This window comes from Lynx canadensis, chromosome B3 (assembly GCF_007474595.2).
Source record: "Lynx canadensis isolate LIC74 chromosome B3, mLynCan4.pri.v2, whole genome shotgun sequence".
Taxonomy (NCBI): Eukaryota; Metazoa; Chordata; class Mammalia; order Carnivora; family Felidae; genus Lynx; species Lynx canadensis.
The window spans coordinates 120,885,024-120,957,112 of record NC_044308.2 but is presented as its reverse complement, the minus strand read 5'-3'; the positions used below and the strand labels follow the sequence as shown (position 1 = coordinate 120,957,112).

The following is a 72,089-nucleotide window of genomic DNA, read 5'->3' as shown; positions in this document are numbered from 1 at the left end:
ATATAGTACATATATAGTGAGATACACACACACACACACACACACACACACACACACACACACCATGAATCCAGGGACTTTGATATATTTGTATTTTTTTACGTTTATTTATTTATTTGAGAGAGAGAGAGAAGCAGAGAGAGGGAGAGAGAGAATCCCAAGCAAGTTCCATGCCCCATGTAGGCTTGATCTCACAACCGTGAGATCATGACCTGAGCCAAAATAGATGCTTAACCGACTGAGCCACCCAGGCACCACTGTATTTGTAGTAATCCTGCTAAGCCACAGATTCTTTAGGATTTTCTACATAAACAATCATATCATCTGTGAATAGACAGTTTATCTCTTCCTTTTCAGTCTTTATAACCTTTTTTCTTGCCTTATTACAAGTTACAATCTCCAGCACAATATTGAATATAAGTACTATTAGAAGGTATTCCTTTTTTTTTTAAGACTTTATTATTTTTAAGTAATCTCTGCATCCAACATGGGGCTTGAATCTACGACCCTGAGATCAAGAGTTGCATGCTCCACCAATTTAGCCAGAGAGGTGCCCCAGCAGGTATTCCTAATCTCAGGGAGAAAGCTTTCAACATTTTGCTACTAACTATGATATTTTATAGATGATCTTTACCAGTTTAAGAACATTTCCTTCTATTCCTAGTGTGTTGAGTATATATCATGAATAATTATTTGATTTTATTAAATGCTTTTTCTACATCATTCTATTGAGGTGATCTCATTCTTTTTTCTCCTTTATGATGCTAATTTGGTTAAATATGCTGATTTTAAATTGAGATATAATTCATATACCATAATGTTCATCCTTTTAAGGTGTGCAATTCAGTGGTCTTCAGTATATTCATAAAGCTGTGCAACTATCACCAGTATCTAATTCCAGAACATTTTAATCATTCCCAGAAAGAAACTCCATACCCATTGGCAGTCACTCCCCATTACCCTCTTCCCCCAGTCTCTGGAAGCCACGAATCCACTTTCTGTCTACATAAATTTTGCCTATTCTGGACATTTCACTTATAAGTGGAATCATATAATCATATAAGTGGAATCATATCATATAATATGCTTTAGTGTCAGACTTCTTTCACTTAGCATAATATCCTTAAGGTTCATCCATGTAGCATGAATCAGTACTTCATTCCTTTTCACGGCTGAATGATACTGTCATATGGATATAACACATTTTGTTGACCAATTCATTAGTTGGACATTTGAGTTGTTTCCACTTTTTGGCTATTATGAATAATGCTGCTATGAACATAGGGAGTAAGATTTCTGGGTCATATAGTAAACTGCACTTAACTTTTTGAGGAACTGTCAAACTGTTTTCCAAAGTGGCTACACCATTTTACATTCCCACCAGCAATTTATGAAAGTTCCAATTTCTCCACATCCTTATCATCACTTGTTATTATCTGTATTTTTTAAAGGATTTTTAAAAAAAGAAATCTCTACACCCAGTGTGGGACTCAAATTTACAATCCTGAGATCAAGAGTCACATGCTCCACCAACCCAGCCAGCCAAGCATCCCTGCATTTTTTTTTTTTTTTATTATTATTGTCTTCCTTGCGGGTGTGAGGTAGTATCTCATTGTGATTTTGATTTGCACTTCTGTAATGAGTAATGATGTTAAACATTTTTTTATGTGCTTATCGGCTACCTGTGTCTCTTCTTTGGAAAAATGTTTATTCAAATCCTTTTGCCTATTTTTTTAGTTGTTCTGTTGGCCTTTTTGTTTAGTTGTAAGAATTATTCATCTATTCTGGATACTAGACACTTACCAGTTATAGGAGCTACAAATATTTTCTCCTACTCTGTAGGTTGTATTTTCTTTGTGTTATTGTCTTTTGAAGCACAAAAGTTTAAATTTTTAATGAAGTCCAGCTTATCCACTTTTATTTTGGTTCCTTGTGATTTTGGTGTCGTATGTAAGAAATCACTGTCGAATGAAAGATCATGAAGATTTATACCTGTATTTCCTTCTAATAATTTTATATTTTAACTCTTACATTTAGGTTTTTGACCCATTTTGAATTAATTTTTGCATATGGAGTATGAAGAAATCCAACTTTACCTTCTTGCATGTGGATATTCGGTTGTCCCAGAACCACTTGAAAATACTGCTTGATTTTGTAATATTAAGCCAACATTATATTACTGAAATGAATTATATCATTGGACTCTACTTACTAAGATTCTGTTTAGGATATTTGTACGTATGTTCATGAGAGATATTGGTCCATTATTTTTACTTCTTATAATGTACTTGTCACCCTTTGGTATTAAAATTATGGTGGTCTCAAAATGTGCTGGGAATTGTTTTTTTCTTTCTCTGATTTGAAAGAGTCTGTGTAAGATCAGTTTAATTCCTTTAAAATGCTTAGAAATTTAGTAAAGAAATCTACACCTGAAAATTTTTAGTTACAGATTCAATTTCTTAGCCATAAAATATTCAGACTTTGTTTCCTCTTCAGTTGGTAAACTGTAATTTCATAGAAATTTCATTTCATGTAGATTTTCAGATTTATTGGTATAAAGTTCTTCATAATATCTACTTAATAGCATTGTCAATTTGTACCTTTTTTTTCTCATTTTCTTAGTCTAGCAGTGGTTTTTTTTTTTTCCTTGCTAGCAATTTATCAATTTTATTAGTCTTTTCAAAAAACCCAGCTCTAGATTTGTTGACTTTCTTATATACTTTTTTCTATTTCATTAATTTATTACCTTTATTATTTTCTTTACTCTTCTAGAATTAGATTCAATTTCCTACTCTACTTTTTAGATTGATTTTTAGCCTTTCTTTCATTATATATAGATTTAAAGAAACAAACTTCCCTTTAAGTACAGCTTTAGCTTTGTTCTTCAAGTTTTGATGTCATTATTTTTATTGTAACTTAATTCAAAATAACTGTCTAATGTCCATTATAATTTCTTTTGAATTATTCGTCATTTAGAAGTATATTGCTTAATTTTCAAGTATTTGAGGAGTCCCTAATTATCTTTTTGTTATTAATTTCTACCTTAATCCCACTTTGGTCAGAGAATCTATTTTGGATGATTTCACTCTTTGGAATTTGTTGAGATTTGCTTTAAGGACCAACAGATGGTAAATTTTGGTAAATGCTCCATGGACACTTGGAAAAAACACATATCCTGACAATACTGATTGTAGTATGGTATGTGCATCAAAGTTATTACTTATGTTGAAATCTTTCATATTCTTAATGACTTTTTCACTATCTGTTACTATCAGCTTATTATAGTTCTGTAATTTTGCTCTATATTTTGAAACTATAGTATTAGGTGCATCAACACATGCACCAAATATTATACTTATTTTTTGTAAGTATAATGTTATTTTTATATTATTATACCTTCCTGGTGGATTTATGCTTTTATTTATGAACTGTCCTTCTGTATGTTTAGTAATGCTTCTTGACTTACTTTGATATTTGTATAGCTACATCAGCCTCCTTCTGGTTAGCTCTTGGTTGGTGTATCTTTTTCCATTCTTTAACTTTCAATCTTTCTTTGTCTTTACACTTAAAAAGTGTGCCCCTTGAAAGCAACATATAGTTCGGTTTTTAAAAATATGTATCAATGTGGTAAGCAGCCTCTTTAAGACGATCCCAAATGATCCTCACCTTCTGTATTCAAGCATTTCTGTGTCTTCCCCCTGAGTGTGCAGTGAAACTAACTCACCTCTAGTGAATTCTAATGATCAGCCATGCTCAGAAGTCATTTTGCACATAATACAAATGTATCTGTAGGAAAAATTCCTAGGATTGTTGGGTTAAAAGATGTAATGTACCTGTCATCTGATAGATACTGTCAGCGTCCACAGTTTGTACTAATTTATGCAATGTGTGAAAGTGCCTCTTCCAGTATTAAATTTCCTACTCTACTCTTCAGATTGTTTTTTAGCCTTTCTTTCCTTTTATTATATGCAGATTTAAAGAAACACACTTCCCTTTAAGTACAGCTTTAGCTTTGTTCTTCAAGTTTTGATGTCATAATTTTTTTTTGTAATTTAGTTCAAAATAACTGTCTAATGTCCATTGTAATTTCTTACAATGCTTGCCATTATAGTGTATTATCAAACCTTATTGTTTTTGATAGGTGAAAAATCTATTTTATTACAAGTGAGCTTTAGCTCACATTATTTTCACATGCTTAAGAGTCATTTGTATTTTCTCTTCTATGAAGTATCTGTTAATTTCTTTTGACCATTTTTATATTGGATTGCTGATCTATTTCTTTTTGATTTGAGGGGTTCCTTTTATAAAATTAGGTAAATTAGCCCTTATCTTGGTGGAGTTACACATATCTCACCCAGGTTCTCATTTGCATTTGCTTATGATGCTACTGTCATGAAGAGGCTCTCTTATCTTTACAAAGTCTCACCTAGCAATCATTTCTTCTAAGGCTGTTGGGTTTTGTGGCAGACTCAGAAAGTCCTTTCCCATTCTCAAGTCATAAGAAAATTTTCTTTTTTCTTCCTAGTACATTCAGAGTTTTATTTTTTACACTTAAGCCTTAGAACTGCCTGCAAGTTGTCCTGATATAAGGAGTAAAGTGTGGATCCACCTTAATTTTTTTCCAGAACACTACCCAGTGATCTCCCTCTCAATAGTCTTTTCCTCACTGATTGAAAAGCCACCTTTATCATACACTCAATTCCCGTATGTATTTAGACCTGTTTCTGAACTCTTCTACTGATCTGGCTATTCACAAATTATTACCACACTGTTTTAATTGCTATAGATTTATAAATTTTAAACATCTATAGAGTTAATCTCCTTCTATCACCATCCCTTTCTTTCTTGCATATCCTTGCTTGGTTTTCCATATGAACTTCAGAATTAGTTTGTGTAAATCTTTTTTAGAAATCTAATTGGTAAAGGGGGCATCTGGGTGGCTCAGCCAGTTAAGCGTTCGGCTCAGGTCATGATCTCACGGTTCATGGCTTCGAGATCCATGTTGGGCTCTGTGCTGACAGCTTGGGGCCTGCTTCAGATTCTATATCTCCCTCTCTCTCTCTTCCCCTCTCCCACTTGCACTCTGTCTCTCTCAAAAGTAAACATTAAAAATTTTTTTTAAAAATCTGGTACTTTTATTGAATATCACATCAAATTTATAGATTAAGGAGAGTGACGTCATTACAAGGCTCATTGTTCTTGTGTGAGAACATGGAATTTCTTCCCATTTGTTCAAGTCTTGTTTTGTGTCCCTCATTAGCATTTTGAACTTTTCTACTTCTTGGGCTTATTCCTAAGTATTTTATATCTTTTGTTTTCTGCTGCTATTATAAAGTGGGTCTTTTCTTTCTTTGTAGCATGTAATCAGACATTGTGTATACAAAGGCTGTTGATTCTAAAAATTACTTTTGTACCCATCTAATTTATTAAATTCTTGTTTCGTTTCTAAGTTTGTTCTAAGTTGGTTACTCCTTTTTAGTTTCTAGCTTGACAGTCCAATCATATCTGCAAATTATAATTTTATCCTCTCTTCCTAATTTCTCTACCTTTAATTTCTTTCTCTTGTCTAATTGTCTTGTCTAAGTCCTGAAGAACAGTTTTAAACAATGGTGATGATTAGTGGACATCTTTGTCTTGTTTCTGACTTTAATTTAAAAAATTGTTTCTCTAATTCTCAATTAAGCATGATGCTGGCTTTGGATTGAGATAAATATATTTTATCAAATTAAGGAAACACCCAGCTAGTCCTAATATTAAATGACCCTTGTGTTCTTGAAACAAGCCTCACTTAGTCATGGTGAATTACTCTGATCTGGAGCCAGCCTGACTGCATTCAAATCCTAAAACCATAACTGATTAGTATCTGAGTTCAGGTAGAATGCGTTACCTTTTTAACTCAGTTTCCTTCTCTGAAAAATGGGGAAGATAAGAATATCTACCTCATTAGGTTGTTGTGAAAATCAAATAATTAAGTTGTCTTTTCACATGCTTAAGGGACATTTGCATTTTTTTCCTATAAACTGTTCATATCTCTTCCCTATTTTTCTATAGGATCTCCTCTACTTTTATTTTTTTGAAGATTTCAAGTAATCTCCATACCCAACATGGGGCTTGAACCCACAACTGTGAGATCAAGAGTTACATGCTCCACCGACCGAGCCACCCAGGTGCCCCAAACCACTTTAATTTTTAATTGTTTTTTATTTTATTTTATTTTTGAGAGAGAGAGCCAGAGCATGAGCAGGGGAGAGGCAGAGAGAGAGACACACACGGAATCTAAAGTAGGCTTCAGGCTCTGAGCTGTCAGCACAGAGCCCGACATGGGGCTCAAATTCAACCATGAGATCATGACCTGAGCTGAAGTTGGACAATTAACTGACTGCGCCACCCAGGAACCCCAAAACCTTTATCTTAAAAAGGTGTTCATAAATTAGGAATATTAGCCCTTAATGTGTGAAATAAACTGCAAATATGTTATCCTGTTTCACTTGTATTTTGCTTTGGTATATTTTGCAGGTAACAATTTCTGTCCACTTGTATCAATTACTAAAAGATATTTTAAACTTAGTTTTGCCAATTTTTGCTTATGTATATACTGAGGCTCTATTATCAAGCTTAGCTGAAAATCAGTATGTCTGGCAAATTGAACCATTTATCAGTAATGGAGCCGAAGTTTCTAATTTCGTAGAGATTACTTTCTCTGATATCTTCCTCTTATATTTTTTTCATCCTTTTATTTTCAATCTTCCTGTGACTAAGTTTTCCAAGTACCTCTCATAAATAGCATATAGGTAGATATTTAAATCCAGTATTACAGGCTTTATCTTTCAACTGCAGAGTTTAGTTCATTAACACTTATAACTGACATATTTGAATTCTTTTACCATCTTATTTTATGCTTTTTGTTTTTCTCACCTTTCTAGCTTCTTTTTTATCATCCTTCCCATGTTAACTTAAGTGCTATATTCTCTATATTTATTCAGTGGTTACTCCAAATATTTTAAAATGTCTACCCACCTAAGGCCCCAAATTGGTAAGACTCTAACTCCTCCTGAACAACTGAAAGACAGTAGGACACTGTAACTCTCATCACCTCCTTTCAAAATTACGTGCCTCTGTAGCCTGGTGTTTTGAAGTCTCTCTTTTATTTCTTGAAATATATTTAAAACATTTAGTTTATATCATGTGGCAGTAAGTACAATATCTAATGTGTCTGTGAGTCTGACTCTCCTGTATGTTGTTTCTGATGCCTCTCACTCATGGGACCTTGATTCCTCCTTTGGTTTGTGGTTTTTAACTGTGAGCTACTCATATTCTTTCTAACTTTATCTGTGGTAGTTCTTAGATACCCTGATTGAAGTTTTATTGCTTTTGAGAGAATCTGTGTGTGCTAGGCCTCTGAGGTCACTACTGACCTAGGTTTATTGTAAATGAAATTCCCATTTGCAGTATTTTGGACCATACCAGTAGGATGAACTTAGGCCATAAACTCTATAAGGGACAACTTGCTAAACATTTAAGGTACAAACAAACAAACAAATTTTTCCTCCACCCAAGGCCAATATCAATAAAGGCATGCTATCTTGCTGTTATTTCTGCTTGGTGGGTTTACTTAGTGTTGATGCTTACACTGTGAGGGTAGCACTTTGAGGGTCCCTGTTTCGTGGGAGATCTCAGGCTAAACGCTCTGCTTTGAGTAGGCCCTGCTTTACCTCTGGCACCTATCACAGTCACCATGACAGAGACTCAAGGGACCAGGTCTCCACAGATACTTTCAGGGTGAAAGGTGGCTTTCATCTCACTTGCCACCCAAAGTTAAGCTTTCAAAGCACTCTCGACTTCTACAGATTCATTTCTTGCTACTGTTCAATACATTTAGAAAGATTTTTTTTTGACCCTTGAGGATCAGTGATAAAAGTCACCCCAAAATCAAAAGAATTCAGGAAGGCAGTAGGATATAAAGTTAATATACAAAAATCAAAAGGCATATATAAGAACAATAACCAAGTAGAAGACCTCATAGCAGAGAAAACCCCATTAGTAGCAAGAAAGAATTGAATACAAGGGGATAAACTTAATAAGATATACGTACTACCTATCCAAGGAAAACTTTAAAACAGTACTGAAAAGGCACAAAAATAGACTTGAACAAGTAGAAATACATCCCCTGTTCTTGGGTAACTTGGATAACTCAACACTGTAAAGATGTCAGTTCTAAGTAAGCTAATAAATGTAATGCAATCTCAGTTAGACATGTTGATACTAAAGTTTACGCGGAAAAACAAACATGTTAAGAATAGCCAGGAAAACACTGGAAAAGAAAAATTATAACAGGGGACTAGCTCTACCAGATATTAAAATATACTATAAAGTGTCTATTATTGAAAACAGTGTGCTACTGTGTACAAGGAGATAAGCAGACCAGTGAATAGAACCCAAAGCCCAGAAACAGACCCAAATACAAATGGATCCTGGGTTGAATTCTTAACCAGAGAAAGGACGTAACAGGCAGAACTGATGACATTCAACTAAGCAGGTAGTTTAGTTAACTGGATTGTGTCAACGTTAATTTCCTGGTTTCAATAACCGTATCACGGCTATGTAAGTTGTTAACACTAGAAGCTGGGAGAAGGGCATATGGCAACTTTCTGTACTATTTTTGCAGCTTTCCTCTAGGTCTAAACTTATTTCAAACTAAAAGATTTTTTGTTTAAAAAAAGGGTTTGAATCAAGAGCTCCAAAGAATGTGGAGAGGAGGCTCTAAGTCACACTACTGTGGAACACCAGAAAAAGGGCCATTCATCACCACTGTTGGCCAAAACCAATTAATTGGTTCCATTTTACACCATTTCAAAGGGTTCAGCTAACTTTACTTACAGCATGGAATTAATGAGACCAAAATCAATGCTTAATATGGGCCAGGTGCATTCATTCTATCCTATGGATACTTTCTGCAGCCTTGAAATTGCAAAGATTGCAGAGTTTCCCAATATAGAGTGTGAGTTGATCAACACAAATTTATGGTCACCACTGAGAAACAAAAAAATCTCCAAACACATAGTTTTAGAATAGCAACTTTGCTACTGAAGAACAGTACTAGGAATTAAGATGACTGCAGTGTGCATTAAATTCTACCAAGATAAGGTGGTTTAAGAGGAATAACTTCAGCCTGGCATCAGGATAGAACACATGAAGGATTCAGTCAGCCATGGTGCAAACTGTTATTTCCAATTCAGCTTCCTCTACTCCTAAGCAGGTCAGTAGCTCCCACAAATAGATGGATCTGGTTATATTTTCCAGGGAGGTGATCGAGGAGATGGAAACCTGGTCACATCTCAGTTCTGGCTTTGTTTGCACAATGGGCCAGTTGCAGTAGGCTTTCCATGACTGCCCAGCAGAGGAATACTGTAACAGCTCTCCAAATCGACAAGCAAGCCAGTTTACACAGGGTCCTTCACTGGCCTCCTGCCTACCTCTCCCTGCTCCTTTATGCTGTCAGCCATACCACAAGACATGCAGTGCCCTATACAAACCATGCTCTTTAGGCAGGATGGCCTCATTCTCTCGTCTTCACTGAACTTCCTGTTCATCCTTCAGAACGTGGTCCAGCATTTTTCAAATCCTCCCTCTACTCAGTTTGAGTTCGGGTGCCTTCCTCCTTGCTGCCAAGATACCCTGGTATTCTTATCTCAAAATTTATCATTCTACATCACAATATTTGCTTTCCTGGTCTCTTCCTCAGAAGACCATGAATAATATCATAACAGCAGGAATGCCTTTCTTCTTTGTATATTCAGCAGCAAGCTGGGTGCTTGGCATAAAATGTGTTCTATTCACATCTACTGAGTGAAGGGACATTTATTAAGGCCCAAACTGTTAAGACAGCTATATTGCTAGCAGGTCTACGAGGCGTTTAGCAGAACGTTCAGAACAGTCCATCACTACCATTAACAATTCAAAGTACGTGTCCTCACGCCTTAGGGATCCATCTTGCTTTGGCATACAAAGGACAACACCTGCCATAGGTTTGGAAGATTTTATTGACTTTTGCTCTAGTAGCTTCCAAAAACAAGAATAGGTCATTTTAAGAAGATGCCACAGAAATTGCCTATCTTCTTTCAATGATGTAGGCACAGGAGCCCATTCACGGTTGCTTTGATAAACAGCTCACCAGGAGCAACAGGTAAATGGAATAAAAGGGTGTCACGAGACACCCAGCCCTGGGACCAGTGGCACATAGTTTATTTCACATATACGTGGCCACCAATAGTTCATTTATATTGTGAAAAGAGGCAGCAAAGAGTGTTGCTGGGAACAGAAAGTCTAGCACCAAAAAGACAGAGTGTGAATGCTGGCTTCAATATTAGCTATGTGACTTTGAGCAAGTTAATCTATGGATGAGGAATTCATCCAACCCCAACAGAAGCTACACATTCCAGATAACTCATCCTCACTTCCTGCAGCTAGGATAGATAGGCACATGAGTACTAATCAGATCCCTCATCCCAGATTTCGAATCAGAAACTAGTGATTCAAAGAAGCCAGGAACACACAGGATCCCTTCTGGTGAGGGTGGAACCCCTACATATAGTTTCCGAGGCAGCATGCAGTGATGGCAATAAAGTAGAAAATCGAGGTCCACTTTACTAGGAGTAGGGCTAGGGCCTGAAACCCCAAGATCCAACGTGGTACCGAAGGTCAAACATCGGTGAGGAAATGAGTCTGTCTCATGCCCAAACTAAACTCTTACCAGAAGCAGAAAGTAAAAAAACTGAAAGCACTAGGTGGGGGTAGCCTCCTTGTATGTAGAAGTGGGCCCAGGCCTCCTTACTGGTCCAAGACCCTGGAGAGGAGAAAGCAGAAGAGGGACCAGAGTTCAAGCCTGACTTTTCACGAATGGCAACACAAGAGTAAATAGGGGTCTTACGAATCTTAGAACCTGACAAATGTGATCAGCAACCTTCCTACCTATGTGGGCCTGGAGTAGAGACAAAGAGAAACAAAGGAAGGAGCAGAGACCTTGAGCACACTTTCCTGTAAGTCTACACCAATTATTAATGAAATGCTTCACTCTATGTCCATGCTTTAAGTCAGTGCATTAGGTGGTATGGCAAAGGGGCGCGTGACCCCACGGGTGTTAACTGAAATATCAGAAGGGAGGACAGGGACATCCGGTCTGCGTTGGACTGACCCACCCACCCATCCTCCCACCTGTGGAGATTGAGAAAGCAAAGAAGTAGGGGAAAAATCAGGAGAAAGCAGGGTCAGAACAGGGACAATTCCACAATGGAAGTCACTGTACAGTATGACATCATAATGATCCATCGAAGGACTGAATTTTGACAACTGGAAATCACTGGTGAACCCAGCGAAAACAGTTTTAATGGCAGTGAATGTAGCAGCCAGGTTTTGGTATGGTGGTTCTCAGCCCCACCTGCACCGTTGCTTTAAAAAGAATGAAGCCTGTCCCGCCTCCCCATTCTGATGTGATTTTTCTGTGGTTCAGTTGGGGGAATTAAGATTTTTAAAACTCTCCCCAGGTGGTCTTAATGTGCAGCCAGGGTTAAAAACTACCGCTTCAGTGGACTGAGAATTAATGAACAGGAAGTGCGAGTGAGGGCAGTATTTTTGGTAGCCAAGGGGTTCAAAGGGCTGAGAAAGGTATTTTTGTTTGAAGAAGGAATCTTTAAAACATGTTCAAATGCAAAGCTCTACGTGCCAGGAGTGAGAAGCTATAGTTAGACTGAGCAAGTCGTCTGATCAAAGGAGAGGGAACCAAGGCACAGAGGAGAAGGAATCTGTCTTAGGTATGACAGGCACTTGCAAGAAGGAGGTGAGGAAGGGTGTACGTAAGGGGTGTGCGACCGGGGACTCCTGTCTAATGGCCTGTTACCTGCTAGGGGATGGGGGAGATTGGCCGCTGAACTTGAGAGAAGGTGGGGGTAAGCAGAATTTGAAATGGCCGCAGTTTGCAATAGCTACTGACAAGAGGAGTGGGATAAATATCGAGAGCAATTTTAAGTGTCACCATGGTTTTGGGGTGGCAGGAGTCCGCACAATCATGACAACTGTTCACGAAGGGATACCCGGCCCACTGGGAGGGGCAAGACGCAGGGTCTACACACAGTGAAAGGGGTTGATTTAAGTCAAAGCCACCGCAACCATCTGTAAGTTCTCTGATGTTTCCTCTTTCTCAATTAAAAACATTTGAATGAGGGATCTGCAAGGGTCAGAACTCACTTCCAGAGAAAGAAAACATTACTTCTCATAATTTACATCTTGAAAACCTTCTTTTTATATTCCCATACCCTGATACTATCTAGTAACACCAACATTTTTGGTCAGAAGTATTTTTAGCTGGTTTTCAAGATCGAAGAGGAAAATCACATGGTGTTTTAAAAGACTGAAAAAATTGAAAGGAGAACTTAACAGCTTAAACATGTGTGCTAATCCCGTTTTTTTTTTTTTTTTTAATTTTCTGTACACTACAATGTTTCAACAGATTAAAAACCCTTTCTGGCTAGGGAAACACTGCCTCTCCCAGGGCTGGCTGATTCTCAGGAAGACAGCAAAGGAATCAGCCAGCAGCACGCTTTTGATGTGCAAACTAAGCAGGTACGATGGAGCCATACCCCCTCCATCTGGCCTGTTCCACTCCAGGAAGCAATCACCCCAGGGCCAGGTACCAGGCAACCAGAGTCTACACTATGGTCCAAAGGCCCCAGAATTATTCAAACTAGCCATTTCCAAACTGTTCCCCCTGCCCTGCCCCGCCTTCATAGTGGAAACCCCAACAGAGGCTCTGGCCTAAACCTATTGCTTGCTCCCGTCTTCTGCCTCTTGACCAAACCCGGTTGTCCTCCCGTGGCCCTGCAGGGCAAGCCATGCCTTGTTTCTAGGGGAACTGTAACATTAAGCTTTTCTTTCGGTGACACAGGCCTGTCTGTGCCCTCACTTAATCACCTTTATAAAGTCACACCTGGGCACAAGACGACGTGAGTACCTGAGGACATGATACCAGAGAAGTCCTCGTTGGCCACACATATTCCCAGAGAAAATCTTGGGCTCGCAGGCTTTAGTAATAAATTACAGCCTAGCCTTATTTGTGCAAATAAAACCCAAAGAAAGAAATGGTCGCAATTTCATTTCAAAGCTTTAGGACTCGAGTACCGTATTTGGAAATGCTGAATCCTTGAGTCAGACAACACAAAAATATACAACATTCTGTTGCTGCTGGTCACCAACCTCTGCAGAATCACTGAAATGTAACACAAAGACAATAGGGTGTGATTAAGTTCTAGCAAAAGATCACCAATAGCTCAAAAAGGATTTATTCCACAACACTATGTACTCAGGATGGTCTCTTCCGCCAATTATTTTCATTTTCGTGAGCCACACTCTAAAGACTTCGTCATTATTATGCCAGAAAAGACATAACACTTTCCCAGGAAATTAAGATGCAATGAACAAGTATCATGAAATCATAGGCGGCTGTACGTTACACAAATGTTTTGCCGTCTGTTGTGAAAAATGACTATCACGCACAGACTGAAAATTCACTGTTATATTTTAACCCACGTGAAAGGTTGTTTCCATCCATCTAAATATGGCCTTGATGACATTTTTCTCCCCATCATCCTTTCCCAATATTTCCAGGAGATCTTTTAGGAGCTTCAGGGAAAAAGTATGGGAAATAAAGACATTAACAATTTCTGCAAAGAATCATATACAAAACACGTCTATACTTGTGGAGAGAAATGTAAGTGCACCTTACAGCTTAGAGGGACACCAACATCTTAAAACGTTTAACTATACAAAGCCTGTGGTTCACAAATGTCAGCGTGCACCAGAGTCCCCCGGAGGGCTTGTAAGACTGCCCAACCCACCCTCCATTTCTGGTCCAGTATGTGTGGTTGGGGCAAGGACGTGCTGCTGCTGTCCGTCTACAGGCCCCAGCACCTCTGCTCTAAGCATGTCTCCTTCTCTTCGTCATGCCTTCTTACTTCTGAACCTTGCCAAGATTGTTTTCCCCGGTGAACATCTTCAGGATCTGCCTCATTCTTCAATACTATGCTTGAAAAGCTTACGTTCCGAAAACTTGGCAATTTCCCCAGGTGCTTAACACGCCTATGTGCAGTGGCGGGAAAATTTCTTTTGGCCAGAAGTTTGTTTTGCTGGGCTTGCTAAAAACCTTACAGATCCATACGCTTCAGCAGCATCATTCATTTTCCTTGTGTCTATTCCACATTGCTGTTTTCGGGCATTTGACATTCATCTCTTTTGGGATCTTAATGTAGGTGAAAGCCTCTCTGGGCCACCTTGCGTTTAGTGCATTGGCAAAACCCAACAACTCCCTCAGTACTGTTGCTTGATGGGGTAAGGGCCCATCCTGACTGCCGCCACCATCAGTAAGTAACTCCATCAGCTGGCGCGGGAGATAAGCAAATACCAACAAGTGAGACAGCTCAAGTATTAACAAAGGTAACAGCTGACACCAGGGGCAAACTGCTTTTACTATCCCTCCGGCCACCACATGAATCATGACACACCCTGTAAACTCTGCCCCCAGCTAGACTGTATCCACAGCTGCTAGAGTAGGCCAGTCCGTTCTCACGCCGGCTCGGCTGAATTTCACCAGACTTAGGGAACACTGAATGTGGCTCGTAATGCTAAGATTTTTACATAGTCTTCGCCTCAGGAAACAAAAAGCATGTGGCTCTGACCAGAGGAATGAAGTCAAAATAGAGAGAAGACCAGAAATGAAATCAAACATCACCAGGAGCCTTAGAGCCAAAGTGGAGTAGCCGTCACACCAGCAATGACACTGCCAGCCTAGCTCCTTCCTCCTGACACCGTAACCTGTTCCACTCTAAGTGACCTCTGTGGTGACTCTGCTCCTCTGCAGCTCGACAACCTCCAATGCTGTGGGTCTAGACTATGTCTCTGATTCCAAAATACAGGGACAGATCAGAGCCATCTATGTGGAATTCCTAAGTAGTTTAATTACCTGTCCTCGGTGTGGAGCTTGACTTAGCAAAGGATGCCACAAGCATCACAGATTAAGAAGTTTTATTTCAGCTTTTGGTCACTTTACTGCCAAAATGGCCTTGTTCGCAGCCTGTTTCACAGCCCAGCAAAACAATGTCGTCTGATATTTTCAACTGCATTTGATTTCAAAAGAATTCAAGGTTAAATGTGCCCTATTAAGCATACACCGCTCAATAGAGACCACACCCTGCCCCTCCCAAATTTGGCACCACGGAAACAGCTAATTCCCTATTCTGCACAGTTCTTACCAAAAAGTAACACAAGAGTTGATGCAAATGAACCTGTTCCCTTAAAATGAAAAATAATCTCCAATTCCCTTAAATTCATAAGCAAAACTAGTTTTTATGAATGATGCTCATGCAAGTAGATAATGTCTTGACTTGTGCCCACCGTGGAAAATACAGGTTAGGATTCAGACAGGCAGGCTGTATAGCCGGCTAGGATAAATCAGAACCCTGAAATAAGCAAGAACTGTGCAACTCAGCTTCAGTTACTAGTTTTGAGTAGATCAAATGCATGTGAGCTCAATGATTATCCCCAAAGGAAGTCATGCTATGAGAGTTTTTTCAACAGACTACAAAACCTGATCGTAAAATTACATCTTTTGTTGAAAGGTAACAGACTTTTCTCGGTGTATGACATCATACACTTGGCCATATAAAAAAGATATTTAAAATTTAAGATTCAAAAAACACCCCATTCTAAGGTTACTCCTCTGGAATTGACTCATACAGAAAAGAAGCAAAGTAAGTTGGTTAATAATTCTGTAAGCATGCTCATGCAGCAGCCTAAAATGAGGAGCACAGCTGACAACCCTGTGTTGCAAAGTATTCATGGCTATTTTTTAGGCAACTAATTTTCTTCCCCACTTATAGGTAGATATGGCATTTGGGGGTAATCCCTGTTGAATGTACTCAAAATATGTAGAAAAGCATGCCCAAGAAAGATGATAAACGTTCATGACACACTGTTTCAAAATTATGGGTCTCCGAGTCACTCAGGTCTATCAATGAAAAACAAAAGATTATAACCCAGGGCAGAGGAAGTCCAAAAATCTGGGATTTCAGTTTTGGCTTGATTATGTGATTTCTGGGCAAGGTGCTAAACTTTATTTCTGGTCTCTGAAAAATGGCAGCAGTCACCTACCCTTACATCACACAGATGTTTAAAATGTAAATAAAGTTGTCTATGTAAATTATTTGTAATCACAGGTAGAAAGGAGAACTGCTAGGCCATAAGACTCGCCCTGAACTGTGGAAGTCTGAATAGGCTATGATGACAGGACCCATCTCTACAACAGCCAGAGCTTTAGTGCAAAGAAAGTAAAATTATGTCCATGGATTTCTCCCTTAAATCCAACTAATTACATTAGAGATTTGTCTCAGGACACGACGGGGACTAGGTTTGAATGCACACAGGACAATCAAGCCAACCTTCGTCACTAAAACAACTTGGTAGTGCCATTTCATATTCAACAGGCACTTTATCTCTTATACTGCCACGGCTACAGGCCCCAGGGAAGGGAAGTACACTCACTACTGCATGAGAACCAGGGGTGGCTCCCAGAGATGCTGGGTTGGCATTCACGCCACTCCCTCACCTCACAATCTCCGCCTGCCCCTCCCTCCACCATACCCCTTGTTACAGCTGACATGTTCTCCGTTCTCCGTTACAGAAAAGGGCTACGTAAATTACCTTCAAGTCCCCCTTTCCAACTAGACTCACACCCACCCATCAACAAGGAAACCCTAGACTTGGCACTGGAGAGGACTACCATTTTTAAAGGGAACGTGATAGAGCAGCCCACCCTCACATTCTGTGTGAGGAGGAGGGACAACTGCGTTTCGCGAAAAGGAGGCTCTGTCCTGACACTCAGCACCTATTCAAGCACAGAAAATATCCAGGCGCGGGGCTGGGAGTTCCTCTGGAATGTTCCAGAGCAGTGGGCACTTTGAAAACAGTTTCTGTACATTTCAGAGTAAATGTACTCAATTCGTACAAAAAAGAACGCTCTGCCAACCAGTCCTCTGAATGACAGACACTCTTGATAATACTTTTTTAGAAAAGGTGGCTTTTCCCCAGCGGTTCCAGGCAGTCACTTATTCCTCATTCTGACAAAGCGGCATCCAACTCCAGGCATGGCTGTATACATAACTCCACACGCAGCTGAGCCGTCATAAACACGCCAAGTATAAAGGCGTGTCAAAAAGACATTTTTCTCCCCAAAGTACGGCCCCAAGAAGCCATTATTATAACAGAGTATGAATTTCTGCTGCAGGTTACTGACCTATAAACTAACAATAAAATTCCCATTTAGTACATAAAGGCTTACACTGTGACATGAAGTATTAAGACATAATCCACTGACTATTTTAAGTTTGTTGAACAACTAAACCATTTTCTTCATTACATCATGAATACAGACATCCTCTTGCAGGAGAACACCAACTTTGGAGACGAGGCCAAGTACAAATGCATCTGCTGGAGATCCCATTAGGCCATTTAGAAAACTGGAAGAAGTTCCCGCTGTCCAGGCCGCTGGGGTCTCCTCTGAGGCTCCAAAATGAGAACTTGATGGATTTAGCTTATTGGCACGATCAGTGAATCAAGACCAGGCTCAAAGGCAAACCTTGTCTCTGCAAACGCAATTCCACACACCGGTCTTAACTCAGTGTTTAAATCTGTCTAGAACTGGCTACCAATTTGGGACTTCCTCAAATGATATTAAAACCTCTACACAAAAAGTATGCAAAAGCAGTTACTAGTTTTTCAAGGAAAGAGACATACCCGCAAAAAGCAACAGCTCTGTAAACGGGGCTGCAGGTAACTGTTGGGACAACGACAGCAATGTAACAAATAGCAGAGGATGACTTTTTTTTTTTCTGTTTTAAACTGCTGCTGCAATACTTTACTAATTTTTTTTTTTTTAAACCAGATTTGCACAACATGATTTTCTAAGAGAAAGAGTCCACTGCTTTGTCTGAAGAGGGGTCATCCTGGCGGTAAAAGGACTGGGAATGTCAACTGCGATATGCAAGGCTCTGTGACACCACGTCTAGGATGCGTTGCATGACACCCAGTGGCTCCCGGTGGGTGGGCTCCTGCCCTCTAGCTGTATCCAGGGCTCTTTTCTGGTGGCATTTTAAAAAACGTAGCTGCAGCGGAGTCAGTAGCTTTCTCTGCGGCAGAGGTCCTGACCAACCACTCAGGGTTTGGAGATTTCTGGACCTGCGATGCTGGTGTGGTTGGCTCCACTACATCCACGTGAACTGGGAAGGTGGTTACAATAAAAATAAGGAAGAAAAGATCAAGGGGAGACAAATTAGAATAAGAGACACTTCAAGGCAAATTTCTCTGAATCCTTTTATTTTATACTCTATTAACCCAAGTGGCCACATAAGGTTTCTCTTTTTCCTTTCCAAAAAAAAAAAAAAAAAAAAATAATAAGGCAAGATTTAAGTAAGGTAAGTATGTCTCTACCTGAGAAAATGGGTTTAACTGAACAAATAAATACAGCAGTACAAATTCATAATGTAGTAATTATCATTTATTGAGCACTTATGAGCTTGTAAATACTCTACAACTATAATCTTATTTCCTAAGGCAAACCCTTGGAAGTAGGTATTGTCATCTCCATTTTCTGGATCAAAAAACTGAGGCAGAGAGACAAGCAGATACATTGTTCAGGGACACAACAGAGCTGGTTAAGTAGCAAGATTCAAACTCTGATTCCGGACTTCAAGCCCTAGGCTTGTTACAGCCCATGCCTCCAATAATACAGTGTTACCAATAAATAGCATACAAAAAGAAAAATGGTAGAAAAACTACACAGTCAGGCCCAGTGTTTTTCGACAAGGACACCGAAGATATTCTGGACACGACAATCGTTGCTTGTGCAGGGCTGCCCTGTATACTTTAGGGCACTTCCACTCTGGACCTCATCCGCTGAATGCCAAAAGCACTCCTCAGTCACTGTGATGACCAAACAGTGTCCTCACATTTCCAAATACCCGAGCAGAGTGGTACAAACCACCATCACACCCACTCTGTTCAGAGTGAACGGATATACACTAAAATACAGCAAAATCTAGAAAATGTTTGTTTTTACCTTGTCACTCAATAATTCATCTCCTAGGAATGTAACCAGAACAGTAATTTTCAAATTGTGGGTCACCAAATCAATTTAGTAGGCCAAGACCGGTATTTTTTTCTAACGAAAAGGAGTAATATATATCAGAGTGAACCCAAGAATTTATTTTAGCTTTACATGCACACCCACATACATATTCAAACATGAATTTCTCACGGCAGGCTATTATTCTATGACACAGATTTCAAACATTTTGGAACCTCACCCATAGCAGTAAGAAATACGTTTGACACCACAACCCCAATCTGTCTCTCTGTCTCTCTTACACACACATGCACATGCACACACAAAACATGCTCACTCACTCATATTTAGCTGAAAATAAATTTCACGAAACTTAATCTAACGTTACTATATGGTATTCAGCCGCAGTGGGAAAACACCTCTTATCCTAGGAAAACTGGTTTTTTGCTCTGTATTTTTTATTACGGTAAAATACACATAACATAAAATTTCCCACGTTAACAAATTTCAAGTGTACAGTTCAGAGGCATCAGGTACGTTCACGATGCTGCACAACCATCACCACCATCCCACTCCTGAGCTTCTTCACTATCCCAAATGGAAACGCTATCCTATTACATAGTAACTCCTATTCTCCTCTTTCCCCAGTCCTTGGCAACCATGATTCTACTTTGTTTCTACATACTTGACCATACTAGGTACCTCATATAACTGAAATCATATAGTATTTATCTTTTTATGTCTGACTGATTTCACTTAGCATTATGTCTTTTTGTTTTTAATGCTCATTTTCGAGAGAGAGAGAGCAAGCGAGTGGGGGAGGGGCAGAGAGAGAGAGAGGGAGACACAGAATCCGAAGCAGGCTCCAGGCTCCGAGCTGTCAGCACAGAGCTCGGTGCGGGGCTCAAACTCACAGACCGTGAAGTTACGACCTGAGCCAAAGTCGGATGCTTAACCGATTGAGCCGCCCAGGCGCTCCTAGGGTTATGTCTTCATTCATGCGGTAGCATGTCAGAATTTCCTTCCTTGTCAAGGCCAAATAATATTCCACTGTGTGTATATACCACATGTTGTTTATCGATTTATACATTTATCGATTTGGGTTGTTTCCACTTTTTGACTACTGTGCATAATGTTGCTATGAACACGGGTGTCCAATTATCTGTTTGAATCCATGCATTCAATTCTTTTGAGTATACACTTAGAAGCAGAATTGCTGGATCACATGGCAGTTTTACGTTTACAATTTTGAGGAACCACCACAGGGCTCCACAGTGGCTACACTATTTTACATACCCTCCGTTAATGCACAAGATTCCAATTTCTTCACATCTTTCCCAACATTTGTTGTTCCCTGTTCCCTGACACAGCCATCCTAAGGAGTGTGAAGTGGCCCAGGGACACTTTGGCACATGTTCTCCCAGAGAACAATGCAGTATTTCTCACAATAGCATAAAATGGGATATAATCCAAATGTCCATTAGGAATGTTTAATTGTAGTATACTCACCATATTCATACAACGGAATACCGTACATACGGCAGAAAAAAGAAGGATTTTGGCAGGACAAAATGTGAGCGAATCTCAAATACAACTGGGTGAAACTTGTATAAAATAGGACATTCCATTAACACAAGCTTCTAAAACAGCTAACTAGACAATATATTGCTTAGAGAGCATATGTCTGTTAAAGCAATTTGAAAACAAACCCCAAAGAATGACAAATGATTTTTAAAAAACACTTAATAATATAACAAAAAACCACATCAGGACAATGGTGAGCTCCAAGGACAGTGAGAAGAAGACTTTAAAGGTGCTGGTCTTTTTCTTAAAGTGGATGGTAGGCATGTGGATATTTGCTATATTGTTTTCCTTTACACCTTACAGATCGTCTACAAATCTTCTTTCATAGCCATTCAATATTTACTAAAAAACATTTTTAACTTTAAAAAGGGGCAGTAAGAAAAAAAACAAAAACAAAAAGGGGCGATAAGAATCTGCCCTATGACTCCTGGGACAAGGCCAACTTACAGTGGAACTACTGAATCCAGTCACAGGGTCAGAGTAATTTTCAGAATAACTCGTGTTTCAACTTTAAGATTGTACTCACTTATTCACATGAAAACTATCTAGTGAGATCATTCTCCGGGCAGAGTATTATTTTAGATGCCAGGAGTACAGAAGTGAGCAGACCAGACAGAAACTCCTGCCCTTGCAAATGTGTCTCTAGCATCAATGGCCTGGTATTTGGAACTGCTGAGTACCCTTCCAACTGATGCTCTAAGGACACATATCTGGTCCCAGAGACAGGAAGGTCAGAAGAGGCTTTGGGGATGGCCAACACAGTCAGGGCTCTGAATACAGCGTCATACCACCCCCCAACTCTCCTTTACCCGAAGCCAGGTGTTTAATTTTTGAAGGAATAGGATTTGTACACCAAAGCCTCCATTCCATCATTCTAATGAAGAAAATCATCTCATAGAAATGAAACCTAGTTTTTAGCTGTGTTCCTTACGTTTTCTTATAACTACTTAAGATCTTGAACCTCAGAGAAAATAACCCATTTTTTCTTTTCCAGTTACATTCTTTAAGAGCATATCCACCAAATTCACTTGAGCACGAGGGACAGACTTACTGGGTCTTCCCTGTTCTGGTGCTATCGAAACAGAAGCCAGTTTACACAGTTTCTTGCTAAACTCCAAAGGTGGCTCTGTGTGCCAGACACCTGTGTACGTTATAAAGTCATAAAGAGAAGGGAAGTGGACATAAAAAGAAGAAAATAAAGGTGCTACACTTTCAAAATCTATTTAACGACCTAATGGAAAGGCCTTTTCCCCTGGCTTTTCTTAGTATTAATATAAAAAGACAAGACAAGCTACTCCCTTCCGCTCTTCACCTCTCTAGCCTTATTAATACCTTTAAATTCAGTCAATCTCAACTCAAAACTTTCTACCAGTGGGGGAGGGGAAAAGGAAAAAGATTTGTGGCTGCATGTTTAAGAAAGAAGCTGAATTCATCACAGTGACAGGGGAGAGTGTTGGCAGAGATCTGAGCTATTTATTCTTTTAGGAAAATCCTATAAAGAATGACACAAGGAAGCCTCTATCTGCAGTCTTGTTCATCACACTGGTGAAGAGTCCGATAACAGATGTATGCAGTAGCGTGATTTAGTGCCAGGAGCTGGCCCCTGATGTGTATTAATACAGCGGCAAAGCGGAACGCACCTCTCTTCATCACTCATTTCTATAAAAGAGGTGGAATCCGAGATGGCCCGATGTTAGGCAGAGCAAGCCCATTTGTTCTACTGACTGATGGTGCGGGCTCGGGCTATGTCCTTCACCTCCATGGGGCACTCGGGTTGTGGATAGAAAAAAAAAAAAAAAAATGTTCAGTGAAGCAGACCTTAGTCAACAAGTGAGAGGAGGGGTTGAGCTCAGTAGGAGAAATGTTTAATGCCCCAAGTCTTATTCAATACCTCCCAGTACCTTTCCTGATTTGAGTATGGAACAAGGATTTTAAACTCTTCTCAACAGTTCTTGTCTTATGAACAATTAAAACCTAAAAATGGAAGCTAGATATTAAGGAGGAAAAAAAAGATAAAAAGGGGAGATTGTTTTAATGTTTTCAATACCATAGAGTGAATGAGGATCTGGGTGGGTTTTGATACAGTCACTGTTTGGAACAAATTCTACTTTATATAACACAGAACACCTGAAGTGTGTAAGAAGGCAGCTCGAGAGTCCTAGGGAAACCGGTTTGACCTTGGCACTGCAATTTATCACCCATGTGACCTCGGGGAAGTGATTTAACTTCTGTAAGCCTCAATGTGCTCATGTGTAAATTGGGAATACAAACAGCATCTACCTTATAAGTTGTTGCAAAGATTAAGTGAAATAATGCATGGAAAGTAATCAGCTCAGGGCATGGCCATGTAGAAATCACTGGAAAAAATTATTATAATTACCAGATCGGTGATAAGATTGTCCAGTAGCCACCCCAAACAGAAGCTGAAAGTCAATTTCAATGTATACTGAAATTTACTAAGGGGGGGGGACAGAGTTCCCCATCTTTCTGAGGCTTACTCTTTACTCAGCTATCAACTGCTCTGATCTATATAATATGTAGTATTTTCTGAAGAAAATAAAATAATCTATGATATACTCAATTCCCTCAGGGTGAATTCACCATCATCAAGAAAATAACTGCAGGTATTTCTGACAGATCCTACAAATAGATATGATCTTTTTACCCAGAGCAATTCATCCTAAACTGTATTGAAATAACACAAAAATTTCCTGATTACCAACTATGTTTAACTACTTTCTCTTAACTCCAAAGAAAAATACCTACAAACATCCGATATTCTCTCTGATATAAATAATAGTCATCCCCCCTTTTTTAAGAACAACATACGTAAAGTACATAAATCATTAATGTACAGCTCAATGAAGTTTTACATATGTATATATTCATGTAACCCTACCTAGCTGATGACATACAGCCTTTCCTAGAAGACTTCCTCATGTCCTCTCCTGGTCACTACTGCTCACCAAAGAGAACCACGATTTCAGTTTCTAATCAACTGGTTTTGCCCCGAAAATGAACAGGTTTTAACTTGAAAGCTGTTTTTTTAGAGCGGGAGAGAGCATGCGAGTGGGGGAGAGAGGTAGAAGGAGACAGAGAATCCCAGCAGGCTCTGCGCTGGACACGGAGCTCGATTCCACGACCGTGAGATCATGACCTGAGCTGAAATCAAGAGCCGGATGCTCAACCGACTTGACCTACCCAGGTGCCCCTAAAAATAGTTTTTAAATAGAAATTCCACGGATGGTAAAGTATTAGCACTCTACTACAAATAAGAACAGTGAGAATGCACTGTACTGTGAACCAAATAAGAAAGTAAATAAATCCATGTGGCTCCCTGACTACTGACTACACCACCATCCTATCTGGATTTTCATTAACACAGACCTAACTTCCTTGTCTGTGGTAGAACAAAAGCACAGATGACTAAAGATTGCTGATCCAGTGGAATACTGGGATTCAAACTCAAGAAAGCCACAGGACACAGTGAAAAAGCACAGACTTCTAGGTTAGAGAGAGCTGGGTTTGAATTCTTACCATGTACATGACCTTGGGCAAATTACTTTCTCACGTTCTCATTTTCCCATACAAAATGGGAATAAAATGACCTACCTTATTATAAAGGTTAGATGAAAAGGTATATAAAACATAATTTAGCGCCTGACACGCAACCAGTGCTCAAGAAATGATAACTACATACAGTTACCTGCATTTGGGCTAGACAGAGATGCTGTGGCCACAGGTTTCCGTTTCCTCTTGATGTCACGTGAACATGGGGGTCCCAAGTGTATGTTTGCCTGTCTGCAGATGTGAGAAAGAAAAAACACTGTTTTCACTTTGTTATTCTTATTGTAAGACATTATGTTCGGCCCAGATAAAATCCCTGACCCATTACAGACATACACTAACAAGACAGGTACCATCCTTTGTCATCAACTGTCAAGTACAAGATAATTCAGGATTAACCATAACTCATTTTTTATGCACAATCTATACCCATTCTAAACTTTTTACCTAATTTCAGAATAGCAGACACTCAAGATTAATTTCAATAAATGTGTTTCATTGCATGCTGATTTTTGTACAATTATTTTTCATAAAAACTATAACTGCAATTGTTCTAAACTCACTAATGAAATACCTACTCCCAAGTGGTAATATACTGAAAAGTTTAATGCTGCATGAACACAGATATTTGCACAGAATTTTAATAGGGATTTTAACCCTTCTATCACTATAATTCTGGATTTTAAGTGTCTGTATCACAAGTTAGGTAAGTTTGATTTCTGTGATTTTTTTAAATATTAATTTCTTGCTAATAATATATTCCCTCATCAGAATAGTCAGCTTAACTTAAAAACAAAACAGTGAGTGCTTCATGGCTGGAAAAAAGCAAAAGATTGTATGAAAGACAATGGACTGAACGCTGAAACAGCTGGCCTGAGATTTTAGTTGCCCACTTCCTCCTTCCTCTCAAACTAGACAGACCCTACCCGATGAAGGACCAAGTTGATTCTCACCTTTACACAAAGCTTTCCTTGAACATTCGAGGCCTTACTGACCATGAATCATTATTTAACTGGTATACATATATCTTGTTTCACTAATGAGGCTTAATCTCCTTGAGAACAGGGACCATATTTATACTCCTTTCATAATTTTCCACTGATCTACTAACCTCAGCACAAGGCACTTAGCTGATGGCCATTAAATATCTGTTGACTAGAACTGATACTAATGAATAAAAGTTTTAGAAACCAGTTAATTGTACACTTAAAAGTGGTTCAAACTGCAAATTCTGTTATGTATGTTTTACCACAATTTTTAAAAAATAGCCAGAGTATATAACATATAAAAAGGAATCTAGTAAAATTATACCAGATGAACTCTTAATTGGTAGTCCCAGCTGGGGATCAAGTATCATGGCTTAATAGTCTTTTTTTTTTTAATGTTTATTTATTTATTTTGAGAGTGTGTGCACACGTGCTGGGGAAGGGCAGAGAGAGAGAGAGAGAGAGAGAGAGAGAGAGAGAGAGAGAGAGAATGAATATCCCAAGCAAGCCCCATGCTGTCAGTGCAGAGACTGATGTAGGGCTCGATCCCACGAACCAGGAGATCATGATCTGAGCAGAAATCAAGAGTCAGACACTAAACTGACTGAGCCACCCAGGCATCCTTCATGGCTTTATCAGTCTTTTTTTTTTTTATGAATATAATTTATTGTCAAATTGGCTTATATACTTTATCAGTCTTAAGACTAGAACCTCCGTCAAATCTAAGAGCACCTAGTTAACAAAGTACCAAGACAACTGTTGAATGGACAAATTTTCCTATTCAGAGGGCCCCTTATCTGGCAACTTCCACAGTTTAAAAAGCATGCAAGTATACACGTTCTTTTCTCTAAATGCAAAAGCTTAAGAATCAATTCAATTTATAAACAAAAAAAAGATAAGACTTTAACTGAAATCATAAGATTTTCAGAATGCAAAGAACATTACAACAGGCAGAGATTTATAGTATAAAGCCCGTATTTTGGAATATTCCATCTAAGTCACCCTTCATCGATCACTCTCTTCTAAATGGAAAAAGAGCTAACTTTTAAGTATCCCATGAAGAGTTAAAGAGCCCCCAAAGTGAAATGTGAATACAAATGTGTAAAGCAGAGAGAACAATTCATTTTCCATACCTTACCAAAGTCTTGGGAATAAATCAGCATGTTGATTAATAATAAGAAACATAGATGGCAGAATACCAAAGGTAGACTGGCCTTCCATCTACAGAGAAAGGTGGGAATTCCCTTTGAAGTCAAAGCCATAGGCAGAAAAGAGAGTGACCTGACAAAGTTTTGTCTTTTATCAAAATACAGGAATGTACAGAATACGGCTTCCATCTTTTCCACAGATGAGGTACTTGAGTACATGCAGATCCAGACTCAAATTTTCCACTTTGCTCTAATCTAAGCATGCTTCTCCTGAAGTACTTCAGACAGACGAGTCACATAAAGAAAGAGTAACAGGGGCGCCTGGGTGGCGCAGTCGGTTAAGCGTCCGACTTCAGCCAGGTCACGATCTTGCGGTCCGGGAGTTCGAGCCCCGCATCAGGCTCTGGGCTGATGGCTCAGAGCCTGGAGCCTGTTTCCGACTCTGTGTCTCCCTCTCTCTCTGCCCCTCCCCCGTTCATGCTCTGTCTCTCTCTGTCTCAAAAATAAATAAACGTTGAAAAAAAAAATTAAAAAAAAAAAAGAAAGAGTAACAGTATATATTCATGTTTTCTTCTTTACCTTAAGCTCATTAAAGACTCTCCAAAACTTTTTAGATTAGATGTTAACATCCTTTCTTCAAACTAAGCTATGTTGTTAGATGTCAGGACAGTGGTCACCCTTGAGCTATGGAGTGGAGGGGAGGAGGGATAGTGACTAGACAAAGCACCAGGAGTTTCTGGGGTTCTTTTTGGTAATGTTCCGTGTCTGGGTCCGGATACAGGTTATTTCAATGTGACTTCACTATCCTTCATTAAAAAGCTTAGTTTAAAAACCTTTGCAAACAAAATAAAACAAAACCCACAAAACATTATTTCTTCAAGGTCAGTGTTTACAAAGTGCCGAATTTTATGAGACAGATGCAAAATGCAAAGTGTAAGTACTCAAAAGGTTTTTTTTTTTTTTTTTTTAAGGTTTATTTATTTTGAGAGAGAGAGTGAGCACGAGTCAGGGAGAGGGGGAGAGGCGATCCCAAGCAGGCTCCACGCTGTCAGTGCAGAGCCTGACGCAGGCTCGATCTCATGAACCAAGAGATCATGACCTGAGCAGAGATCAAGAGTTGGACGCTTTAACTGACTGAGCCACCCAGGCACCCCTCAAAAGGGTTTAAAGATATTAATTCTCAGAGTATCAACTTGGGCTGAACTAAATAAGTACTGCCTTTTATATATACACCGTTCATCATTTTCACAGCTTTGCATGTTTGATATATGTCAGTAAGATGGGTAAGGGCCCATATTATCACTCCTTTATTGACCGAGTCAGTGACATTTATCTCACATTTTCAAGAACTGACACATTTGGGAATAAAAAGATGGAATCACTGATATACCAAAATATTTATACTTTTAATCATTTTAAGCAGAAATATGGTGCTTTTTTAAATGCTTATTTTAGTAAAATAAAAATAAGTATCACTTACCTATTACTACGCATACAGATTATTATACTGCACTACATCCTGCAGTGTCCTTAGGGGGCTGCTGTGGCCTCACAGGCTCAGGTGATCCTTACGAGGCCCTGTCCCTCTGGGCCATGGTTCTCTGACCCCCACTCTTTCCTTGCTCAGTGATGGTAAGGGCTTTAGGGTCAACTGGCCCTACATTAAATGCCCCCTTACTGCTAAGCCTCCAGCCTGTTACTTGTCTCTGTGGTAAATGATCGACTTCTATCACCCCATTCCCATTCTTAATTATTACCCTGAACATTCTAAATCCTTCAAATTTTGTAAATTCCTCTGTGGTAACTTAGGAAAGAACCTAAGGCTTTCTAAGGGACCCAGGTAATAAAGTTGATGAAGTCAATCACCTTATTTTGTTGTAAAAGTATGTATCGTTACACAGACTATTTCCTTTCTATTCAGGAGGGTTTTTTGCTTCTTTTATTGTTCACTGTTTTTACTGAGGTGGTGAAAAGAGGCAGTCTCTTCCCTAAAGGACCTTGTAGCCTGGCCCTATTTCCAGCCACACAGCTTTTCTAGTTACAGAACTAGATAACAGAGAAACTGAGGCAGGGATAAACAGAAGCCATGTTCATGCCTAAAACACAGTTTAATGCTCCCTCCCTCTTAACACATTTCTCTTAAAGACAATTTCCAGGCTGGAGAGCTATTTCAGAAGTTGAATAACATCACATCTTAGGTCTGAGTACAGAAGGGATATATGTCTCTCCTTACGTCTCTTCCTGGTAAAGGTCTGGGAAAGGAAGAAGGGAGACAGTCAAATTATTATAAAGGACAGTAAGACATTTTCCTTCTCTTTGGTTTTAACTGAACACTAGTAATGGCAGAGTTTACAGGCTGGGAAAATCTATTTTCCCCTTTGAGGGCTCCATCTGCCTGGGAGGAACCTTGGAAGACAAAAAGGGAAGAAGACCCAGGAACCTGGAAACCCAGAGCCTGGGGAAAGCACAGAGGAAGCTGGGTGCTCGGCACAAGAGGATTTAAGAGAGACAGGAAACAGAGCCTGCCACGCTGGCTAGCACATTTCGAACACGAGGGCAGCCCTGTTCAGGAGTGGAGAGCAATCCGCGTTGGGGGCCGGGAAGGCCCCTGTGTTATATTTGGGGACCCAAGCATGGAGGTGTGCAATGAGCAGCCACCGCTTCCTATTGAAGAGGCAGTTCCAATTTTGGAACCATCCCAAATAATTCCATATCAGAAACAGTAGACCTAGAGAATCAAGGAAAGGGGAGAAAAAAAATGGACTTCCTCCCATACTCACTTTCATTTAAGAGTATTTCACTCCTTTCTGGCCCCCTTTCTTTTCAAACGTGTTGCTTCTTTGTGTTACTCAGTTTCTCTGTCTACTCTCACAAGATAGAAACTGAAAAGAGACAACATATACAATCGAGGTCTCTCAAAGGACAGGGAAAGAGAGCCCCCTCCATTGTAGGTAGAAAGGGTGGAAGATTTAACTAGATTTTTTTTGAACTCTCTGTCAAGAGCACTACACAGGTGTTTCTTTGTTGCAAATCGTGTACTGTATGTAGGGGAGGGACCTTTCAATTATGCAGGGGGCAAAAAGAATACGTATCAGTTAAGCTAAAATTTCTACCAGGTTAAAATTTAAACCTTCTTCTCCATTGGAACAGCAATGGTTATCAGAATCACATAAGAAGATTTATACAAAATATGCATGTCCCACCATGCTGGGGTGGGAGAAGAATCAGTAATATGCTTAGTCTGAAATTTCTCCTCAGGTAATTCTGATAAGCTTCTATCTGCTGTGAAAATTACTGAGTTAAAAAAAAATAAATAAATAAAATATATATATATATATATATATATATATATATATATATATATATATATGCCAAATTCCCAAAGCCAACTTAGTCAATAAAAGAGATCTAAAAATTTAACTTAATAACAGAATGATGAAATGAATAGTAATTTAAATAAAACTGCTGTCCCCCAGTATACGAGCAATTAACCTAAAGAAAAGACCAGCTATGCTCGTTCTGTTTCATCTGATCGGGGCCTCCACATTCTTGGGGCGCGATCCTTCCACAGCAAGAGTACTTCCCCTAAAAACATCACATTCAGCAGCATTTGCCAAAAAGAACTGATGGGGGAGGGGGGGTGGTGAGTATGAAAAGAAACACACTCTTTAAAAATCCTTACTTCAGGAAAAGCAACTAAATTCATTTCATAAATGTGAAGGTGAATGCTGAACATTAGCAATTAATTGAAAGAGCATTCTGTATATCCACACATAAACACAACATTTCTATTTTACTTTTTAGTGCAGGTAACTGAAAGATCAGGTGAGCCGTTCAAGCTGCAGTGTTACTTAGGAAACTGGGCAGATCACTATGTCCCTGGGGCAGGAATGTACTTTTAGGGGAAAAAAAATTACTTTGAGAAATACATGCATGTTTAATAGAACCAATGTTGGCAAAAAATAACTGAAGTGGCTGCTTTAGATTTAGAACAAAGATGTTTAGAGTCGCTTCTGAGGAGAGAAAACAGTCTACCTGCCAATGGCAAGTTAATTTAAGAAATAGTTCACCTTCAAAAATCACTCATTTAAAAATCATTGAAAAGTTCACTTTTTAAATATGGGAAATAAAAATAGGATTTATCGAGGGGCGCCTGGGTGGCGCAGTCGGTTAAGCGTCCGACTTCAGCCAGGTCACGATCTCACGGTCTGTGAGTTTGAGCCTCGCGTCAGGCTCTGGGCTGATGGCTCGGAGCCTGGAGCCTGTTTCCAATTCTGTGTCTCCCTCTCTCTCTGCCCCTCCCCCGTTCATGCTCTGTCTCTGTCCCAAAAATAAATAAAAACGTTGAAAAAAAAAAAAAAATAGGATTTATCGTGAAAAGGTATTTATTTGCTGTATTTTTTTCTTAAACACATACAAACAAGTAACATCAAGAAAAAAAAATTATTGATATTTCTAAGGACCAAAGGTCATATATATCATATATTCCAATTATTCTCCTTAATTACTAACCTATTCCCCTCAATTATTTTTAACAAAAATTTATGGAGGCCTACCCTGTGTAAAGCACTCTGCTGAATGTGGAGAGGGTACACACAAGATGACTGAGCCGAGGGCCCGTCCGCCGGGCACTCAGGACGCAGTGAGGAAGGCCGATGCGTAAAGAATGAACAGATGCCAGACACTGAGCTGTAATCCAAGAACAAAGTGCTAGGGTAAAAGGAAGGAAAAGAGGATCCAATCTAGAGAAATGAAGAAGCCCCTTCCTCACATGTGATTTCATCTTCGGGGTTAACTGACATTGACGAAGCACCCAGTAGGAACCGTCTTCTCAGATGTGCGCACAGGAAAGGGTCCGGGCCTGACACGAGCAGCAGTTAGGGACAGAAAACCACTTCACAATGAGAGGGCACAGAAGAGGCTTCTCTAACAGGATGAGATCCCAGCATTTCCACTAGTGTTTTCACTCAAACCTAACCCTTGACAGTCCATAACTAAGTGCTCACTAGCACCTGAAAATTCCGTGTACTCTCCTTCCCCGGCCTGGGCCAAGGCTGGCATATCCTGGAGTGGTTTCATGACATCCACAGGAGCAGAAAAGCTGTGCATCGATTGGAAAGTTGGGTCTGTTACAGTGGCCAGAGAGGGAAAATGCTTTTCGTCACTCCACTTAGGCAGTAAGATGCCAGCCGGCTGAGGGTGCTGTCGACAAGACCATCTGGTAAAGGACAAAAGATTCAAGAGTTGTGTACTCTACGACGGGAGGTTCCAGTAGGGCTGGGCAGCTTTCTGGACAATATCACAGCAGAAACATTTCCTCACACCTGGCCACAACTCAGGCACTAAAGAGATGGGCAAGGGCCGCTGTGCGTCACAGCATCCCTAGCAGATAGAGGACTAATAAAAGGTTCTTTCCCCTAAGCCCTGAGGTAAAACCTGAGGCTGTTTACTGTGGCTCCAAAGGTCAAAATTAACAGCGTGAATTGAGTCTTCTTCTTGCTCTTTGAAACTCCTTGTCAAGTGGCACAGCCAGCTGGGCACACAACTCTGATATGCAGATCGTAACGTTTGTGAAACAGATAAAATGAATTACAATGAGCAGAGCCTATCATATTTCAACTCTCTAATGGGCAGAAAGGTCTCTTTTTTACCCAAACACTGTCCAAATGCCTCCTCTTATAGTCCATTTAAGCCATTTAAGCACCTCAAGGATCTGTACGACATCTCATTAGCAAATGACTCTGGAAGCAGACTCAAAGTTTATAAAACTGCAATTATCCTAAAGACAGGGGAGAAGTAGTAACCATGTAACAAAAATAATATTAGCTACCAGTATGCTAAACAAATATATTGTTTCATTTTGATCCCCACTAGCCCCATAAAAATTGATATTTCCATTTTAAAGATGAGGAAATTGAGGGAGAGGGGGGTTAAGTCATTTGCCCAGGTAAAGCTAAGATTCTTACCTGGGACTGCCAGGACTCCCACTGATATGAGATCAGAAACTTAAAAGAAGGATAAATGGAAGCGGTGATACATCATCAAATCGCCACCCCCAACAGAGGAAAGGTCAGGACAGTTGGAGAAAACTGAGAACTGTCACAAGACACTCAAAAACTACAACGGAGGACTTGTGCATCACACAGACAGATCTAACAACTGATAAGTTCTAGTTATGGTTTTCTACAGCAATAATGGAAGAAAAGCTATCCTTCCTGATCAATAAATCTCTCATTTTGGGAAAACCTGCCTCCAGCACTCGCTCCTTATTACCATTCTAGAACCGTGTCCTTGACAGCAATACCGCTGCCTCCACCAGAACACCAATCACACCATCTGCTGTTGGAGCTGCAGCAATCCCTACCACCGATAACAAGTATCACTACTTTAATGCAACATCCCAATACTAGTGACCAAAACAACCAATCCAAGACAGTGGGTTGACAAATTTCTTCCGTGCACCCTGCCGACAAGCCGAACACCTGCCCAGCAAGTCCCCCCGACGGTGAGTCACAACGTGCTGGGCACCATGCTAGGCCCTGACACCCTGTTCTTCACCTCGGCAGTTCTCCAAGGGAAGATGAGTCCAGCGTCCTACCTCCCCTGAGGAATCATGCACGCAACACCAAATCACAATTACGAAATGGGATTTCCTGTTAAGCAAATTACAAAGCACTAGTCATAAAACCATTTGCAGGTAGGGCAATAATTTGTAACTCAGGCCACGGATTAGGGTCACCTGGGAACTTTAAATAATGCCAGTGCCTGGACCTCACCCCAGATCCGTTAAATCAGAATCTCGGGTGGGGCTCAACATGGACATATTTTTCAAAGCTTCTCAGGTGATTCAAAAGTGCAGTCAGGGTTGAAAACCACCAAATTTAATTATTTCTAGGGTGGTATTTCTGAAAACCTCATAACCCACAGATCTATTAGGTGGTACAAAGACCACAAAGACTCCCTTGCCCAACAACTGTGCCTGCCTGCCCTCTGGGCTGTATTAAAATGACACATCAGTAGTGTTCTCTTAAAATCACAGTCCCATTATTTCCTTGTTTATAGCAATGAAATACTAAACAAGAGAGTACCTGAGGTCATGGCCTCCCAGTGGCCCCCAAGCCTCACTCTGAGAACCAGAGCTGAATAGTGCCAGCAGTGAGGGGGTGACTGAGGGGTCCTCACTCTCTCACAGTTGAGTGTGTGGGAGAGTGGAACAGGCAATGTCCAGGCAGGAAGCAGCCTCAGCTCAGTAACCCGACAAGAGGAAACCTTCACAGTTCAGGCATGATTATCAAACTCTTTGTGCTCTTAAAGGAGAGTAATTATAGGCATGTGAAAAAAGGGAAGCACTCCCTGAGGAACTCTTCCTCACATGCTTCCCAAGAGGCACCAGGGCCATTAAAAATTCCATGATGAAGAGGAAAAACAGCCTGGGAACAGCCAGGAGGCAATACAGCAAATTAATACACCAGCCCTCCTCGGGGAAAGCTGTGATAAAACAGGAAACACTTCTCTCTTCGAAAAATAAAATTATACCATTAATGATAACATAGTCACCACACACACACACACACAAATCGTTCTAATGATGGGTGTGAAATTCCCAGGGCTGCCCAGACGCTTTGAAAGAAATCTTTTCCTACTACAAATAAAATGGAACAAGAAAAAGATAAAATTTCCATTCGAAACAGTTTTTAATACAGTCATTCACCTGCCTCTTCCCTGCCACCAACACTCTTTTAACATTCCTTCCTAGACTCCAGGCTTTATTAAATGGTGTCCAAGCTGTACAAAGCTGACCATCCAGTTCTGGATCCCATCTCATCCTTCAGCCACACTGGAGCTAGATGGCTCCTTCTCAACTGACCCCTTGCTGGGCAGGGAACTCCTCCCCACCCCAACTTCAAGGGAGTGAGAGGATGCCCTGAGGGCTCAGGATTTCATCACCCACATTTTCTAAAAATTGCTTAGAGGTCACTTGTGCTAGCCATTTCCCACAGAGCCATGATTGCCAAACTTTACGAACTAGGCACCCTCACGAGTAAAAGATTTGCATACTCTTTACGTATGTAACACATATAAACAAAATTATGTGCTGCTGGATTCTTCTATGTACAATTTGAAACAAAAAACCATTTTTTTAAGGATCAGATAGTGAATGTAAGTTTAAAAATGTCTTCCCCTGCCCCAAACAATGCAACTCACTTTACTTCCAGTGTCCTGGGAATGACACCTAGAAGGACAAGGATAAGCTGGCATTGTCCAGACCCTCTCACCTTGTTTTCAGCAATGGTCTAAAGCAATATTTCTCTACAGCAGACTACACCGGAAGCACAGCCCAGACTGCCTTATGTTTCCAAGTCTGGCCACCAGCACCACCAGCAAGAGAACCAAGACAACGATGTGGATAATGAGATACACAAAGAGACAAAAAACTGACACCCACTCCAGCCAGGATGAGGCTTCAGAGGCAACAGGAGACCTGAGTGATAAATGCATGGATACTGATCTCAGCACAGCATGGCACGGGGTCTAGGTAACAGACGTAGAGGGAGGACGGCAAAGAATCCGCTTTCTGCATCAGACACAATACGGTGCTAGTCAGAGTCTTCCCAAAGAGTAGCCACAGCCATGATTCCATTGGTATGAAGACAAAAAGCTGAAGGACTGCTTTTCTATGGACTGAAATCTTGGTCTTTCAAGCTTGAGGATCACCACCTCTAAGAAACCCCCCCTCAGCCTCTTAGAAGCCTCTCTTCTGTGCTTCCTGGAATTCTGGCACACATCTTTTACACATTTGGCGTTCCACGCTGTAGCTATCAATCTCCACACCTGACTTTCTCAAGAGAATGTAAGCTCCTGAGGGTGGTGCCTACACAAAGGGCCTGGGGCCCAGGAGGCAGTCAGCAAGTGAAGGAATGGACAACGGACAAACAGCGTGCTACTGAAGAGAGGGCCTTATGGAAGTAGTTTATTAATCGTCCCATAATTTTCCACATTTCTAGTAACACCATTTGTGAGGGTCTCTCTTTTCAAAAGACTTTTTCCACTGAAACGCCACTTCTCCAATAGAAGGTCTGGTAGTTGGTGGTAGGTTATGGTGCGGAGTTTATTAGTATAGCCCATAGTGAAGTTCTCATTGCATCCATGAAAGTATAATTTCTTGTGCCTGTACCCTAATCTTATGAACACAGCCAATTAAGAACAAATCAGGAAGAAAAAAGAAAAACAAACAAACAAACCAACAACACATCAGAACTTGGAAAGGAATTCTTTGTGCCACTAGAAATAATAAAAGTTCTACGGTTCAGCCAATTAGCTCCTCTTTTGTGCACAATAACCCTGCTAGGGGATGCTACCATTAAAACCATATTTATTTCCCATGTCACCTAACTCAAGAGAATTTATACTGAGAGGCGTAGGATTCATTCTGACAAACATACCAAATGTCTAGTAAGTGCCAGACACTGTGTTAGGTGCTGAGGATATTATCAGGGAACAAGATAAAACAAGGTCCCTACACTTTGAAGCTTATATCGTAGTGAAAGAGACAGGAGAAAAAGTTGGGGGGGGGGGTGGAACCCAACAAGCAAATCATTATAGACCGTGATAAAGCTTTAGCAGAAAGAAATCGATGAGTGGAGAGTGATGGAGGTGGCCCCTTTACATAGGATGGTCTGAGAGGTCCTCCCAGAGTTGAGATGAGAAGTAGTCAACCGTGAGAAGAGGCTTAACACGGCAGTCTAGGCAAAGGGAACAAGTGTGAGGCTTCAGAGGCAGAAAAGGGTTGCTATTTGTGACGAACAAAATGGAGCTGAGCTCTCTAGCACAGCTGGACCTCTCCCCCAGGGAGGAGAAAGGAGTATATGAAAGGAAGCTGGATATGCAGGCAGAAGTCAAATTACGCAGTTTTGCAGGTCATGGCAAGGACCGGTAATAACATTCTCTGAAGATGGGGCTTTGAGCACAAGAAATATGAAATACAAGTCAGAAGACTTAGGTCACAGTTGAGACATAAATCGTATACTAGCCGTGAGATCACAGGAAAGGTACTTCAATACTGTGCCTCAGTTTCTGCATCTGTAAAACATCTACTGACCTCTAAAGGTGGTTGTAAAGATCAAATTGGATGCTATACACAAACATAGTTTATAATATGAAAAGTATTATAAAAAAGGAAATGGTATTGTCTGGAAGAAAATCGTCGCTAGAAGACTATTACCTGGCAGAGCAGTGCGCTGGTGAACATCTTCGGTGAGAAGCATCAGCCAGAACATCCAAGGAGTAGAGAGGGGAGAGGGGATTAAACTGCAGGGATAAATGAGATTATTTTAGCAAAGCTTACATGAAAAAGATCTGATTCTAAAAGGTGACTTTCTGTTTGATCACTTTGCCCCTTTGACGGTTCAACTCTCTTGCCATATAACAGACACCACTCAATAAAGTTTTAACCACAAATCTAGCATACCTGATCCCACATACCCCCCAAAAGGCTACTCCTTGGCAAATAACAATTTTTCAAAAACCTCTAATACCTGGTAATTACTTAAATGGCAGAAGATAGCGCTTTCTATATGACATAACAGGAACTTATCTATTGATTATTGGCCCTTGTTCCCAAGAAAACTAGCATGAAACTACCTTTTTCTTTCTTTATCCTGGCCAATGTTTCCAGTAAATAACTGGTTAGCACATACCAGCTGCAGTGTAGTAGAAACAGAACTTGATTAAGAATTAGAATACCTAACACTTAATTTCAGTCTATCACTGAGTTTTCATACATTAAAAATTACATAATCTCTTTTGAGTTTTACTGTCCTCACTTGTACGAGGGGGTGCACTGCTGTCTTACCTATTTTACAGGATTACCGGGGGCATAAATAAAATATTGCTTTCAGTCGGTAATTCCAGTTTCTCTTCTGTAGAACTTCTAATCATCTCAAAAGGTGGTTGTGAGGGTCAAACTTGGATATAATGTATAAAAAAAGTACCTTACTTTCCATTTTCGAGCTTTATTTGGACTTTCCCTAGAATAAATAATGCCCCTCACCCCCAAATTTCAAAACTAAATATATCTTAAGACCAGAAGAACTCTGAATGGTAATTTCAAAAGAACTTAGAAAGAAGCAGGACTTTGGGCAAATCACTTAAATCTTATTTGTAAATAACAGATCTGGACTGGGTGATCAACACAGGTCCTCTTCTGCCTTTAGATCCTCCCCTGCAAACAGTGCTCGGGCTCAGGATCTCCCAAGCTGCAGTCTCTCACCGCCTTAATGACTTCTTTCTCTGCCCACAACCTGCACTGTTATTTACTTAGTATTTTCTTCATATCAATTATTTTTACTCAGCCTGCCCTTACTATGTTTCTAAGGAACAAGTTTGATATGATGATGACATTTTTTTCCCATTACAAATGATAACTTAAAATAATTGTATGTCCACACACCATCTAAAAGCATCTCATGAATACACACCAGTTAGGTCTACCCCTGCTCTGGTTCATTTTGAAAGAGTGTCCTCAAGAGGAAGGTTTCAAGTCTAAACTGCACAGCAATTTAATAAGTCCTAAGTGGTCAAAACACAAAACAAAAAACACTGAGCAACAGTAAGCCTGAGATTTTTACCTACCAGTCTTTATCTACTTTATAACTAATCAAGATAAAGCAACCTCTCTTCCCCCCAAAAATCAAAAGCTTCAAACGTGAAAGGAACGCATCGATAGTCACTGTCAGTAATTTTTAAATTATGACCCTTACAAAGGCCTAGATTTGCCAAGGGCCCTCCGCAGGGGTAGCTGGGGAAAAGACTAAGCGACTACGAGGGCACGGCTCTAGGGCCTTGACCCCACTACTTCACTCACAGCAGCTCTACCTTCTTCTGTCTCCTATGTTCAGGCTTCACCATTGTACTTCTCAGCGTAGGATGCTGGTGCTGAACTAAACCATACGCAAATGAGGTTCATTCTGATTTCTTACTGCAAAGTTCAAAACTAAAATAAAAACAGGATTCCTATGAAATATACATTATAAGTAATAAACTGAAAAGCACAGTTGAACCTAAAAAGGGGAATTAGCTATAGTTCTTATCAGTGAATATCAGAAAATTTTAGAAAACAGTCCTCTATAAGAAATCAGAATAACGCAGGGAACGGGAACCTTACCTCATGCGCACAAGCAGAAATGTGAGGAAAATCAGAAGCCAATGCTTTATTCTTTCTAAAGAAAAGGAAATCAAATGATAAACTAAAGATGACAAAGAAAAGCAATCTTACCTGGTTTCGTTCTCTTTTCCCAGCTGACGGTAACCAGAAACTAAAGAGAGGGAGAGAACAACAGGAAAGAAAATAAAAGAAGTGGTTGGAAATTATAGAGGAGGAGAAGAAAAAAGGACTCTGGCATAACAAAGTGAAGACACAGAAAGAACTGGGGAAAAGAAGGAACTGTAGAAAAGAAAAGACATGGTAGACGTGCACAAACTTCTTGTGAAAAATAACTCTTCAAAGGAAAAAGTCTTGTAATGAAATGTGAAATCCTGGACCCTCTAAAAACAAACTCAAGATTATGGTGTGACACCATAATCTCAGCTGTGTGGTGACAAGAGGATCCCCAAATTCAACAAGAACGCAAACCATACCCATATCTTGCCTATTTTGTTAATTATGAATTCGACCAGGCTAATGAGTGTAGGATCATAACTAGACACTGACTTTCAAGTGTGTAGGAGACAAACAGCCAAACATGTTAGGGGACAAGGTTGTCATAAGAAAGGGAGGAATCATTTTCCTATAGCTGCACACAGGCTTTCCAGCTGCACTTACCACAGCAGTTAAGACAAAAGAGATTTCTATTTCTCTAGATAGAGGTCTAAACATGGGAAAAGCATAGGAGAGTATACAGGCAATCACCCATTTTGAACAAAAGAATTTTAAGAGACAGAAAAATGAGCTTAAAATGTAACATCTTGGAGGGGTGCTTGGGTGGCTCAGTTAGTTGAGCGTCTGACTCTTGGTTTCGGCTCAAGTCATGATCTCACGGTTCATGAGTTTGAGTTCCTCATCAGGCTCTATGCTGATAGTGCAGAGTCTGGGATTCTCGGTCTCCCTCTCTCTCTGCCCCTCCCCTGCTTTCTCCTTCTCTCCCCCTCTCAAAACTAAATAAATAAACATTTAAAAAATAGATTAAAAAAAAATAACATCCTGGAAAGAAAGAAGTAAAACTATCAACGTTTGCAGATGACATGACACCATACACAGAAAACCCTAAGGACTCCACCAAAAAACTGTTAGAACTAATAAATGAATCCAAAGAAGCTGCAGGATACAAAATCAATATGCAGAAATCTGTTGTGTTTCTCTACACTAATAATGAACTATCAGAAAGAGAAATGAGAAAACAGTCTCATTTACAATTACATCAGAAAGAATAAAATACCCAGGACTAAATTTAATCAAGGAGGTGAAAGCCCTGTACACTGAAAACTCTAAGACACTGAGGAAAGAAACTCAAGACAACTAAATGGAAAGATACTCTGTGCTCATGGACTGGAAGGATTAACATTTTAAAATGTCCATACTACCTAAAGCAACATACAGATTCAAATTCCAATGGCATACTTCATTGAACTAGAACAAATAATTCTAAAGTTTGTATGGAACCACAAAAGACCCTGAATACCCACAGCAATCTTAAGAAAAAAGAACGAAACTGGAGGCATCACACTTCTTCATTTCAAACTATACTACAAAGCTATAATGACCAAAATACTATGGTATGGGCATAAAAACAGACAAATAGACTAATGGAACAGAATAAACAGCCCTGAAATAAACTCACATATAGATGGTCAATTCATTTATGACAAAGGAGGCAAGAATATACAATGGGGAAAAGACAGTCTCCTCAATAAACGATGTTGGGAAAACTGGCCACGACATACAAAGGAAGAAAACTAGACCGCTATCTTACACAATACACAAAAACTAATTTAACATGGATTAAGAATTTAATGTAGGACTTGAAAGCATAAAATTCCTAGAAGTAAACATAGGTGGTAAGCTCCTTGACATGGGTCTCTTCTGATTATTATTTTTTTATTTTTTGGATCTGAGTCCAAAGGCAAGGAAAACAAAAATAAAAATAAACAAATGCGACATCAAACTAAAAAGCTTTTGTGCAGCAAAGGAAACCATCAATAAAACCAAAAGACAACCTACTGAATGGGAGAACATACTGAAAACCATATATCCAATAAAGAATATCCAAAATATATAAAGAACTCATATAACTCAACAACAAAAAAACCCCAAACAATCCCATTAAAAAATGGGCAGAGGAGAGTGTCCAACTCTTGGTTTTGGCTCAGGTCATGATTCACGGTTCACGGGATTAAGCTCCACATTGGGCTCTGGACTGACAGCATGGAGGCTGCTTGGGATACTCTCTTTCTCTCTCTCCCTCTCTCTCTCTCTGCCCCTCCCCCACTCATGCATGCCCTCTTTTTCTCAAAATAAATAAAATTAAATAAAAAATAAAAATAAATAAGAAGATGGGGCGCCTGGGTGGCGCAGTCGGTTAAGCATCCGACTTCAGCCAGGTCACGATCTCGCAGTCCGTGAGTTCGAGCCCCGCGTCAGGCTCTGGGCTGATGGCTCAGAGCCTGGAGCCTGTTTCCGATTCTGTGTCTCCCTCTCTCTCTGCCCCTCCCCCGTTCATGCTCTGTCTCTCTCTGTCCCAAAAATAAATACACGTTGAAAAAAAAAAATTTTTTTTTAATAAATAAATAAATAAATAAGAAGAAGAAAAAAAAAAAAACGGGCAGAGGATGTGAACAGACATTTCTCCAAAGGCATACAGGCCAATAGGCACATGAAAAGATGCTCAATATCACTCATTATCAAAGAAATGAAAATCAAGACCACAATGAGGTATCACCTCGCCTGTCAGAATGGCTATTATCAACAAAACAAATAACAAGTGCTGGAAAGGATGTAGAAAAAAGGGAATCCTTGTACACTGTTTGTGGGAAGTCAACTGGCACAGACACTGTGGAAAACAGTATGGAGATTCCTCAAAAAACTAAAAATAGAACTACCATATGATCCAGCTATTCCACTTCTGGGTATTTATCCAAACAATATGAGAACACTAACTTGAAAAGATATATACACCTCTGTGTTCACTGCAGCATTATTTACAACGGCCAAGGTATGGAAACAACCTAAGTGTTCATCAATGGATGAACGGATAAAGAACATGTGGTGTATACATAAATACACACATACACAATGGAGTACTACTCAGCCATAAAAAGGAAGGAAATCTTGCCATTTGTGACAACATGGACGAACCTTGAGGGATTAGGTTAAATGAGTAAATCAGAGAAAGACAAACACTGTATGATATCACTTTTATGTGGAATCTAAAGACAAAATGAATGAATAAAACAAAACAAAACAAATTCATAGATATAGGGAATGGTAGTTACCAAGGGGAAGGGGGTTGAGGGGTGGGTGAAAGGGCTCTATTTTATGCTGATGAATGGTACCTAGATTTATGGTGATGATCACTTTGTAGCAGATACAAATACTAAATTATGATGGTGTATTCCTGAAACTTACGTAATGCTATATACCAACTTTACCTCAATGTAAATTCATTCATTCATTCATTAAAAAAAACAACATCCTAACTGGAGGCTACTTTTATAATGCAGCACCTGTACATACAAACAGCAAAGAAAGAAAAACTAGTCTCGGAAGGAAAAAAATCACTCTCATGGGTTTGGGGTGTTAGCCATGTTAACCGTGGTAAAGCACAAATCTTTAAGATCTTCTCATTCAGCTTTAAAGCTCAATTTCTAGGTTCCTCCGTAAAACTTCCCTCTACCTCCTCCAAGGAACAGGCTGGGATAATAAGTAAATATATAAGCAGCACTTACTCTTTCTGCCGAGGGTCACTAATAATGTGGCCTATCCTCTCAGTACCCAAAGTACTTATGCTGGTCTCCTGAAAAGGCAAGGAAGACGAGTGTCATCTAACCATAGAAGTAAAGTATAATCTGTCATCAGGCTCACACTTTCCCTCAACTGTGCCAGCAACCTCAAAGGCACATGTCAAATGTCAATCTTAAAATCTAACAGCAAGTTTATTTCTTTTTATGGGAATCTATCTTAAAAAGTGTTACATGTGATCCTAGACTTATTTTTCCCAGTGTTCCAAAAAAGTCATTATAAACCTTGTTTACTATATGTTTTAATACAGCGAGTTATTAAAGTATATGGAAATAGCACACTTAAAAAAAGAAGTCCAACAGCAGCCAATTTTTAATAGGCTAGCACACCAAGCTTCTAGGCAAGTATGACTACAGCCCCAATAGCCTTCATAATGGGAAATCTACCCAGGCCTCACTGCTTAACACCTACAATCTGGTGAGTAATGCATACATGTTGAAGGAATTTTAGAACTTACAAAAATTGCTACCGTGCCTTTTGTCTGTTAAGCATTATCTCTTAAAGTAAAATAGTTTGTATAAATTGGTTCTTAAATTTAGGTTTCTCAAGACTGTAATATGAAAGCTTACCCATAACACCAAAAGCAATTCAGAAACTAATCATCTCCAAAAAATTGGAAAATGGCAGAAGGCACTCACCCTTCATTTAACTTGAGTATATTTACAATGAATGTCACCACAGTACCTGGGGAAGGGTACCAATGATACACAAATAAGAGGTACCCACATATGAGTAAGTGTGAAGATGAGAACGCATAAGTCACGGGCATGACTGTCAAGAATGTGAAGCCTGTTATTCAAACACATTTGTTTCTGGGAAAACATTATGATCGCTTTTCATTTATGTGGATCGCTAGTTCATTTGTGTGGACTAGCCCAAAATATTAGGGTATGCATTTTAGCAGAACTGACTCTAGAAAAATTAATTTGAGGTCAGATTCTGGGTGGGAGTGGAGCTAAATGAAAAGGTTTCACATAGTGTATTCTTCACATTTTTCCTCCCTTAGGCACGTGCCTCCTGGTCACAGACACAGCCATAGTAGTGGGGCCAACAGAAAAGATGGGTGAAAAATGAGCTATTTGTTACTGCAGAAAAAATTATTAACTTAAAGTGCCGTAATGTTTAAATTTACAGTTTATTACTGTGTAAATTACAAGCAGTACTTTGCGTAATTAGCAGCTCGCTGGCAGGGAGCGGTGAATGAAACTCATTATTTATGATTATAATTTAGAAAAAGAGAAGAGAGGTGGGGGAGGGGGAGGGGGGGCAGAACAGTGACCTCTGCTAGAAATGACAAATATCCCTTTAAGGTGATGAAGATGAATGAAACAAGTAAATATTATCCTATTCATCTGAAATTCTTGGAGGCACGTCCAACAGGCCCTAGAGTTTCCTTCCAGGCAAACTAAAGGGAGCCTTCAAGACGAAATGATTTACTTCCACAAAAGAGGAAGGCTCTTATTTTACAGGAGATGAAACAAAATAAGGCAGACAGTAAGGAGAACATTACCCTTCCAGCCTAACTAATAAAAAGTAAAACCATCTCTCTGTTCCCTACTCCCAACCTCCTGCCTCCCTCTACCTCATGCACTCCTACCCTGTTAGCTGGCCCATTAAGTAAGAATAAGCTCCCAGGATAGCAAAAGCAGCATTTTATTTTCTGTAAAATAAATGAGCCAAAAGAAGAAGGTATAATTCTTCCAATAATCAAATGTCTTTCTAATGAGAGATCTGAAATTAAATTTAAAGATAAAAAATCTGAGTTCATCTGGAAATAAATAGCTTCATTCCTTTTACATAGCTAAAATCTCAGAAAACAACTCCCTATTTCCACTACAAAACAGTAGCTCCCTAAGGGTAGCCAGGCTATGGCTGTGATCACTATATACCTGGCCTGGCACAGAGCCTGACACATAGTAGGCATTCTAATTGCATGTGCAGTGAATGCAGTAATGCTCTGAAATGCCTCTCGCTCGCTCTTAGCCCACCACCATCTTCTCTAACAGGGTATGAGCCCCAGTCTTAACCTACTTTCAATCTCAAAGCTAGAGTAAAAAATGAATTTAAAAAAATTTTTAAATTTGAATTTAAAAAGATAAAACAAAAGTACAGCTGGGTTCAATTCTCTATTCTGCCACTTCTGTCTAGGTAGTATCAGGTAGAAGGCAATACCTTCTCGGTGCCCAGTGCCCAGTATAGTCCCTGGCAAGGGCAGAACAGAATAAAGGTAGATATCCCTTCCTTGTGGCCAAGGAGCTTTTAAAAATTGAGAACAGGTTTTCTTTCAGGTTTTTTGGGTTTTTTTTTTAATGAATTCTAGAATAAAAGACCAAAGTTAGGATAGAAGAAGCATTCATGAATTCAGGAGGAGTTATAAAGAAGCCAAGACTATTTTAACTTCCATAATATAATAATATAAGATTAATCAAAAGAGGAGAAGAGACAAGATCAGGCCTATAGATTTACAGATAAACTGTCATGACAGTGTTTGCTCTGTCAAAATTTCTGTACGAATTAAGCTTCATCTCTTATGTGTGTATCCATTCACATCCTACATAAGGTTCTCTCTCGTGAACTTGCGAAAGATTCCAGTTGGCTTAATTTACTCCAGGGGGTACCGCAGCACCTCTGATTAGCAACAGGGTACACAAATCCTGTAGGGAATACTATCCTCCCAGTGAGCCCAGTAGACAGTGAGAGCTGTCACCTTCCCAACAAGCCTTCTTCGGCCCTTTCTGAGGCATCGAGCTGCAGCTCCAGGCAGACGATTCAAGCGAGCATGATATCCTAAAAAACAGAAGAAAGCCCTCAGAAACCGAATGCAGAAGATTCATTAGCAATGATGTGCTTCTGGCACACTACAGGCCTTCCTCCCAGGATCTTACTAGACTGACCCTAAAGCTCGTATCACTAGGCTATCCTCCAAGGATTTATTATTCCCATGCGTTTGTGGTATGATCTTAGGCGTGTCATTTACCTCTGACTTAGGCATCCTCACCTGTAAAGGAGGGATAATCACTGGCTCAATCCTGTCTCACAGAGCTCATTTGAAGACTCCATGAAACAGCACATGGAAGGTACTTTATAAACCAAAAACACTACACAAATAGAAGACATTATCAATAATTTCTAATTATAAATTAAATGCCAGTTATTATCTCAAAAACACTTTATGCCATAAAATAACAATAAAAATAGCCTGTATAGTAAAATCTCATTTTTCTAATTACTGCATGCGTTCCACACCCAAAAAACACAACTGGAAGAGTCCACACCAAAATGTTATCTTGACACTGTCTCTGGGTATGGAATTACAGGCCATCTTAAGTTGTTCTCCCTATTCCTCTTTGTGTGTATTTTAAGTGGTCCATAAAGAACTTTCAGAAATGGTCACTGAAATATTTGATGGAAGTTGTTAAGGTAGCAAATGTGTGCCTAAGCCCGGCAGTAATCTTTACCAAGAGCCCACTATTTTGAGAAGGACTTTCAATCACCCAAATTCATCTTAACAAATTGCTATAGGAGTTTATAGCTCTGAGCATAATTCTAATCACCAACAGATGCCCAACTATTACCTGATAACGGATTCCTGGGAATCTTAGAATCATAAATTTATAGAACTAAAAGAAACCTCTGAAACAGTCTGTTCAATATCACAGTGTTTTAAGTAATGACCCTGAAGTCCCAAAGAAATGAAGTGATTCTGTCATAGTAACCGAGCTAGGAAGACAGTACCAGACAGTATTATCACCACAGTTCCTTCTCTCTTCCCTGGGCTCTTCCCACTCTACTTCGCTGCATCAGAAGTAAAGGAAAAGCAAAGAGAAAGGATGTATTTGTGTGAAAGCCCAAAATAATAAAATAATTTAAGGAAATATTTTTAAATCATCCAATTAAAAAATGTCATTATACCTTGTCTGTGAATGTTCTTACTGAAATCTGTTCTCTTCCAAGATCCAATACTTCAGGCTCCCACTGAGCACTCCATAGCTCATCGGTTTCACAGCAGGTAAGCAGCAGTGACACGCTGCTAGGCTTCCTAAATCTGGCACAAATGGCAATAGCAAGCTGAAGGAATGCCCTGCTAATAGATATCCCAAGAGTCTCCACGGGTTGGATTTATGTACGAATGGAGAACCTCAAGTTTTAAGACTCACCCTTGAATCTTCTAGAAAAATCCCTGGACTAGCTCCAAAACTCAGATAGTTAATACATGCTTAGAGGCATGAATATGCTTGCCATGATGATTCTCCCCAAAGAGAACCATAAAAGTGTGAAGTATAGTTTGGTCTCCTCAGAACTTACCTCTTTGAGCTGGTCGAGAAGGTAAAAGGAATGTGGAATCGGAAAGTTTATCCAGTCCAGAATCCATTCTTTCCACTTCAGAGCAACGATCAGGAGCCCACTTGGGCAGAAGATTAGGGACAGTGAATCCTGGGACACATTCTCCCTCATAGAACCAATCGCTTTGCTCATCATCCCCTAAAGTAAAGAGATCATAAGTTGGAATTTTAACATGCTCTATGGAAAACCAAATGCAAGGATTTCTCAGAACTATAGATTTGATGATACCTTTTAAATAATGTCAAAGTACAAAAAAACTGTTTTGAACCTTCTTCTTGATCCATATTATGATGGAAACTAGAGTACCAAACTAGTTTCACGTAAATGAAATACTGTGTTACACTGGACTACTTTTGATAGTAAAAAACTAATAAAGCTACCATTTACTAAACCCTTACCACCCTATGAGGGTCCATGCTAAAAATCTGCAAGCATGTTATCTCTTCTAAACCCTACACTAATTCCAACTTATAAATAAGGCAACTAAAGTGAGAGAAGGCAAGGTCAAGTTAGTAAATGATGAAACCAAGATCTGAACCCAAAGCGTAACTAACTCCAAAGCCTTTAACACAAAAATAAATTGCCTCGTATGTACCATTCTGTGGTGTAAATGGACTTGGGAGTTCAAAGCCCACAAATGTTTCTTAATTCAAAACTAGCTACTCCTGAGGTATTACATTTGCATTTCTCATAGTAGGTTAACAAAAAATGTGTACCCATACCTCATTTCTTTCTTGGTACCCTGACATTAATGGGACAGAAAATCATCTTGACACTAGCAATTCAAGTAACCAGGAAAAAAATAACCACAGAGACAAGCAATATAACCTCCCAAGATCTGTCAAGAAGTTATACCATTCAACCAAGGCCAAACTCGTCATTAGTGACAAAGTCAAGACTAGAGCCATATAGCCAGACTCTTAGTTCAAACCTCTTTCTACTGGCTACAATGACAGCATCTCAGTTTGCAAGAGACCTTGTTCCCACCCACAAAGAGTAGTAAGACTGATAACTTCATGTCTACCATCCCATACTCCTTTCAAAATACCAAGGATGAAGGGATTCATGACAAGAACATCTAAAGTGTTCATAATGCCTTCATTCTCTAATGTGTGCCAGATCCCAGGGAAACTGCTCAGGCCATGTTAAGCACATGAAGTATCAGATTCACGGGCCACTTACATCCATGGTAATGATAACTCTTAACTCATTGTGGAGATCTCTAAAAGGGAAAATGAAAATGCTCATAAAGAAGTTACTCAAAGTGTTCCCTTATAAAAGCATACCATCAATGGCTATTTCTCCAGAACAGTGGCCCTCAACCTTCAACGTACATCAGAACGACCAAAAACGGTTGTTAGAACACAGACTGTTGGGTCCTATCCCCAAAGTTTCTGATTCTGGTCCAAGCAGGATCAAAAATTTGCATTTCTAACAAGTTCCCTAGTGATGCTGCGCTGACTTCAGGACATTTTGAGAACTACTGCTCTAAAAGCATCTTACTAAACCAGGTGCATAGATGGATGAAAGATAGGCATTAGAATTAACAATGATTAGTTTCTCTGCATGTGAATATATTAATTCCTTTCTTATTCATAGACACTCCTTACGCCATTTATTAAAACAGTATATTTAGCTAAGATAGTATTTTCTGATGACAAATGGCATCCCATAATGGCATTTTTTTTTTGATACTCAAGCATTCACTCAAGATTTTTGACAATACAAAAAGGGCTTCACTGAACCAAAGGAAACCTTGTGAAATCATTTAGACCAGTAGTCCCCTACCCTGGGCTCCTGTGGATGCATGATGCAGCAGCTCCCCAGAAGAGTACTGCCGGAGAATAAGGAAGAGGCTGATGGGTCAGGTTCCAGAATTCCTGCTCCTCTAGAATCACGCTTTAACCAAAACAGGTTATCTGTTTCATAATCTGAGGTTCTATGTATAATTCTGTTTGAGGGAGAAAGAGGAGAATTTTCCCCTTTTCTGAGTTTCATAATAACCATTTATTAAGAGCTTACTATATGCCAGGCAATGTGTTACCTACTATAGTTGCTAATAATAAAAAAAATTCGTACCTTGAGAAAGCCTCAATGGAAAAGGCACACATCTATGAATAAAGTCATATGGTAAGCGGTAAGAAAGTACAGGGAAAGAAAGAGCAAGGGTTGGTTCTAGGAGATGATGCCTGCACAGACTGTGACATCCAGCCAGATTCCCTCCAGGAAATGTGCACACACTTAAATGCAGTAATGGAGACTTCAATAAGGTGACTATTTACAAAGGAGTAGATAGTATTAAGAGGAACCAATAAGGGATGGTGAAGCACCCTGGAGCCAGCCCGGCAGGAAGTCTTTACCTTTCCTAGACCTGAAGCAGCAAGGAGAGAGAATGGTTACTAGAGACCAGAGAGAAAGCTTAGGTTACAGAAGACTGCCAACAGGGGTGGTGGCCTTTGGCAGAGGAACACCACCACTGCCAACCAGCAGTCCAACAGAAAGGGAGCCCAAGAAAGCTACAATCCAAAGTCGCAGACTGTATTACTGTCTCCAACTCTTCGCTACCTCCCTGTGGTAACACACATCCATGCCTTCTGCCTTTACCCACAGAATTCCAGAGCCTTCCCCTTCAGGCAGAGCATACTTCCTCCTCCCACTGACATAAGGCTTGTCATATAACTCACTTGGGGTAGTAGAACATTAGCAGACATGATCCAAGCAAAAGCTTTTTTAAATATGGCTTGGTCGCCAAGCTCTGGTTTGGTCACTTAGCATTCACGTCTTCCACCAGGAAAAGTCCGTGCCAAGAACAGTCATTGCTCTTCCAGCAGAGGTCCCAGGACAGGATACACTGAGTAGATAGATACAAACCTAACTTAAAGCCTGGAGACCAGCTGAGCCCAGGTTAGATCAGCTGAGCCTGAGCCAACACGCAGCCCCATAGCAAGAAATAAGTGAGGTAAACCCCTGAAATTTTGGGGCTGTTAAACAGTATTACCATAATAAAAACTTAACAAAATTCACTCAGTCTCATTCACCTTCCTCCCTCCAATCTTCTGCTAATGCCTCCTATTGGCCAAATCCAATAAGAAATTGAGGGGGAAAAAAACAACCCACTGACACAGTCCATAAATATGCCCTGGAGGGGCAAAACGAAAACTGTCTAGGTGGATGACCAACCGGTCAAGAAAAGGTGGGGATGAGATTTCTGGCAGAGACGCCAGCATAAACAAAGACATGGAAGCAGGAAATGACATAGCTTTGTGCTGAGAACTCTAAGTATCCAAGTATCACCAGAATGCATGAAGTTGAAGCAGAGATAGAGAGGAAAGCTAGGGCTATAGAATATTCTAAAATCTTCCACGATAAAGCAAGGAATGCTTATTAGTAAAAAGGTTTTCCGAAGGCCTGAAACTTAATCTGTCATAACAGGTCCACACTTTCTTACACCTCTGTATAATTATATATCATAATCTTTAAAAGACACATTATGATACTTCATAGAACAGTATAAAAGCAAAGAAAAAGAGCAAAATTTGTATACACTAGCTCATTCAAGCAAAGACAAAAGAATCAAGACCCTAGTTGCACCCAATCTGGGAGTATATACACACAGCCTCTAATGACACCTAGCTCCCTCAGAATCCGAAAGGGACAGAAATGTATTCACAATAACCTCCATTACAATAAGAAGCTCAGCAACCCCATCCATGCCCACAACTCTGAGGTATGGGGGAGATAACCTCCCGCAATCTCTTTCCAAAATCAGAACTCGGATCCGGAGTCTCACGGTCCCAGGATCTCTTCTGGATCAGCCTAGACATGTAGCCATTGTGTTTTTGTCCTTTGATCACTTAACCCTTGAAGAAAAATCACTGGATCCCAGAGCTAGAAGGGACTTTAGAGAGCTACAAATCCCTTATTTAGATGAAGAGAATTACAGTCCAAAGGAGCTATATGAAACTCTTATTGGAACATAGTTAGTATGGTCCTAAGCAAGTGTACCCAATAAAAACAAAGTCCCAAATGACTGTTTAAGTTGTAAAAATAAAGAACTGGTAATTAAATTATACCAGTCTTATCCACAGTGTTCTATACTGAATTTCAGAAGTCTCACCATTAGAAAGAAGATGTTTTCTAGAATATATTCATCTAGAACACTATGATCATTTATAAACAAGGTTATAAAAATAAACTCTTCCTATGTAAAAATAAGAATGTCTTAATATCCAATGAAGGAGCTAATACAGAAGGTATTTTTTGGTTCTAATTAAAAGCAACTTCCAAAAGTCCTATCCTTGACACTATCCCCCTAATCCGCTATCCCCCTAATCAATGATTCTCAAAGTCTAAACTACCTGCATGAAAATGACTGCAGGTACTTGTGAAAAATTCAGATTCCAAAAGCCATACCTAACTAGATCTATTTGATTTGTAGGACCTCCGAATGTGCAGTTTTAACAGTTCACCAGGTGGCTCTTATATGCCTTAAAGTTTGAGAACCACTGCCACAGACAACCACCATATTCTCAGTGACTTATTCCTATAATCATTCGAATCTTCCCAGAAATACTCAACCAACATCCCAAAGCTGGGATCAAGATTACCTTGCCGTCCTTCATCATTGGTAAAGAGCCCTGTGTCACTGCTGCTACACACACTGCTGGTTTCACTGAAAAGAGACAAACACAAGAGAACACATCAGATCCTGTCAAAACCAAAGCAGCGTCCATTCTTCAGGTTTTCAAATCAAAACATCCCATTTGCCTAATTTCACTCTGGCTCATTAGCCAATCAGAAATTAAATTTCATAATTAAGCCACAGAGGAAAGCTTATTTTCCTGTAAAACAAAACCTAGGGAAACTTCCAAAACTTATACTTCTATTTCAAAATACTTAAAAAATACCAAAAGTCACTTTGTTAGGTTAGCACTGGAGAGTTATTTAGTGGGGCACCTGGGTGGCTCGGTCGGTTAAAGGTCCAACTCTTGATTTTGCCTCAGGTCATGATCTCACAGTTCGTGGGATAGAGCCCACATCAGGCCTTGTGCTGACAGTGCTGACGGCACGGAGCCTGCCTGGGACTCTCTCTCCTCTCTCTTTCTCTGCCCTTCCCCCACTCACTCTCTCAAAATAAACAAACTTAAAAAAAAAAACTTATTTATTAAGGCTCACAAAACTAATCTCAACTTGGTTGGATGTATTAAACAACACAAATTTACCAATGATTTTTTTTTTTTTAAATACTGTTAACTCTCGGTTTCAAATGAAACTGTCCAACTCTAAGACATGTAGCATCTCTCAAGTTTTGTTCCCATTCACAAAGCGGCAAACAAAAATCCATGAACAGGAAAAAAGTCAGTACGACCAAAGTTACATTTTCTAAATTTAATGTCTTCCCGATATGAACTGGACACAACAAAATTCATTCTCAAAACAGAAGGTTAAAAATAAAAAGGTATAAACAAACTCCATTTGAAGCCAATGAAATACAACTTTTGCTCTGTAGACTTCTGTTCAATTTGCTTCATTTTCTGAGCTATTACTAACAATTGATTCTGCCTCTTCTGATGCTGCAATGTCTTGGGCCTAATCTCCATTAAATTTGATCTGGTTCAGGAAAAATTTCCCTATTCTTTACAATTTTAGCTATTCCCTTGATTGGGAGTGTTTCCTTCCAAACTCGCCATTTTTTTTCACCTACTCTAAAAGATGGAAGGAACCAGAGCAAGGAAGAAACATTCTTATCATACTGCATAAGCAATAGGCTTGGCAAAATCCCAGTCTACATTTCTGGATCAAAAATGTGAAAATATTTTGTATTTTTGCAACATGTCCAAATATCTTGCCAACACGAAATCCTTAAACTGCTGATTAAATTAAGTAGCTGTGCTCTTTCCTCGCTTAAGTTTATCTCTGAAGAGATCCAAGAAATTTGCTGCAGCAAGAGCCAATAAAACATAACTCGATTTATTTAAACGTTCTTTCATTTTCTTTTCTTCTGTACTGATAAGTGAGAACTTTCTCGGGTGTTGTCGTAAGAAATGTGTCACAAAACTATACTACTGGATTCTGATGGATTTAGAATCTTCAAGGAGCTCTGTGGGTAAAACCAGAGGCCATCCTCCCTGAGCACTGCACCCTTCCTACTTCTGAGTTAGAGGAACTGTGAAGTTAGTGGTCTAACTCCCTTGAGTTCTACTACACAGTCTCTCATATTACCACTTTATTATCCTCATCTGGCCTCAAAGATAGACCAAATTTGATATTATTTTAACTCCTCTTCACAGTAAGCAGGAAAAGCACATTAAAGTATAGAACAGATACGCTATCCCATCAGCACATTATATATACTTTATTAGTTTGCAGTATCACTAACTGAGATTTAGGGGTCAGCACATGACAGCCTGCACCTATTTTAGCCTGTGAGCTAAGAATGGTTTTTACAGCAAAAAAAAGAAATCAAAAGAAGAATTTTGTGACACGTGGGAATGATATGAAATTCAAATTTCAGTGTCCATAAGTAAAGTTTTATTGGAACAGAGCCACAGTTATTCATTTACATATCATCGATGGCTGCTTTCACACCACAACTTCAAAGCTGAGTGGTGGCAACATAGAACATATCACAAGCAAATCCCTAAAATATTTACTATCTGGCTCTTTACAGAGGAAGTTTGCTGATCCCTACTCTACATGTACAAGTTCTACTCTTGAGTATTTACCATTATAAAATTTAAACTGCTTGCTTTATTACAAAATCTATCAATTCTTTTCCCCATTCATTTCCAGCCACCTGTAAGTACTACAAAATACAGTGCTCCCTTGATCCTTTTTTGCACGGATGCCGTTCTCTCCTCGTATTCTAAACCAAGGGGGTAAGCTCAAAGAAATCTGCTGGATCAAGAAAGGTGCTGGTAACCTAAAGCCTTCGTGTCACTATATCTTTTCTATTTTTGTCGACAGCATTTAAGAGGACTCACGGTTTCTGAAAGAGCCTGGATTAAACATGTCTATAAGCTTTCTGTATATAGTTAATTCGAGGAATGGCAATGATGTTACAGAAATATCACCAGGAGTTTAAGACTATGATCAAGGGAGATAAGCATTTTCTTCACAGAGAAAATAGTTTGTCTTACAGCATGGTTATGACATAAAAGTATCACCAGTCTACTGGTATCTGGAAGTAACTAGTACATTGGATAGCATCTGCTAATTCTATTTATTCCCTCAGAAGAACTTGCATTGTGGAAATCTAATCATACGTAAGAAATTGTTAGCATGATTTGATGAGAAAAAAGACAAAAGTGGGAACTTCGTGGCATATCTGCACATAAACACTATGATACAGCATGCAAAAATGTAGTGCTAGCTAGAAAGTAGAAGCAAATATTTCCCCTTCCAAATTAGAAGACAAAGTTGTCCAGTCCTGAAGACTTCATTCACTTCTGGCTCTGAGATCTGCTTCGAAAAAAATCAGCTTAGTGAGATTTAATAGCGATTTAGTCAACTATAAAATGTTAATTTATGGGGTGCCTGGGTGGCCCAATCGGTTAAGCATCCGACTCTTCATTTCGGCTCAGGTCAGGATCTCACAGTTCGTGAGTTCGAGCCCCACATCTGTGCTGATGGTGCGGAGCCTGCTTGGGATTCTGTCTCCCTCTCTCTCTCTCCCTCCCCTACTTGCTCTCTCTCTCTCTCTCTCAAAATAAATAAAAATAAACGCTTTTAGAAAATGTTAATTTAGCTAACTAAACAGAATGTTTAATGGTCTATTAAAACTAAGCTACCTTTCAATAAACATAAGTTTCTTTTAGCACCTTTGTAGTTCACAAGGTCAAAAAGTTAAAAGGTGACAGAATCCTACATGTTTTTCCTATCTCAAAACCTTCAAATTTGTTTATAACTTTTTTGCCATGAGCCTTTTTACTAGGCAAGGAGAAAAAGCTCTGCTCCTGATTTTTGTAAGAAAAAAGTGTGATCCTACCTTTAGTGTCCACTCTACTTGTGGTCCTCTGAAGTTTAGTCAGGAAGACAAAAACTCAGCCTTTGTTAATCTTCAGAAAAACTACACAAAACCCACAAAGATAGCAGGTGTGAAATCTCATCTTTTCCTAAAATGGCAGCAACTCCTATAGGCAGCAATGCCTCCTGTCTTTGCTTTGGGAGCTGTTCTGGACTCCCTGTTCTCACATGGTTCTCACCTATAAATAGTTTGCATTAAAAATAAAATCCTCCTAGAATATTTCTAAAATTTCTAAAAATGTATTAACCCTACAAATAATTTATACATCATTCAAAAAATTCAAAAAATTAGGGCAATTAGTTTCTCACAGCAAAAGGAGGAAAAGCCCCCTCCCCCATTTCTCCTAAACTTCTACTCATTCACTTAGTAAGCACTGACTATTTACCATACACCAGAAACCACTCTACCCAGTCCTAAAACTAACAAAGAAACGTCTCAATAACAATATAAAGGTGTACATTTTATTTTTTATTATTTTTTTTTAATTTTTTTTTTCAACGTTTATTTATTTTTGGGACAGAGAGAGACAGAGCATGAACAGGGGAGGGGCAGAGGGAGAGGGAGACACAGAATCGGAAACAGGCTCCAGGCTCTGAGCCATCAGCCCAGAGCCTGACGCGGGGCTCGAACTCCCGGACCGCGAGATCGTGACCTGGCTGAAGTCGGACGCTTAACCGACTGCGCCACCCAGGCGCCCCTAAAGGTGTACATTTTATAAGAAACCTAGTCTAAACCACGGGAGAAGGATGTGAAAAGAATGCTTTCCAATGAATAATACTCTGCAAATAAGGGGGTGTGCAAGCCTACAATTTAACCATGTAACACTGAGGAAATCTCCCCATCTTAGAAATCAGAAAACACCTCAAAGTATTTCTATGTGAGTAAAAACAGTAATAATGCATCACACTTCTCTACAGTGGTTGTCCCTAAAAAATGTTCCCAGACTGAATTCAGCAGCATAGCCACCATTTTAAATAAGACACAAATAAAATTAAAGCCTGGGTTTTAGACCACCAATTGTATTACCTAATTATTATTACATGTTAGAAAAGAAACCAAACCACATCGAGCTGAAAAAACAGAAGTGTAAAGAAAGTCCCACTAACCTGCAGTTCCAGAGGCTTCCCTCCTCCAACATTGTATTATGAACACTTTGAAACATATGAAAAGGTTGAAAGAAGTTCCAGTTACCACTCACACTCCATCACATCACCTACCGCACGTCACACACTGCAATGAACATTTTGCTTTTTCTGTTTTATCACACATCTATCCCTCTAACCTTCCTGCTGGGCATCTTGGTAATCCAAGACACTCTTGGTAGACCAGATGATTGGCATCCACTCTCAGAGAAGGAGATTATCACAGGAATCAAGCCTAATAAAACACTATTGATACCCATCATCCACTTGAATCATTGATTCCAGGGCAAACACTCTGAGCTCAATATTGTAAACCTTGGTATGAACTTTAAAATGCTTTCATCTGAATTGCTCTTCCTTCCAAGTTCTGAAAATGAACCGTTTGCCCTTTTGAGGAGCAATTAAAGGGTATTTTTTCAAGTTGGCAAAAACTCTCAGTTACAAAGTTTTAAAAACTACAGTATTTTTATTCTATAGAAGAGATCAATGTTTTGGCCTTACTAAGTTCTCTAAATCTGAAACTTACGCTTGTTGGTGAAAGCAAAATCAATCAAGTGAAAACCCCAGATCAGCACCTAGAAACATCAGCAGTAGCTCTCGACTCAAAGCAATTTTACCCCCTTCTCCTCACCCCCACTCCCACCTTGCACCCGCGGGGTCATGTGGCAATGTCTGGAAACATTTTTGTTTGTCAGGACTTGGAGCAGGGGAGGGGGGGTTGGTGTCCTACTGGCATCTACTGGGTAGAGCGTTGCATCCTACAATGCACAGGACAACCCTCACAACAGGTAATCATCTGACTCAAAAATGCCAGTAGTGCCAAAGGGGAGAACCCTCGTCTATAGTGATAAAGTACAGGATGAAGCGGGCAGGGCATCTTGTTAAGGAAAACCACTTCAGAGAGGAGGCTGTGCACTTTTGCTGGATAAAGCCGGCCTTCAAGGACAGAGGTCAACATCCCATAGTAGCAACAATGCCATTCTTTTGCCAGGGCCTCAAAGAGCCTGAGGCCTCTGGATCCCAGGAATCACGAGAAGGTAGCTGGACCTTCAGGCCAACTGGTAGAACTGAAACTACTCAAGAGTTGTACAGATCACTCCTCCCTGCCCAGCCCAGGCAGAGAGAGGAGAGAGAGATCCAGGCTTGGAAAGAGGGTAAGATCTTGCTCATTTCAGTCTCCCCAATGCCTAGCACGGCACCCGGCACACAGCAGGCATTCAGCAAATGTTACATATGGAATGAACTCCTTCAGATCAGCTGCTGCTTCCCCTTCTATGGCCTTCATGCCGTATCACTTCACTTCTCTAATACTATTTCCTGCAAGGCTGTTCTGAGGATGTGATGATATGAGGTATGTGAACCCACTTTGTAGACTCTAGAATCTTATACAGAACCAAAGGATGAAAGATTCAGAAGCTACCTCTAAGGTGCTAATTCTCATATGTCTCCAATATTATTATTTTAGCAGATGATAGTGTTAATTCCCTGACAGTCTTTTTATTAAATAGCAATCTAAATTCTATAGGACTCTCAATTATACTCCAGTAAAGAAAAAACAACATTCTATGGGACTTGAATCTGTTCTCATTTTGAATGGAAAAATAAATGTGGCTTATGAAATCTAATATGTTCTCTATATGGGGCTTCATCCAAGAGAGGGAGACACAGCTCTCAGTAGATATCCAAACCAGAAGTGTCTCAAGAAGGGGTTTGGTACTTGAGTGGAGTTCCAGAAAATTATTAATAAGAATTATTAATAAGAAAATTATTGATAGTACAAAAGTATTAGATAACAATTCTATATTAATAATTTTAATCAATAATTTTATAGTTGTTTATTAATAATAATAGTTCAAATCATTAATAGAAATTATTAATACAGAATTCATTATTGATTCAAGTAATATCATTTACTGAGTTCTAGTACAGGCCGGGCAAAGTACTAAGAGCTTTACATTCATTATTACATTTCTTCTACTGCAAAACTCTATGAGGTAACTATGTCAACCTCATATTACAAGTGAAGTAGTGAAGCCTCGAGAGGGCAAGCAAGTTGCCCAACATTACATAGCAAATAAACATCAGAGCTAGTACGGTGTATTTCCAAAGTCCATGAGCTTGCTGAATGGCTGCCAAAACATGGATGGTAAACAGATTCATTTACCAAGTAATTCCACGTTTCTCTCTTCATGAGCTACTTTTCAATTCAGCACTTCTCATTTTCATTCTCCTGAAAATGCTAACAGATTAACTGAACTTGGAAAAGAATGTTCCTTTGCTTTTTGCTAGTTAAAACATTCAGACACAGCTGAAACTCTATGTTTTGACTCTAACTATATCAGCTAAAAATGCATCAAACACGCTGAACACCAAGAAAACAAACTAGGGACTCACTTTGGAAAAAGCTCTCCATCTTAATGCCATATTTTGAATTTTAAAAATAAATATTCACCTTCAGTATACATACTTACAACAAAATACACTCTCAGTTATCTATACCTTCGCTTGTCCTTAGAGTTCCTGAATGCCCTTCCTTTGAAATCAAAGTAAAAACATTCCCCCAAATTCTAGGGACAGATACTCTGAAAATACCATTCCTGAATCTAGCTTCACACTAAGTCAGGAAAAAATTCCAGAAGATGGAGAGCCATCTGTGGTAACTAGACTGTCAGATGACTCCCAATGATCCCAGCATCCTGGTATTTCCCAGCCTGGTTGGTCTATGTGACGACCAATGGCATAGGAAGAAGTAACGGTAGGTCACTTCTGAGATTAGATTATAGAAGACTGTGGCTTCCCTCTTGGACACTCAGTGAGGGCTGGTATGCTCTCTCTCTTTCTCTGTCTCAAATCATTACCCCTAGGGAAAGTCAAGTGCCATGTCTTGAGAATACGAACAGCCCTGTGGAGGGGCCCCTGTGGAAAGCAACTTACAGTCCAACAGCCTACAAGGAATTGAAATCTGCCAACAGCCCTGAGTGAGCTTGGAAGTGGATCCTTCAGTCACAGTTATGCCCTGAGACAACTACAGCCCCAATCAACAATTTGACTGTGACAATATGAGACTCAGAACCAGAACCACCCCGCTAAGCTACTCCCAGATTCCTGACTTCAGAAACTGTAAATGTTACTTAAAGCTACTAAGTTTCAGGGCAGTTTTTTTTTTTTTTTCTGACACAATAAATAATACAGTATTTTTGTGAATTCTTTTTTGAAAATAACTCCCTACTTCCTAGCCCTAACAAAAGCTTCTAATTTGAATAAGACAAATCTCTGAATTCTCATAATTGAGAGAAAAAACACACCTTGTCCTCTGACCTGACAGCTCGCTGGTTCTTTCATATTCCTAACCACAAAGGACTATAAATTTAGAACTGAGTAAGAGTAGTTTATACCTGTCTCAACTAAAATAAGGAATTCGTTTATTACCTATAATTAAAACAGCGGTATCAATAAGTTAACACCTGGATTACTAACCAAGTATCTTGAATAAGATGGATCTTTTACATCTAATTTTAAAAGAAACAAACAGGAGAGAGAGAATGGCCTCTACCATCATGTTAAAAGATAAGGGGTTTTCATTTTAACTTTTTATTAAATAATGCACTTAACAAAAATTTTAAATCGTCTTAGAATTCAGAAAAACAGAAAGGAAAAGTCACTCCTAGACCCAGAGCCCAAAGACATCTTCGCTCAATTTTTTTCCTGGGTCAAGGTGGCATATCTATAACCGTATACAGTCAGATTTCAGAGTCTAAAAGTAACTATGACCAAGGGAGAGGTTTTTCAGAGAAATATCTCACACCAACTGCAAAATTATTCCCACAATAACTTAATAAGTTGTAAGAATGTATAATGAAGGAGTTTGTTTTCTGGTTTCACTCGGAGGATACCACACCACAAAAGAAACAGCCTCACTGGTTTCACAGGCTTATTAGTGCAGCCCCTGCAATCAGGTATACTGGGTAAAGATTTAATGATTTTCCCCAGGACTCTGCTACTGAGCTAGGGGGGTGTGCCTTACAGAAGCCCACCCATCCTTTTACGACTTACCTTTTCTTAGAGCTAATAGTGATTCATGTTCAGTTAGAAGAAATGTCTTTGCAGAGTAAATTTTTAAAGAACATATATTCTGAGACCTGAATGTCTAAGAATGACTTTCTGCTGCTTTTCCATATGAAATCTATCTTGGCTATCCATAAAATTCAGGGGGGGAGTAGGAGAGCAATCTTCCCCCCCCCCCCCACTCCAAAATTCTACAGGCAACTGCAGCCCTTCACACTTAGTACTGTAGGAATAAATGCCAGCCTTGTTTTCATCCCTTTTAAAATTGTTCTTTATACCCAGGGAGCCTGGGTGGCTGTTGGTTAAGTGTCCGACTTCAGCTCAGGTCATGATCTCATAGTTCATGAGTTCAAGCCCCACGTCTGGCTCTCTCCTGTCAGCACAGAACCCAATTCAGATCCTGTGTCTCCCTCTCTCTCTCTCTCTGCCCCTCCCCTGCACATGCTCATGCGCGCTCTCTCTCTCTCCAAAATAAACATTAAAAAAAAAAAAAATTGTTCTTTATACCTGTTCCACCCCTGCACCAAGGCAGAATGCAAACTTCTGCCAGGATAGGTCTAGGTAGTATGTGTCTGTTCATTCATTTTCCCTTTTAATCTTTATAATTTTTCAACCCAAGAATGCCTTTTCTCTTCAGTTCTATTTTTTAAATCATTATTCTATTCCAATGTTTCAGTTTCTTCCTTTGAAATATTTACATACTCATAGACAGGCCCTCTATCTTCTGTTCTCCAGATCTATCAACTTCTCTCTCATTATCACCTCCTCTCATTGCATCTTGGGAGGGCTTCCAAAGTTTTCCAAATCAACTCAATTTTCCACAGAATGAATTGTCTTGTTTTAACACTGCAATTACATCAATTTCCTTACATTTTTCCTCCCATACTACTGGGTTTTCAAATAGCCATCTTTCTTTCCTTATGAGTTAACTGTTCCTATTCCAAAGTGACTATGTCTTTTTCGCATCCTAAAGAAGACTTTCTAAAATGTTCTGGTTTCCACTGGCAATCATTTTTGGATATGTGTTTTTCCTCTGAACTTTCAGGATAATGTTCCTTTTCCCTTATTCCACAGAACTTGCTGAAAGGCCTCTTGCTGAAAACTGGTTTACCTAGAATCTCGTTACTTGCCAACAGAAAGGGTGTGTAAATGACCCCTGGTCCCATTCTCTATTCTCTTGGATATAGGTAACATGCTTCCCACATCTACAACTGGCCAAGACAATGTGTAGAGCTCCTGGCCTAACACCCAGTGTCACTGGTAGGCTTTTACCTCATATAGTTATGTGGGACCAAGACAGGATCTTCTTCTAACTGTCACTGCCTTATTCTGACCCCATTCCAAGAGTTTACAATATATAAAGATATATAAAACACTGCAATTTCTAGAATGCACCACTAAGAGTGATTTTTTCTTCTCTCCCCATGCCAACAGTAAACTTTATTCTTGGAGAATGTATTTCCCAGGACTGAATTTGCAGTGACTGCCTCCTACTCCAAACACAAATACACACACAGAAAACACTAATTCCTTATCCAAGTATATTCTGGGAGTTAGAGCCTCCAAACAGAAACTCAAAGATACAGATTGGGAAGTACAGTATCCCCTCTTCTCCACACGGCAGAGAAGTTCTAAGACTCTCACTGATGCGTGAAACTGTAGATAGTACCTAACCGTATATATACCATGTGTTTTTCCTATACATATGTATCCATGATTAAGTTTAATTTTATAAATTAGGCACAGTAAAAGAGAGGCAATAACTAATAATATAACAATATACTATAATAAAAGTTATGTGAATGTGGGCTCTTTCTCTCAAAATATCTTCTACTCACCCTTCTTTTTTTTTTTTTTTTTTTAATTTTTTTTTTTTCAACATTTATTTTTGGGACAGAGAGAGACAGAGCATGAACGGGCGAGGGGCAGAGAGAGAGGGAGACACAGAATCGGAAACAGGCTCCAGGCTCTGAGCCATCAGCCCAGAGCCCGACGCGGGGCTCAAACTCACGGACCGCGAGATCGTGACCTGGCTGAAGTCGGACGCTCAACCGACTGCGCCACCCAGGCGCCCCGACTCACCCTTCTTCTGATGATCATGTGAGAGGATAAAATGCCTAGGAAATGAGATGAAGTGAGGTGAACCATGCAGGCACTGTGACGTACTGTTAGGCTGCTCCTCCTCCTCCTGACGGAATGTCAGAAGGTGCATCACCTGCTTCCAGACCACATCTGGTTGAGGGTTAACTAAAACCACAGAAAGAAATTGGGCAAGAGGGGACTACAGTAGAGGACGGAACAACACTTGTTCACACTGCGGCTGCCTGATTTTCTGACTAAAATGGACCTGCGTTTCTGAACAAAGGCCTGACTATAGACAGAGAATGAAGGGTCTCACTACATACCTTCAGCGTAGGCTCAGCACTGCCGATGTGGGCTTCCAACTGCACATCTATCAGCCTTGTGGTTTGTCACTATCTTGGCGAGAGGCCAACTCTAAGTCCTGGTTCCTGGCGATGTGAGTTTACAATGTTTTCTGTCTTCCTAAGCATTTTAATGGGCAGCTGATATTGCTTATCAAATGTTTTTTACACTACGAAGTTACAATGATGCACTGGAAGGAGGCTGTGACTGGAAAGAGTTCCAGAGTCTCAGTGTTACAAGGGACCTTAGAGGTCATGCAGCGCAGTCTCGCCAACTCTACAATAACTCAGTAAGTGGTCACCAAGCCCAGGCTTGAACCCCTTCAGTGACCTAGAACTCATTACCTGGTGAAACAATTCATTTCATTTTTACAGAGGTCGAATTTTTGGAATGTTGTATCTGACAATGAGGCAACGTCTTAACTCTCTGTGCTTTCCATTTTTATGAGCCCTACCTCCATCCTCTGGAGTCACACAGAATAATCCTAACACACTTCTTTCAAGAGACAGATTTTCAAATACAGTAGTATCAAATCCATCTCCCAAGGTGTCTTTCTCCGTTGTTCCCAAGGATATACTAGCAGAACTCTGCATAAATCTATGGACGCACGCTATGCTAGCTATTCAGAACTCTCAAATACAATAGTACCATTTGCAACAATGGTAAATATACTCTTGGTCAGCACCTCCAGTTATGGAATAGGAAACAGGGCAACCTCAACCTACCACATACATTCTTTCCAGTATTCCCTGATTAATGACCTCCACTTGCAAAGGAGGCTACTTACCTTAACCATGAAATAATGAATACTATTGATCCAACAAGGTACTGCTATAGAGTGTTACTGATCACCCAATCTTTGGTTAAAATGGTCCTCATTTAGCAATTTCACTGTCACAAACACCTGGAGCAAAGCATGCTCATAATTAAAGAGTTTGGGGAGGTAAAGTGAGAGGTGATGGACAGAGATCTCAGCTTTCTCCCATTTATTCTTGCTTCTGAGCTATTGTTTGTGTCAGAAGGGATATTGATTTTCTATAAAAATAAGAAAACAAGAGGCACCAAGGGGCCGCAGAAGGTCAGCGTGGGCTGGAAAAGGAGGGGGGAGGGTTAGCACTCTATCTCTGTCACTTGCCTTCCAAGAGAAGGGAATATTTTCTTTCCTGTGAGATCGGCCTCTAATACATCACCTTAGGAAAGCTCCTGACTGAGACTTCAGGCCAACACCAAACCAATTCACTTAGAAAAACCAAAGAAGCTAAACTATATTTAAGGGGAACAAACAAAGGATGAGTTAGTGAAGAACAGAGTAAAATTAGGCTATGAATCACCTAATACCTGTGATATAGACAATATGAATAAAAACAGTAGAAAGGAATTTTACAAAAGGATTTCTCCATTCTAGAATGGAACACACATACACAGGAAAATTACTAAAATAATAACTGATCTTTTTGCAGGTATAAAAAACTATTGTATCATAACCACTTCCAGTTCCTCAAAACTCTTGAGGGATTGGTTGGCGTAGAATTGAAGGAAGAACAGAAAAATAAAAGGAAAAGGAATTATTGGTTAAGCTTAAAACTATTCCATGGTTAATTAGTAAAGTGAATTTAAGGAAATTAGAAATACAGCTCCCTGGCTGAGACATACATTTTCCAACCTAAAACACCTGACACATATTTTTTAAAAGAATTCCATCCACTGATGAGGCTAAGTTAAGTTTAATGATCACCTTCATCCTAATAATTTTACAAGTTGGATCATACACACTGACAATCTTCAATATCACTGATAAAATGTAAGGTTCTACACTTGATCTGTATGAGAACAAAGATGTACGTCCAAGCAGATTTATGAAAGAGCAACCAAGGAGATTCTTAAAAATATTTGTTAATGTAGAACAAAGGTAGGAAAATTTTGAGAGAATCAATTCACCAAAATAGTAAAATATCCAAATCATAAATTATCATCTACTTAAACATACTCTAATGCTAGTCCTATTCATAAGGTATGCTTAATAATCAAGGCAAGATTTTAGTTCCATCTTACTGGTGAGAGGCTGAACATAATTTGTGGTCAAAGAGTAAGTCAGTCACCCCTCTTTCTCCACAGAGTAGATTTAGGGGGAAAAAATACAAGGCACTTCTGTTCGTAACTACAGATGAAACAATATAAGTCAAGGCATATTTAAGACCCCTAAATAATTAGATTCTAAAGAAGAATTGTTCTCATTTTAAGTCTGCTACTATTCCACCCTAATTTCCCTCATAGCTACAAGAACGTGGGCATCCATGTTGCTAAAAGAACTCAAGAGTGATGGGACGCCTGGGTGGCTCAGTCCATTAAGCATCCGACTCTTGATTTTGGCTCAGGTTATGACCTCATGGTTCATGAGATCGAGTCCCACATTGGGCTATGTGCAGACAGCGAGGAGCCTGCTTGGGATTCTCTCTCCCTCTCACCCTGCCTCTCCCCTACTCATATTCTCTCTCAAAATAAACATTAAAAAAAAAAAAAAAAAAGAATGTTAACAGAACTCTGAAGTCATGTACCAGGCAGATAGCCCAAACAGGGTAACAAGGTCTTCTCAAATGAAAAGAATAAAAATAGGGGCGTCTGGGTGGCTCAGTCGGTTGAGCGTCCGACTTCAGCTCAGGTCATGGTCTCACAGCTTGTGAGTTCGAGCCCTGAGTCGGGCTCTGTGCTGACAGCTCGGAGCCTGGAGCTTGCTTCGGATTCTGTGTCTCCCTCTCTCTCTGCTCCTAACCCACTTGCATTCTGTCTCTGTCTCTCTCAAAAATAAATAAACATTTAAAAAAAATTTTTGAAAAGAATAAGAATTTCATATGAATTGCTGCCTATTTCAACTTATCCAGACTCTCAGGTAACTAGAATGTTTATTATCACAACCTGACTATACGTGCAATAGCTGTGTCTGAGGTAGGAAGGAACTAAAAGTGCCTCGCTACTAGATTACAGACTGCATCTGGAACCACACTTAGACTGTTATCTTAAGAGCAGACAGAGTGAACAATTATGTCATGAGAAGAAATATACACAAGCTACCACTGCAAAAAACAATTTTTAAAAATCACTATTCTCAAGGCACCTGGGTGGCTCAGTCAGTAAAGCAATCAACTTTCGATTTTGGCTCAGGTCATGATCCCAGCGATCAAGCCGTGTCGGGCTCCACGCTGGGCATGGAACCTGCTTGAGATTCTCTTTCCCTCTGCTCCTCTCCTCCACTCACACACGCTCTCACTCTGTCTCTCAAATTTAAAAAACAAATCGTGATTTTCAACAGTAAATTATCTGGAATATATGTTCGATATTGACACAAACTTGAACACCTCAATTGAGGGTTTTGATATTGTGTACGGCTGTAAATTGACTAAACATTTGTTTGATTAAAAACAGCATGATAAGGGCAACTGGATGCCTCAGTTGGTTAAGTGTCTGACTTCATTCAGCTCAGGTCATGATCTCACAGTTTCATGAGTTTGAGCCCCACGTCGGACTCTGAGCTGACAGCTCAGAGCGTGGAGCCTGCTTTGGATTCTGTGTCTCCCTCTCTCTCTGCCCCTCCCTGACTTGCACTCTGTGTCTCCCTCTCTCTCAAAAATAAATAAACATTAAAAATATATTTTTTAAAATAAAAAAACAGCATGATAAAAAACCTTTGTAACCCAAAATTACACATATATATTGGGTAAATAGGTCTTAGGATATACATTAGAGGAAAATTAGAGAAGCTGTATTATAAGCCTAACCAGTTGTGCAAACCCACAAATATAAAGTTAGTGAGAAAAATTGTTGAAGCTGGACTAAAAACCGCCCTGAAAAAGGTATGGGTTTATATAAAGACCTACGCAGCCTTTCTGATTACTGACACAGCCTCACAACACAGTTCCTAAGATTTGTGTCTTTGTTTTTCAGACAAACTTCAGAAGCAAAGTCCTAAGAAAGGCCAGATATTCTACAGTTGTAAAAGGTAAGAAGAGACGGAAAGAGCAGTGGAAAAGGCAAACCCAAAGGGCAGCAAAACATGGTGGTTAAGTATGAACTCTGGAATCAGAATTGATTCCTAGTTTTGCCACTGGGTGACCATGGGCAAATTATCTAAACGCTATTAACCTCCATCTCTTCTTCTATAAAGTACGAATAGCAGTGCCTGCCATACGGCGCAGTCCTGAACATTCCCCTGGGACCACCAACCCACTAGGCAGCACCCACACAGGCATGTGGTTTGGTACAACGAAGGGGATGGGAACAATGCAGAGATGCCAAATAGCCTGTGAAGCACAGGACGGTCCCTCACCACAAAGAAGTGCCCCCATTCAAAACACCAAGAGGGCCACCTCAATGCCTCAGTAGGTTAAATTAGCCTGACTCTTGATTTCAGCTCAAGTCATGATGTCACAGTTCGTGAGACTGAGCCCCAAGATGCGCTCAGAGCTGACAGTGTGGAGCCTGGCTGGGAATCTCTCTCTCCTCTCCCTCTCTCTCTGCCCCTCCCCAACTCTCACTCTCTCTCTCTCAAAATAAACAAACATTAAAAGCAAACAAACAAAAAAACACCAAGAGCACCTTCCTTGAGAAAGAGATACCACACATTAATATTAAAGTATCGAGGTGGGGCTTATCAATGTTCCTAGGACTACGTGAGATGGAAAAAAACAAAGTCACCAAAATCTACACTGACATTTTAAAGATGCATCCAATAGACACAAATTTTTATGGCTCAATGACATTTGGTTGAAAACTAATGGGATTCAATACTGTTATTTTCAAAGCCCCACCATGTCTTTCAGACAACTTGGATGTCAGCCATAAAAAATAAACTCAACAGAGTCAAACCTTAAGTAGCAGAGAACAGAATTATAGCCCGGTATCTGAAGTCGAGACTCTTAACGGGTAAAGGAAGCTTACCAGAAACGTACACAAACTCCACATGCCCAGTACCAGCATTTTCTCACATACACAAACACACACACCAGCCTCTGCTGAGACCCTGGTTCTAACAATATCGATGTATGAACTGCATGGTATAAACAGCAGTAAACTGTTTTTAAAATAAAATTCTTGGTTATGCATGTGAGATACACATTTTAAACAATTTTTAGAAACAATGTGTTATATTACATAAAGCTTTCTTGACCTAGGGAAATAGAATCATGAATGTACTTTAAAAAACTAGAGATAAAACTAGCTGACTGGTTAAAGGAGGGCTACAAAGGCAACATTGCAGTGGCTAGTTCTGAAAGTTGAACTCATCACGACTGTAAATTTGTACCTGGGGTAAAAATAAGCAGGTAAATCTTTGACTTAGTAAGAGAGATCTCACCATTCTGACATGTTCTCATCAGAGCCCTGTTTTTGTTCATCTGCTTCACACTCCATCCTTTCTTTCCTTCCTGTTTTGCTTAGGAAAGTCCTATTTTCTGCTGATTCACACAACCCATGACCTGATGAGGTCCAGGGAGTATTCTCCTTCCAGCGGGACAGACGCTGCTTCTTAGCAGACTTGAACCTGCAGCCTCTCTCGTAGCTCCAATCTGACACCTTGAGCTTCTGCTGAAGGCTGGCAGCCACCTCTGATGTCACTCGCTTCACTTTCCGCCGGCGCCGGAGCGGTCGACAGGGCGCATTTTCAGTAAAGGAGTCAGATTCGTGCCAAGAGTGTTGCTTACTCTTAACAATGGCATTGAGAGCCGGGTGCCGTTTGGCTACCATCGTGTCATCGGAGTCACTAAAATTGGCAACAGGGGCCATTTCTCGACAATCCTTAATGGCCTCATCGAGACTCGACTCAGAGGCCTCACTGTAGCAGCAGGTATGCTCGGCCAGGTGAGTGAAGTCCGAGCGGCGCTTCCGGCCTCTCCTTTTGCGAAGCTGCCGCCTCTGCTGCCGAGGGCTCAGGGCCATCTCCTCCCACAGCTCACCAAGCTTATTCTGCTCAGATGTCTGCTCCAAGGCTGAGGCTAAGTCATGTACCAGCTCATCCATGAGGCCACATCTGCCAAAAGAAAGTCCAGAAAAAGAAAAAAGAAAAATCCTTAACAGGATCTGTTGTTTTAGAATAATTTTATAAACCAGATCATGGCAGTGCACAGCCCACCCTATCTACAGAAAATAAACTCACCTTTCATCTGGCTACACTTAAGACTCTGTTCTACCATCCATGCTCCTTTCAGCCACTAAAAATAGGTGTTTGGCCCTTAAGTGCCTGAAGTCAACACTCACGGGATCACAACCAGGATACTAGCAAAAACCAGCAAACCCAGGGAAATAAATCTTTCCCCTTTTTTCCCAATTAAACTCATCACTAAATTATATAATAATAAAATCCAAAAAGATTAGACAATGTCTCACCAGACAGGAGCAGAACAACACACAACTTCAAAACCATAGATAAACAACTGTGCTATGGTCTGGGGTCACTAATAAGAATGCTTGTGGAAGGGAGAAGACAACACAGTGACACACTTTAAGGAAGTCTGCTTGTACTTTTAGTGATCCAAGAAACTGTAGTGACCCACACTTGTACCCTGAATGGAGAAAACAGAGTAAGTCTGCACCCATTATGGTCCCAACTACCACCTGGAAGCTAGAAGGGAAGGCCATTTGTTGAGTAGGTCATATACACACACACACACACACACACACACACACACACACACACACATATAACTAGCAACTTTTAAGCTCTTCTCCCATCCTTCAAAAAATTAAGTGATCACCCTACTTATGAGCTTTAGTACCCATCACACGACAGCAGGATATAACAGGTTGAAATGAAACGCACGGGAGGAGTCTCTATGATTTCTAGCCAACTGCTTTCTAACTTTCCTATTGTCAAACCCTCATACTTCAGGAGTCACTTTAAAAGCAAACCTTCCAAGGGATGAGAGCAGGAGCAATTTTTGGAATGCCCCTTTAAAGGGAAATGTCTAATATAATTTGTACAACACCTTATTAAGTACATATTAAATTAGCACTTTTCCCTAGCCCTTGTTAAGCCCAAAGTATTTCAAGTCCGTAATTAGAATTTAAAACTGTGTGGCGCCACTCTCAGACGGTATTTTCGTTCATGCAGTTTACATTCTGCAAAGGACTTTCTAAAACCTATTTTCATGCTGTCCCCATGCCAACGACTTCAAAGGGAAGAAAACAGTAGTCTGGCTTATCTGCCACATGGATGGGAGCAATGGGGACACCTAGTTCCAAAACTACCAACCAAACAAAACGTCTCAAAGTGTCAAAAGCCACACAATATAAAATGCCCACGTCCCTTTAAGCAATACGAAATAGTTTAAAACGCCATGACTGGGGTTTCGGAGGCAATTGCCTGTGAGACCAAAACAGAAGTGAGGACAGCACGTCTAAACCTACTTCCTTAATAAAGAATTACTGCTTTAAAAACTCAGGCAGAACTGTACAAATTAACGTGAAACAAAGTGACAGAACAACTTGCAGTCGTTCGTGCAGAATCCTTTCCTAAAAGACTGCAAGTCCAACAGCAGGTGACAGAAGAACCTTGAGCTTCCCACACCTTCACTCTCGGGTGCATACTCCGAGAGAACCCCCTTGTCCAGCAAGCACTCGAGGAGAGGAAAGGTTAAGTCACGCAAAGAAAAGCACGGGAAACGGATAGAAGTAAAAAGAGGCAGGCGTATGGTCTGAGCGAAAGACCGGGTTGCGAGGAGCTGGGGGGAGGAGGGGGGAGGAAGGCAGGAGGCAGGAAGCAACTTCTCATTTGGGCTCACCGGGGCAGGGGTTCAGCCCTTCTCGCTCGGGCAGAAACTGCCAAAATTCAAGTCCTGGTGACTAAGCTCCCTCCGTGATCAGGGGTCGCAACATGGCCACATATGTGAGAAAAAGCTGGTTTCGAAGGACTCTCCCTCCAAGCCCCCGGCCCGCCTCCGAGGACTAGGGCGAACACGGCTCGGGACAGCAAGCCCTCAAGCTGTCGCCTGCCCGAAAGCGCCAGAAAGAAGAAAGGAGAAGAGGTGAGTGTCGCCCCGGAGACGCCCGAACCTTATTCCCCGGGATGGGGGCGATGGGCCCTGAAAAACAAGGCCCAACCACCCTCGCCCCTCCCGCCAACCTTCGCAGCCCCATGGCGCACACGGCCCCTCAGACTCCGCTGGGAGCCGGTATTCCCGTTGGCGCCGGCCCCCTGGCCCCCGACCCTCTCAACCCACTCCTCCCCCTCACCAGCTGCAGCAGCCACCTCCAATGGCCGCCGCTTTTGGGGCCGAGTCTCCCCGCCGGGGTTTCCCTTTCTGACCTCATTTCCGGTCTGGGCCGGAGGGGTGGGGCGGTGGTGGAGCGGAGTGGGTGGGGCTGCTGCTTGAGAGGGCCCGCCCCGGCTAGACGCTTCCTGTCCGTGGCCGCGCCCACTTCCGCCCCACGGTGGGAGGGGCCTTGGGGAAGCCCGGAGTAGGGGTTACGGGCCTGTAGTGTTGGTGGTTAAGGGTGGGCTGGGTGAGGGATAAGGTCCCCGTTAGGGGAAGAACACGCCTCCTCAGGCTGGCCTCGTCTGTCTTCGGGGGCGTCGGGGCGTCGGGGAATTGGCAGGGAGGGACCTGGGCCTCGCCGTTGTTTGCTGACCTGCTTTTAAAAAGGGTGTGTGAAATTAAAGGGAAATTGATCCTCATTGTTAACTGTGAGAGTTGGTACCACTATTAGGTTAGCGCCATAGCTTTGTAGTGAATTACTCAGCCTTACAAATACGCATTCCTTCAGCAACAAAACCAGTAAAGTTCTATTGGATTATAACTTTAAGTATAAAATTGATACCCATGGGTCTATATTGATGTAAATAAACTAATGATGTGAATACTGACATGAATAAAGTAATAAAACAAGGATGAGGAGACAAATCTCTGGTGCAGAAGAATTCTGAATAATTTATTGAGATAATCTACCCTGAAGTATAACTCCCACCCCCTTGAATGTGGGCTGTGCTACTGACTTCCTTCTAGAGAGTACAGTATGGAAAAAGAGAAAATGAGTATAGTGGAGAAACAAGGCAAGCACTACCTCACTTAGGTGATCAAGGTTAACATGAACAAGGTATAAATCATGCTGATCGTTTATGGGCTAGATATGATGAAAGTGTCATTTTATCTCTATGGTACTTTCCTTCCAAACCCCATAACCTCAGTCTAATGAAGAGAAAAAACAGACAAACCCCAACTGAGGGGCATTCTACAAAATGCCTGGCTAGAATTCCTCAAAATTGTTAAGGTCAAAAAAGTCAAGGAAAGTCTAGAAATCGTCACAAAGAAGAGCTTAAGGAGATGGGACAACTAAATGTAATGTGATCTACTAAATGAAAGACTGGAATAGAAAAAGGACATTAGGTAAAAACTAAAGAAATCTGGATAAACTACAGACTTTGGCTAATAATGTCTCAATGTCGGTTCATTAATTGTGACAAATGTTCTATATGAATGTAAGATGTTAATAATAGAGAAAACTGGGTATGGGGTATATAGGAACAGTCTGTAATACCTTTGTAATTTTTCTGTAAACCTAAAACTAGTCTAAAATAAAAAGGTAATTTTTTAAAAATGTACATGGCTTTTGAACAAGAAATTCTGTCTCTAAGGAATTTTACT

The 72,089-nt window shown here is 40.1% G+C and overlaps 1 protein-coding gene across 4 annotated transcripts; it reads right to left on the bottom strand.

Moving 5' to 3' along the window:
- Positions 1 to 13,315: 13,315 nt before the first annotated feature.
- On the bottom strand, positions 13,316 to 70,744 carry GPATCH2L (G-patch domain containing 2 like). 4 transcript variants are annotated; one of them, XM_030319632.1, is made up of 11 exons: positions 70,681 to 70,728; positions 70,230 to 70,436; positions 67,808 to 68,479; positions 51,411 to 51,475; positions 46,765 to 46,941; positions 45,167 to 45,246; positions 42,387 to 42,454; positions 38,611 to 38,665; positions 36,670 to 36,755; positions 24,453 to 24,547; positions 13,316 to 18,317 (listed from the first exon to the last, which is right to left on the bottom strand). In XM_030319632.1, exons 3-11 carry the CDS (start codon positions 68,467 to 68,469, stop codon positions 18,157 to 18,159), a joined length of 1,449 nt encoding a protein of 482 aa, XP_030175492.1. In that variant the 5' UTR covers positions 68,470 to 68,479; positions 70,230 to 70,436; positions 70,681 to 70,728; the 3' UTR covers positions 13,316 to 18,156. The 4 variants fall into 4 exon arrangements, with proteins under 4 accessions (XP_030175492.1, XP_030175494.1, XP_030175490.1 ...); XM_030319634.1 differs by lacking the exons at positions 38,611 to 38,665; positions 70,230 to 70,436 and adding an exon at positions 38,722 to 38,761 and having other exon boundaries at positions 70,681 to 70,744; XM_030319630.1 differs by lacking the exon at positions 70,230 to 70,436 and having other exon boundaries at positions 70,681 to 70,744.
- Between the last annotated feature and the right edge of the window lie 1,345 nt (positions 70,745 to 72,089).

What these genes read in the sequence shown, in the direction of transcription:
- GPATCH2L (XM_030319630.1), bottom strand. Translation starts at nt 68,469, where the DNA reads ATGGATGAGCTGGTACATGACTTAGCCTCAGCCTTGGAGCAGACATCT. An exon ending in GAAGAAGGCTTGTTGGGAAG is followed by an intron (nt 42,455 to 45,166) that starts GTGACAGCTCTC and finishes TTGCCTTTTCAG; the next exon opens with GAGACCAGCATAAGTACTTT. An exon ending in AGTGACCCTCGGCAGAAAGA is followed by an intron (nt 38,666 to 42,386) that starts GTAAGTGCTGCT and finishes CCTTTTCTTTAG; the next exon opens with AAAGAATAAAGCATTGGCTT.